This window comes from Gossypium hirsutum, chromosome A01 (assembly GCF_007990345.1).
Source record: "Gossypium hirsutum isolate 1008001.06 chromosome A01, Gossypium_hirsutum_v2.1, whole genome shotgun sequence".
In the NCBI taxonomy this organism is placed as follows: domain Eukaryota; kingdom Viridiplantae; phylum Streptophyta; class Magnoliopsida; order Malvales; family Malvaceae; genus Gossypium; species Gossypium hirsutum.
This window is the reverse complement of record NC_053424.1, coordinates 79,569,136-79,641,224: the sequence shown is the minus strand read 5'-3', so window position 1 is coordinate 79,641,224 and position 72,089 is coordinate 79,569,136. Positions and strand designations below refer to the sequence as shown.

Sequence of the window (72,089 nt, the reverse complement as noted above, 5' to 3'; positions counted from 1 at the left end):
ACATCATACAAGACGATTATAATACTAAGCTCAAAGTGTATATAAGCCATTTTCGCATGGCTATCCAAATTTACACAAAACCAAAGGGTCCATGACCAACAACAAAACGGGTAGTCCTATACATGCCATTTCAAAGTTCAACCAAAAGTGTACCAAAAAGGGGCTTTGATAGTGTGGACGACTTCGACTTCAACAATCCCGAGTCCGATAGCTGACGAACCCAAAATCTATAAAACAGAGAATCAAAGAAACGGAGTAAGCATTTAATGCTTAGTAAGTTTGAGCCATGAAATTAGACACAACCAAAGTATAGCATTCATATGGCTAAACGGATAATCTCATATGCACAAATTCTCAATATCATACTTGCTTCACATTACCAACCCTTATATTCATACACAAAAGATCAACTTAGCCAAGGCCGGAAGCTCATTAATTTACTGAGCGAATATTATTTAAACGGAATCACCACCCTAATGCATATACGAAACGTACCTCATCGTTGGGTTTTACGAGCGTATCAATTTAAATTATTACAGCAAGATCACTCGTTCTCAAACCAAGTACCTTCGGAGTTTAGCCGGATATAGCCACTAGCTCAAATGCCTTCGGGACTTAGCCCGGTTATAGTAACTTGCACAAATGCCTTCGGGACTTAGCCCGGTATAATAACTCGCACAAATGCCTTCGGGACTTAGCCCGGATATAGTAACTTGCACAAATGCCTTCGGGACTTAGCCCAGTATAATAACTCGCACAAATGCCTTCGGGACTTAGCCCGGATATAATAGCTCGCACAAACGCCTTCTGGACTTAGCCCGGATATAGTAGCTCGCACGAATGCCTTCGGGACTTAGCCCGGAATTAGCCACTAGCTCAAATGCTCTCGGGACTTAGCCCGGTTATCATCCGAACATTCATGCACATATCAATAAATCATGACACATCTAATTTCATTTTCATAATTAGAGTTCAAACACAAGTCACGTATTAAGCATTCCCATTTCGGCTCACTAGCCACATACAAATAGCATGGTTTAGTTTGCTTTATAACACGATCTCTATGCACATACATTATGACTTAATCAAATCATAAACTAAGTCTCATTGCTCGAAAACTTACCTTGGATGTTGTCGAACGATTTCGATGGCTATTCGACCACTGTTTCCTTCCCTTTATCGGATTTAGTTCCCCTTTGCTCTTGAGCTTAATTTAACAAATAAATTGATTTAATCATTTGAGCATCAAAAGAGGAACTCAAGATACTTAGCTCATATATATACATTAGACACTAAAGTCACATACATATGAAATCATGAATCAACTCAACATATTAGCCAATATTCACCTTAGCCGAATTTTCTAAGTCAAGATAAAGCCATCAACATGTTTACCTATGGCCGAACATACACATCAACCTATGTACTCATTCATGTGGTCGAGTATACATATTCCAATATGATTTCATTTCCATTTCGTTTAACACTTAAATTTACCACATGTCAAATAACCCATTTCTTTACTCATGTGGCCGATTATATTCGGTCGTGCATACACACATAAAATCAATTTGGAGACTCTATCAATCCAACATACATTCGGCAATAGTCCATAATTCTCTCTCTCGGCCACTCATTTCCCACTTAACAAAGCTTCCATTCGAACTCATTAGTGAGTATCAATTAACTTAAGCTATCTTTTAAACCTTTATTTATCACTTCATGCCAAACTAAAGACCACATTCGGCACTTTCATCCACCATTCTACCAAGCATGCAATATTCAACCACAACCAACTCACATTCGGCCCTAGTTCATAACAAGGTAGCCGAATTCTTTTTATGGTTCAAACACTCATCCATCATCATTCACCTAACTTTAACATGAAACAACAAAACTCACCATTATTAACTACCATAGTCAAAAACCTTACTCAATCCAAAATCAAAATTTCATCATGGGTTACAAAAAAAATAACTTGATATCTCACTCAAGATCAACTAAAATTTCAAGAACTAATATGAACACCTTACCTTAATATTGACCTAAGATGGCCGATTGCTTCACTCCTTTCTTCCTCCTTTCAATTCGGCCAAGAAGAATCAAAGGACACAACTTGTTTTCATCACCGAATGCTCTTGTGCCCTTCTTTTTTTCTTTAGATTCGGCTAGCAAGAACATGAATGATGATCCCTTTTTTTTTCTTTCATCATTTTCCTTTTTCCATTTCTTTATTTCTAACTTTTTATTTTGTTGTTCCTCCCATGATGCACCAACATAACATGTCTATGACATGTTTTGCCCATCACCCTTTGTCATGGCCGGCCACTAGTAATTAAATGGGGGAAATTGACATGCGAGTCCACCCCTATGATTACATGCACTAATAGATCCTTATAGGTTAACCTATCACATTTCAGAAGTGTCACACATAAGTCCTATTGACTAAATTCACATGCAATTTACTAAATCGAAGCTTAAAACTTTCACACATTCATAATCACATATTTTAGACAATAAATATCATATTCAAATAATTTTGTGACTCGGTTTAGCGGTCCCGAAACCGCTTTCCGACTAGGGTCACTTTAGGGCTGTCACAGAATCTTTTCCAACTCTAAGGGCAAAGCTAATCGGTAGGCAATAGGCCCTACTCTCTCGGTAATCTCATAAGGCCCTATGAAATGAGGACTCAGCTTGCCTTTTCTACTGAATCTGAGGGCTTTCCTCCACGAGAATACTTTCAAAAACACCTTATCACTGACTTGAAACTCAATTTCCTTTCGTTTCAAATTCGTATAGGTTTTCTGTTTATCCGAAGCAGCTCTCAAGCAATCGCGAATCACTTTAACCTTCTCTTCGGTCTCTTTGACTAAATCGACCCCGTGAATCTGGCTCTCTCTAAGTTCTATCCAATATAAGGGCATTTGACACTTGCATCCATACAAGGCTTCATAAGGCACCATTTTCAAACTCGACTGATAGCTATTGTTGTCGACGAATTCAACTAGCGGTAAATACCTTTCCCAATCGCCTTGAAACTCGAGGACACAACACCATAACATGTCTTCCAAAATCTGAATTACTCTTTTCGACTGACCATCAGTTTGCGGGTGAAAACCGGTGCTAAAATTTAATTTCGTCCCTAACGCCTATTGTAACTTTTTCCAAAACCGCGAGGTAAATCTCGGATCTCTATCCGAAATAATTGACAAGGGCACTCCGTGAAGTTTCATGATCTCAGAAACATATAGATTGGCCAATTTCTCAAGGGAGTAGTCTATACGCACCGGTATAAACTTTGTCGACTTTGTAAGCCTATCAACAACCACCCAAACTATATCTTTTTTCCTTGGCGTCAAAGGCAATCCCGATACAAAATCCATGGTGACACGGTTCCATTTCCACTCAGGAACCATTACGGGTTGAAGCAAACCCGAGGGTACTTGGTGTTCAGCCTTGACTTGATGACAAACTAGACATGTGACTATCCTAAGTAGACCCTAGTCGAAAAGTGGTTTCGGGACCATGAAACCGAGTTTTATAAATAATTGAAAGTTATATTCTATGTTCATGATGTGAGTAAATGCATGTGCAAAAAAATTTCAAGCATTAATTTTTCCATTTGTATGTGAAATTTTGAAACGGGACTTATGTGAAACATTGGTAAAATAGGTTAGGTAAATATATAAAGTGATCTAATAGAACATGTATTCAAAAATGGGGGCTTGCATGTCAAATTCCCCACTTTAGAGGAAGTGGCCGGCCATGATGGTATGGGATACAAAATATATGCATTTTGTATTAATATTATAATGACTACATGGTTTTATAATAGGAAATAAGTATTAAAAAAAAGAAAGATATTAGATAATAGTTAGTGGGAGGAGAAACCAAAGTTGGTTCATCCTTGTCCTCCATTGCCGTAGCCTAAAGGGAGGGAGAAGAAAGTTTGGCTGCCTTGATTTTTGGCTTAGAAGATGGCTAGAATGAGGTATGTATTGAATGATTCTTGAAAATCTATGCATGTTTGAGATGATTAGTTCAAACTCTACTTATCCCATAGATTAAACTTAGAATTTTGAGGTTTGAGATTCGGTCAATAAGCTTGAAACTCATAGTAGTTTGTTTTGGTAAGCTTGGTATACGGATGATAGATGTGTTTTGGTTTTGGTTTGATAACGATGTTAATGATGGTGATTTTCGGTCATGTATTAACTTAAATTGTAAGTATGATTTATGGTATAATTTGTGTGATGGAATGGTCTTGAGATTTGGCTTGATTAAATGGGTAAAATGCTAAGTGTATTAAAGATGATGTAATGGTTATTTCGGTTTATGTGAAGTAAATATAGATGATGGTTATAAGCTGTTTTATGATTTGATAATGGTGATTAAATCTTGTAGTTAAGTGTTTAGATATATATATATTAATAATGAATTTAGTTGTACTTGCTATGTGAGAAATATGCAATGCTATAGGTATTTGATTATTACATATGGTTATTTTAAGTTGATTTGTAATGGTATGATTGCATTGATGAATTGGTTTGGAAATGGTGGATAATATATACATGAATATTAGGATAGGGCTTTAAGTTCATATTGATAAGTATGCAATATAGGTATTTGGTATGTATATATATTGTTGACGTCGTATGCATTGGTCATTCTTTTTATGATTTGTAATGGTAAAAATAAATTTGTATCACTTTGTGTTATTTATATAAGTGGCTGTATGTTCGGCCATGGTAATTGGCGATCTAGGTTCCATTTATAATGGCAAGTAATGTGAATTCTTGTTTGTGCATGTAAATTAGGTATTAGTGAAATAAACATAAAAGTTAGTCATGGTATATTTCATAAACACATTATGCACTGAAGTTATACGATTATCAACTGTGACTATTAAAGAAGTAATGTTGAATAAGTAATGAAACAAATTCGTTTGTTTTAATTAAGCTCATGAGCAAAAAGGATCTAAATCAAATAAGGGGAAAGAGAAGGCCGTCGAGTAGCCTATCCGCAGTTGCTCAAATAAATAAAGTAAGTTTTTAAGTAATTGAGTTTGATTCCTTTGTAAGTTTTAAGTTTAAAACAGGATGAATATGAATTATGTATATACGTTAAGGTCAATGACTTTTCTAAATGACGGCATATATGATATTATGTTTTAAATATGTGAATGAGAACTTTACAGAGTAAATTGTATAAATCAGCTAGGGACAGCAGCAGTAGCGTGTTTTGGAAAAATTACCATAAATTGTGGGAGTTGAGTTAAAGGCTGAATAAATTATGTAATTAAAGCTTGATGTGTCTAGTTTCGTATAAAAGAAATCGTGTAAGTAAAGGAGTTTCCGATAATGAGATTTTCAAAGTTGTGTGAGACAGAGTCTGAATGGCCCCGAAATCCTCTGTTCAGTATTTGGAAAATCATTATAAATCGTAAAAAAATGATTATAAGGTAAAATTATATGCTTAGACTCCTTAATGAGTCTAGTTTCAAACAAAATAAACGAAAACATATTTTGAATTCTGTACAATGAGAAATTAAATTCTTAGTGAAAAGTAGTCAGAGTAGTCAAGCAGTAAAATAGGGGAAAATTTAAGAAAAATCTGGTATTGATTGACCAAACCAAAAATTCTGAAAATTTTGTGGATAGAGGATATACGAGTCTATTTCCATGGAAAATTAACGGCACATAATTTGGAATTTCGTAGCCCCAGTTACAAATAATTTAACGACTGTTGCTCAGGAAAACAGCTTGTAGAGAATTTGTGGTTACGTTGTAACCATGGATAAAACTTGTTTTAGTTGCTCATAAGCTATTGATTAAACCCATACGTGAATTCTAAATTGTGATATTATAAAATGATATATGAGTGTTAGATGGATCTTTGATATTAAAATTGGTGAAATTGTAAGTTTATAAGTATTCGAAAATGAAATGATAGTATGGCTTGAAATTGAATTATTCATTGGAAAATGATAGATTTAGATTCAGTCAAGACAAAGTGTATACATGAAAGTATATGTGGTATGTGAAGTATATTTGGATAATTGTGATGTGAATACATGAAAATTTATATTTTGATTTAGGATTTTATGTGATGAATGTGAATGTGTATATATGAGATAAGGCCGAATGGCCAATGTGATGAATGTGAACATGCATATGTGTGATAAGGCCGAATGGCCAATGTGATGAATGTGAACATGCATATGTGTGATAAGGCCGAATGGCCAATGTGATGAATGTGAACATGCATATGTGTGATAAGGCCGAATGGCCAATGTGATGAATGTGAACATACATATGTGTGATAAGGCCGAATGGCCAATGTGATGAATGTGAACATGCATATATGTGATAAGGCCGAATGGCCAATGTGATGAATGTGAACATGCATATATGTGATAAGGCAGAATGGCCAATGTGATGAACGTGGAAGTGTATATATGTGGTAAAGCTGAATGACTAATGTGAAATGTGTATGAGATGGATATGAGGTAAAGCTGAATGGCTAATGCGAAATGTGTATGAGATGGATATGAGGTAAAGCGGAATGGCTAATGCGAAATGTGTATGAGATGGATATGTGGTAAAGCCAAATGGCTAATGTGAGATATGTATGAGATGTGTATATATATATTGTGGCCAAATGACAAACGGTGGAAGGTGTGTTTTATTAGATATTTGATAAGGTAAATGAATTACAAATATGATAGTCGATGTGAATGTTGTAACATGTGAATAAATATGCATGAAACTCTGTGATGTAAACCCGGGATTAAAGACCAAATGACTATATGTGGTGACTATGTCTGGGTTAAGACCCGCTGACTTCGTATGGAGATTTCATCTGAGCTAAAGGTCTCGCCGATAATCCGAGTAGAGTTTAAAGCTAGAAGACTTCGCAATAAGAATTGCTTATAAATATATTCAATGCGAAAGGTTAAACAGGTATGTACTCCGAGTTTATATGTGAGCTTGATTTGAACTAAACCATAAGGTAGTTATGTGATGCATACGTGAGCAATCTATGAGACTATTCCTATGATTATGTGGCATCGGATCAGTGTGAAAGGTTATGTGAAACTATACAATATATCTATTTCACATGAGCTCACTTTTATGTGAAAGTTTATCTGCCTATTGTATATGATGAGATGTGCATATTCGGTAAAAGGATGGTATGCCCGAAGGAAGAGTGAAATAAAAATACGAATAACTATGTTATAATTTGATCGTTATCTGTTAACACTGCTTAAAACTTACTAAGCATTGTAATGCTTACTCCGTTTACTTTGCTTCCTCTGTTTTATAGATCTCATTTGGAAGCTACAGACTTGGGGATCGTCAGCAAGTAGTCACACTATCACTATCCACTGCTTGTTACTGTTATGTTTTGGATTATTTTATGGCATGTATAGAATAGACCAGTGGCCGAAGATTATTTTGGTTAATGTATATAAGCCATGTGAAAATGGCATCTTTTGAATATGTACTTATGGAAGTTTAAATTTGTATCCCTGGCTGTCTTTAGTATTTATCTAAAGGAATGTTCTCAAAAAAAAATTTACTGTCCTGATATGAGTTTCAAGTCTGGTAATGCCCCTTCACCTATTCTGGCGACGGATACGGGATAGGGGTGTTACAAGACACTTAGAAACAAACTCAGAAATGTCTCTTTTCATCCCCGACCACCAGTACATTTTCTTCAAGTCATTATACATTCTCACACTACCTGGATGGGTAGACAAGCAACCACTATGTGCCTCTCGTAAAATCCTCTGTATGAGCTCATTATCCTTGGGCACACAAATTCTGTCTCGGTACATCATACATCTGTCGGTACCAATACGAAATTCTGATTCATTTCCCGTCTCACACTTAGCCATCTTAGTTTGCAAGTCCTTATCACCTTTCTGAGCTTCACAAATCTCTTGAAGGAACATTGATCTAGCTCTCATCTTGGCTAGGATTGATTTATCATCAATCACGGTTAATTGGGTATTCATAGCCTTCAAGGCGAACAATGATTTCCTACTCAAAGTATCGGCGACTAGATTCGTCTTTTGGGGGTGGTAGTCAATTGGCTGCTTGTAATCCTTTATCAACTCTTACCATCTTCGTTGCCATAAATTCAGCTCATTTTGAGTTATCAAATACTTTAAACTCTTATGATCAGTAAATACCCGGCATCTGTCGCTATACAAATGGTGTCTCTAAATTTTCAACGCAAACGTAATGGCGGCCAACTCTAAATCCTGCGTTGGGTAGTTTTTGTCATGTGGCTTCAGTTTTCTCGAAGCCACTTTGCCTTCTTGCATGAGCACGCACCCTAATCCATTCAAGGATTTTTCACTATACACCGCAAACTTTTTTCATGATTCCGGTTGCACTAAAACTGGGGCTTCGGTCAACAAAGCGTTTAACTTTTCAAAATTCTGTTGGCACTTTTCTATCCATTCGAACTTGATCCCTTTTTGTAGTAAACTCGTTATCGAAGTAGCTATCATGGAGAACCCTTTAACAAATCGTCTGTAGTAACCCGCTAGGCCTAAAAAGCTTCTAATCTCGGACACATTTCTTGGCAGTTTCCACTCAATAATGGCCGATATCTTACTAGGGTCAACTCTAATTTCATCACCCGACACAATATGTCCTAAGAATCTGACCTCTCATAGCCAAAATTCGCTTTTACTAAACTTGGCATACAACAGCTTATCTCTTAAGGTTTGTAAAACTGTCCTCAAATGTTCCGCTTGCTAACTCTCATCACACGAATAAATCAATATGTCATCGATAAAAATGATGATGAACTGATCCAAATATGGTTGGGAAATGCAGTTCATTAAGTCCATAAATACCACCGGGGAATTCGTTAAACCAAAAGGCATGATGAGGAACTCATAATGCCCACACCTTGTCCTGAACGTGGTTTTCGATACATCTTGCTCCTTTACTCTGAGCTGGTAATAACTGGACCTCAAGTCTATCTTGGAAAACACAGCGGCTCCTTTCAATTGGTCAAACAAATCGTCGATCCTTGGCAAGGGGTACTTGTTTTTCACTGTCACTTTGTTGAGTTGTCTGTAGTCTATACATAACCTCATCGACCTATCTTTCTTTTTCACAAAGAGTATCGGAGCACCCCACAGAGAGTAGCTCGGTCTCACAAAACCTTTATCTGTTAACTCTTGTAACTGAGCTTTCAATTCTTTTAACTCCGTTGGAGCCATCCTATACAGAGCAATTGAGATAGGTGCCGTACCAGGGACTAACTCAATTCCAAATTCAACTTTTCTCACTAGGGGCAGTCCCGACAATTCCTCTGGAAATACATCTATGAACTTACAAACCACTGGTACTGAATCAATCTTCAATTCGGATACTTGAGTATTCAATACAAAAGTGAGATAAGCTTCATATCCTTTTCTCAAATATCTCACTGCTGACATGGACGATATCACCACAGGTAAGTTATTCGTTCTACCCGGTTCAACCCGAAGAACATACCCATTTTCACACTTCAATTCAATAACTTTTCTTCCACAATCTACCACAACAGCATGAGAAGTTAACCAATCCATCCCAAGGATTACATCAAATTCATTAAACGGAAATAACATCAAGTTAGCCAGAAAACAATGACCTCTAATTGTCAAAGGACAATTTCTACACACTCGATCAACTAATACATGTCTGCCTAAAGGGTTGGACACTTTATCACAAATTCAGTGGACTCGACTAGCATGTTCATAGGGGGTATCAATTCCATACAAATATAAGAGTGGGTAGATCCTGGGTCAATCAAAGCAACAACAGATATATCATGGATAGAAAAGGTACCCATAATCACATCAAGAGACTCTGCCTCTTCACGGGCACGTATAGCATAAGTCCTTGCAGGCACTCTACCCTCGGACCTCACAGCAGCATCTCTAGGCATGCCCCTAGTGCTAGTCCCACTTCCCGGGTTCTTATGTGGTCTACCCCTGGAAGGAGCATTACGCAATCTCACACTTTGATCCTCATTTTCCTCGACCATCTCGAGACAGCTACGAATAAAATGGTCCAACGACTCACATTTAAAGCAACCTCTTTCATTACCTCAGTACTAACCGAAATGACTTTTACCGCACTGTGAACATCCGGTCTATTCGGGCGAGTACTAAAAACACTTGCAATAGAAGTGGTTTGGGCTTTTGTCACCGCATACTACTTATTCTTACTCTTGCTCGAGAACCCCACTTGTAACATCCTAAAATAAGGCCTAGTTAGAATAGTGGTTTTGGGACCACAAATCTAACGTTAAAATATTTGTTTTATGATTATTATGAGTTCTAGGATATGAAAATAAGGATGTGTTAAAGTTTCATGAAGAAATTCTAAGTATAAGGTGTCCAATTGCAAAATTAGGGACCAAATTGAATAAATTGCAAAATTTGGGTTCTAGAAGCAATTAGTATGAAATTGCTATGGATTATTAATTAGGATGCCTTAAATAGAAATTTTTCCAATTTTTAAGTTTTTGGACAAAAATGGGCATACATGAAAAATTTTGAAAGGTTAGTAAGGAAGGGCATTTTGGTCATTTGGTAATAAAATTAATAAAAAGGGAAAAACGAAGCAAAATTCAGCCATATTCTTCTCCATGGCTGCCAAAAATTGAAGGGTCTCCATAGCTAAGGTTTTCAACATTTTCAGGCTCAATAGTAAGTGCTCTCTAGCCCCATTTTTAACATTCTTTGTATTTTTGAGATCCTCGTAACATGCTCTCTCTATTTTTACCCCTATTTCAAGCTAGGGTTCATGTTATAAATTTGACCCATACATGATATGGTTGTTCTTTGATGATTTATGGAGGGTTATAAAAGTTAGATGTTAGATAAACATCATTTGCTAAGTGATTTTTCATAAAAACCCCAAAAAAGAGACCTAATTGTAAAACGCATAAAATGTGGGTAGAAATGTGAAATAGAAGAAAATATAGGCTGGCATAAGCATGAAAAATATTCAACTAGGCTTGGGTATTCAAGAAATTTCATGCATTTCATTATACGAGCCTAGGGACTAATTTGTAAAAGTGTAAAAAGTTAAGGGCAAAATGGTTAATTTGCCCTAGGATGAATTTTAGGCCAAAAATGAACAATGTGAGGTATTAATAATTCATTTTTACTGATATAGACCCCGAGGAATCGATTCCGGAGGTCGACTGTGGAAAACGAAAGGTTTCAGAATAACCAAAATACGAAACCGAAGCAATCACCAGGTAAGTTCGTGTAACTGAAACTTTAAATATACTTGAAAATTTATATTCTTCAATGTGAATTTAGATATTGATTGTATGACAATCCATGAAATGTGATAGTGCAAAATGAAAAAGATGACAATTGTCCCGGTTGAATGATAAAGAGAGACTCGATAGGTAAATTCTTGTTTACATGACATGAGATCCTGCGTGCGTTGCAGAAAGAGATTTAGCCTGGATGGGTAATCTAATGGTCTCAGTATAGTAAGGATCCAACCCGGACGGGTGTTCCTTAAGTGATCGAACCTATCGATGAATATTGTGGATTTAGCCTGGATGGGTAATACGATTAAAGACTGAAATTAGCCTGGACTGGCATTTTAGATCCGAGCGTATTGGAGTAATTGTCGTTATAAGGGATTTAGCCTGGAATGGTAATCCCGACAATACTCATTGAATTTATGTTATGAGGGATTTAACCTAAATTGGTAATCCCGCCGTAAGAGTGAGGTTCACGGGAGTGAATATTTAAAATGGTCACTAGCATGACTTGACGGTTAATGGGATACCCATTGAGATTTCCAAGAAACTCAATAGGACTATAATGAGAAACGATAATGGAAATGTTTGAATTGATGAGCTCGCCTAAGATTAATGCTATATTGCTTGAGAGGAAACTAACTTGATGGTTGAGTGTATGTGATACGGGATTTATACTACGCATGTTTGGCATGAATATCTTTTATGGTTGTATGCTAAATAATCGGTAAGTTTACCTTCTTATTATCCGAACTTACTAAGCATGTTAATGCTTACCCCCTTTTCTTTTCTGGTTTTACAGAGTTCGTGGACTTGTGAAGATTGGAAGACGATTAGATTATCATCTTATCTTACCTTGGTATAAAGATACCTTTATTTTGTTTCAATGGAATGTATAGGTTTTTGGTTATTTTGTTATAAGTGTCATTGGTTAGCCAATGCAAGAGCTTGAATGATATACCTATCCATTTTGTATATGGCCATATGACATGGCTCATTTTGATGTAGGTTGTAACTTACTAATTGTGCATGTTGGTGTTTATATGTTCATGAGATGGTTAAATGTGGTATATCATGAACAGACATGTGAAATGTGACCAAATCACTTGGAGATTGCTAGGTCATAATTGGCAATGAGTTATAAAATAAGCCAAGTTTAAATGAGTTCGATGATATGGTAATCCTTAATACAAAGAGGATAATCTAGCATGTATAAAACCAATGAGATGAGGTTAACATGCAATAGACCATTGAAGGTAGTCATTGGGCATATTTAAGACCTATTAAATACTATAGAAGTTCACAGATGTGTGTGGATGGTGAGGGTGACCATTGGATTGGATTGGAGCCTCCAAAAAGGTCCACATGGGTAGACACACAAGAATGTGTCTAGGTCGTGTGTGACACACGATCAATTCCATTGGCATGTGGTACGGCCGTGTGTCCCCTGCACCTAAAATTTTTAGGTCAGTATGCATGGTAGTAAACGCACGGGCAGAGACACAGCCATGTGTCTCAACTGTGTGGAGGACATAGCCTAACACACGGACGGGTGTCTTGGCCGTGTGCCCCTAAATGCATGGTGACGTTATAAATAGAATGCTTAGGTTTTTGGACACGGGCAACGACACGTGGGTGTCTAGGCCGTGTGAAGGACACGGGCGTGTGCTCAGCCGTGTGAAAACCCCTGTAGGTTCGAAATGGGAAATAAATTCAATTAATTCCACACGGGTAAGGGACACGGGCGTGTCCTAAGCACACAGGCGTGTGCATTACCTCCACACGGGCATGTGAGGCTTAAACCCAGAAATATTCCTAAGATTTTCTTAAGCGTTTGGTTTAGCCCTGAACCATTCTTAATGCATGGTTTGGGTCCCGTAGGCCCATAACAGATACACTATGAATATGTTTGATTGGTTTTAATTTAGAACGAAATTTTATAGCCTGTGATTTTCTGGAAATGTCATGTTTGTGTATGGTAATGCCCCGTACCTTGTCTTGGTCTCGGGTACGGGTAAGGGGTGTTACACCACTAACGCGTTTGATCAAGTAGGAAACTCTCTCGATCTCTTGGATAAAGTTTGATGTGATTTCCCCATCTGTCTTTTCTTTGAGTCACGAGACTCAATGTCAACTTTTCTCTTCTCTTTGGCCAATTCTTTGGCCTTGCAAGCTCTCTCGACAAGTAACACAAACTTCCTCAACTCTAAAACACCAACTAATAAACGGATGTCTTCGTTCAAACCATCTCCAAACCTCTTGCACATAATGGCTTCTGTAGATACGCACCCTCGCACATATTTACTGAGCCTTACAAACTCACGCTCGTACTCAGTCACCGTCATACAACCTAGCTTTAGCTTAAGGAATTCTTTCCTCTTTTGATCTATGAAGCTTTGAATAATGTACTTTTTACGGAACTCCTCCTGGAAGAAAACCCAAGTTACTCTCTCTTTCGATACCACTGACACAAGAGTATTCCACCATTGATAGGTCGAATCTTGTAGGAGTGACACTACACACTTCATACACTCCACTGGCGTACATGATAATTCATCAAATACTCTGATAGTATTTTTCAACCAAAACTCGAGCCTCTCTGGGTCATCATTGATATTTGCCCGAAATTCTTTGGCCTCGTGCTTTCTAATTCTATCCACTGGATGTTTCTCTCTTCTAGCCATTTCTACTCCTTGAGGAGTTATATGAATGGGTTGAGGAATTGGGGGAGGTGGGGGAGGTGGAGTAGTCAGATTCGCACGAATAAACTCCGAGTACCACGTGTCCGTCATCTGGAGGTAAGCTTCTCTATCCCCTCTGCCCTGACTCATTGTCACATGCCCACTATCAACTGCCACGATCCCTTCAGCGGGAGCCAGCGCATTACTTTCCACGTCATTCGCCATAGCCACGTTAGGATCTATTTACTATATATAAAAACACAATTTATTTCGTTAGGAGTCGCCACAGTATCAATATACAATTATGGCATGTATAGCTAGACTCGTACTCACGCTAGGTTAGTCCTAGAATTGACTAAACCATAGCTCTGATAACATTAAATGTAACATCCCTTACCCGAGTCCAAAATCAAGACTGGGAAAGAGGCATTACTTGACTTAAACTCATGCATATGAGGCAAAAATTGAGTTTTTGAAACTATCTAGAATTAATTCGAACATCTTTGAAAACTTTGAAAAAAAATGTCACTTAAAATAGGGCACACTCCCGTGTGGCCCCGTTGACCTGGTCGTGCCCAAGGCCCATGTGGTTCACACGGCCTAAGCATAAGGGGACACGCCGTGTCCCGAGCCCGTGTGAATTAAATTCCAAATGCGAACCTACAGAGGTTTACACATGGCCTGACACACGCCCGTGTCTTAGCCTGTGTCTAAAAGCCTTGACATTCTGTTCTTGATGTCAACAACAAACTAGAGGCACATGGTCAAGGCACACGCCTGTGGCCAGAGACCATGTCCTCCACATGGCTAAGACACATGGTTGTGTCTCTTCCCGTGTGTTTACTACCATGCATGCTGATTCACAAATTCAAGGATCAGGGGATACACGGTCAAACAACACGCCCATGGGGCTGACCATGCGTCACACATGACCTAGACACAGGCCCGTGTTTTTACCTATGTGGACGATATAAGGTTATCTACCAAGCCTTTTGTCTCCCTGAAACAAAATCTATCATACCCAAGTCTATCAGAACATGATTTCTCAACCAAGCAACCATAACTAAGGCCTATATACATTTCATACATATACAACCATGCCAACAATTTTCACATTCATGAAAGACTTTCTTCCATTCATAAAACAACTTTCAATATTAGCCATTATTCATGGCCTTATACAAATGAGTCAAGTACTAAATTAAGCAAACACATTTGGCCAAAACAATGTGACACTTTAACAAAATCAAAGGATCCTATACATGCTATAATCAGAGTAAAGGAACTAACTATACCAAGTGCTTCAAAATGATAGAGTGACTGGTTTCTCTGACATAGGCAATGATCCACGAGCTACTTTGGCAGCACTATATGAAAATGGAATGGAAATGGGGAAAGCATAAAGCTTAATAAGTTGTTTGAAAATAAACGTCAACTAATTATCATAGAATAATATGCTCATAAGCTTTCATAGCTTGTTCATGAATTCCATAAATGGATATAAGCACAACTTACTCATTACCATCCAATACAATTCATATTGCATATATTGAACCCAAATCTCATACATTTTAAATAGGTACCTGTACCACTCACCACAAGGTCATAAATTTTCTCATTTCGATATAAATCATAAATATTTCATTGAACCATTTTGAATATTACCGGATACTCAATGGCCTCGAACAAAGGATATAATACCGACGCTATGTCCCAGACATGGTCTTACACTGGCTAGTACATTAAAGTCGATGCCGTGTCCCAGACAAGTCTTATACTGACTTTCATATATCAAGGTTGATGCCATGTGCCAGACAGGTCTTACACTGGCTCTCATCTATTGGTGTCGATGCCATGTCCCAGACAGGTCTTATACTAACACACAACAAGTTGACGCCATGTCCCAGACAGATCTTACACTAGCTTGTATATCCCAAGGCTGATGCATGTCTCAGACATGTCTTACACTAGCTCTCGTCTTAATGCCAATGCTTGTCCCAGACATGTCTTACACTGGCAGTCATGATGTGGCTGATGCATGTCCCAGACATGTCATACACTAGCTCACATACCACCCAATGTCATGGTATGAATATCCAAGTCTATTCCAAATGTTCAACCGGAAACCTTTACTACATTAATTTCTCAACATGAATTCTCATATTCACAATCATGACAGTTTATGCAATATTAATTCAATCATACATCATAACAATATAGTTGCATTATTGGCATACAACTTACCTCGGATTACAAAATATAGGGGATTAGACGATTTACTCTGCTTGCTTGGCCTTCCTCCGATCCAAGTCTGGTTTTCGCCTTTCTTGGTCTAAGATGATAAAAATTTACTCATTTAATCACCATATTAATAAAAATCATCGACAATATATAATTTGGCAAAATTGACCATTTTGCCCTTAAACTTTCACAAAAATTGTGATTTTACCCTTGGGCTCGTAAATATATTTTTATCGAATTTCTTCAAACCTTAGGCTGAGTCGAACCCTTTTTACTCTTATAGTGACCCAAAATTCCCATTATATCACAACATTACTATCCATTTTACAAACTTTACAAAATGGCCCTTTTAGGGTTTTCATGAGAAGTTCTTTCACAAAAGTTGTTTACGACACAACTAAGATTCATTTTCTTCCTTAAAAACTCAGAAAACATCATAAATCCTTTCATGGCAAATCCCTAGACTATCAACCATTTTGCAAAATGGTCCCCCCATTAGCTTGCTCATGCTATAAAGGTTCCAAAAGTACCAAAATTATAAAAAATGGGCATCTAAATCACTTACTTGAGATAGATGAATGGCTGATAGTTCAAGCTTCCAAAACCCTTAGAATGGCTGAAAATTTTGGTGGAGGAGAAAAGAGATTGAAAAAGATGATGGCTAGACTCTTAGTGTAACGCCCCTAACCCGAATCCGTCACCAGAATAGAGTTACGGAGCATTACCGAAGTTACCGATTCATTTATCAGATATTTCATTAATCCGATATCTTTTCTTTTCCACGTTCAAGTCTCGTATTCAAGTCATCCGGATCTTGATAAAGAAATTTGATCGTCATTTTCATTTATTTCATGTTATAATACATTAAACTAATGCTCTAAACAAAATTATCATTTTACCCCTAAACTTTTAATTAATGACGATTTCATCCTTAGGTTAAAATAAAATAAAATTATTGCAATTTAATCCTTATTTCCAGCCGTTATTCTCACACAAATTGATAACAACCTATGAATTCTATAAAATGCCAGAATTTTCCATAATTTCAACACTTTTCAATTTAATCCTTAAAACATGTTTTTCCCTGATCTTGAGCTAAATTAATAATTTCATTCAATTTTGTAATTTAAATAATAAAATAATCCATTTCATGCAAATTGATCACTTCTACCTTTTTTTTACAAAATTGCCCATAAAATTTTACTCTTATTCAATTTAGTCCATGAGCCTAAAACATACAAATTAGCCATGCTAGCTGAATATTCATACATATTTTCCTCCTCCTCCTCTCCATTCCACATCCTTAATTTATATAACATGCAACAAGTAACATTATCAATAATTTCACTATTTACTTATTTATATACAAAACTATCCATTTGCGTCATAGTCACTAAATTATTTATATCTTAAGCTACAGAACTCAAAATTAAGATCCACTAATATTCCCTAAAACTAGACTTACTTATCTTATTACCATTAAATTTTCAGAATTTTTTATTTATCCAATAAGTACAGTTTATTCTTTAAAGTTGCCGCTGTTCTGCCGTATGATAGTTCCGACCCTTCTTCACTAAGAATTAATTATCTCATCGTACGAGATTCAGATGATGTTCCAGCTTATTTCTATTGAAAATAGACTCTTTAAGGATTTTAAAAATATAAATTTAATCCCTTAATTATTTTTCTCCAATTTTTTATGATTTTCCAAAGTCAGAATAGGGGAACTCGAAATCATTCTGACATTGTCTCACAAAACTTATTATATCTCATGATTTACAATTCCATTGCTTACACCGTTTCTTCTATAAGAAACTAGACTCAATAAGATTTAATTTCATATTTTATTCATCCTCTAATTAGATTTATACAATTTTTTGGAGGTTTTTCAAAAATAGACTATTGTGCTGTCCAAAACTGTTTTAGTGCAAAGTGTTGATTTTTATTTTGCCCCAAATTTCACAGTTCATACAATTCAGTCCTTACTTAATTAACCCCTCAATTAAACTAATTTTCTCAATTAATACATTTCCTAGACATTATAAGTTATTTCATAACTATTGAAATTCAGAATTTCCACATAAAACTCGAACTTCAAACTCTTTTACAATTTAGGTCCCAAACATTCACTTTCTATTCAATTCTTTCAATAAAATCAGCATATAAACAATTTAAAGCTCTAATTCTATGTCAAATCATCATATACTTCCAGCACATATTCATAGAAACTTTCAATTTCTTTCATAGAATCAAGAACTAAGGAATTCAACAAATGGACCTAGTTGTAAAAGTCACAAAAACACAAAAATTTCAAGAAATAATCAAGAATTGAACTTACTTGCAGTAAAAATATGAAAAACCAGCTTAAGAGAACTCTTCCACGGTATTTTTGCTGATGAGAATGCAGAAAAATAAATAGAAATCTAGATAATTCCACTTTAGTCCTAGCTTTATTAAATAAATTTTGCAATTTTCCAATTTTACCCTTAATTCCCCTTATTTTCTTGGTGATTTCATGCTCTTGCCGTCCAGCCCAAATAGACCTTGGGTCTATTTGCCTTTTAAACCCTCTTTCTTTTATCATTTAAGCTATTTAATCATTTCCCACAATTTTGCATTTGATACAATTTAGTCCTTTTTGTTCAATTAGCTATCAGTACTTTAAAATTTCTTGATGAAACTTTAATACTATCTTATTAACACTCCATAAATATTTATAAAAATATTTATGGCTCGATTTAAAATTCCCGAGGTCTCGATACCTCGTTTTCAATTTTAATTATTTTAATATATATTTTTTTAGTACATTTCACTATTTCAAAATTTTTCCTAACTTCACATTTAACTTATACTCACTAAATTAATAATATTTCCTACTCATTTGTCGGATTTAGTGATCTCGAATCATTGTTCCGACACCACTAAAAATTAAGCTGTTACAACTCTCCCCCTTTAGGGATTTTCGTCCTCGAAAATCTTACCAGAAGAAGTTGCTTTCAACACTCATAAAACACCTTTACTAACTTCTCAGAATCACAATTTGATTTAACCTCGAATATCTTTTTCCATTCACCTTTGAACTCTAGAACACAATGTTGGAACATCCTGTCAAAATTCTAAATTACCCTCTCAGGGATACATATATTCAGCTGATCTGTCAAATGAAAACTCTGTACCTACTGAAATGATCATACAGATCTTTCTTTGTCAAATGAACAACCATAAACTAAATAACATTTTCCTTTCCGATTTTAATGACAATCCCAATTCGAAATCTATAGTCATTCTATCTCATAACACACTAGTATTATCATTGACTGCAATAATCTTAAATGTTCTTAATGTTCGGCTTACTTGCTAACAAATAGACATTTGAACATGAACTCAAAGATATTATGTAACGCTCGTGCAATCACTAGTACATCTAACTCACAAGAAGATAATAAAGATCTTGATAATTTCTCAAAGAAAGCCAGAAGAAAAACACTGCTTACCGACTCTGGACTTCCATCATAACAGAGATAATATATTTCATGCATGTATAAAACAAAATCATAATCAGTAGAAACATAAGAATAGTCTCACATAAATTTTTACCATTAACTTCATTTCCAGCATATTAAAATAGAATTCCAAGAAGATGAAGAAATGACGATCATAAACCGACCAGACCAATAGGGCTTTCGTCTAACATCATAATTAAGTAGCATTCTCAAAACATCAGAACTCCACCAGAGACTGAACAACCACGCACATATCTCTGAGGATAAAAGAATATATAGAATACCCAGAAAAGATGATCATATTCGTTTCAACTGTAACTATCACACACAGACGTCTTTACTACTCAATTATCATTTTTTTCATTTTTTTACTAATTCTGTCATCATGAATCCCGCATCATTCCATTCACTAACGAAAACCAATTCGGGAAAAATTTCAGCAAACACATACTTCAGACATCGTATCTGAATAAGTCGACTAGCCGAGGTTAACTTTTTCTTTAACCGTGACATTACGTAATCTGAATGATCTTTAGAATAATCTGATATCTTTTTTTTTTCAAAACTGTATTCACTTGTCAAACTATTTTCAACTCCGTCTGCATTATTAATTATTCCATTACTGTACTCATTAGTTTCAAATTTGTGAACTTATTCAACATTTTTTTTGTAAATTTTCATTATAAAATACTACATTGGTAAGAGGGTGAGGTCGTAAAGCCTCTAACTGAGTTCTCATAAATACACACATATAACTTAGCGTTTATCATCAACATCATATCATCACAATTACATAATTCACTTCAAGCAAATTAACATACATGATTATGTTACACGAACTTTTCAATTATCCATTTCAAACTAGTGTACTTAAACATACATTCCATGAATTTTGAGTAAATTTACTCATAGCATTTACTTAACCAAACAAGTCAGACACATAATATCATATGAATGCCACACAAACATAGATAAGTTTATCACAATATAAACTTTCATTTCATTCACGTTTCATCATTTCTCAACTTTTGATTATCTCATTTCGTACATTGTCACATACATATCATGAACTTCTATTCTTACATTTCTAAGTTCCTTCTCATCATAAACACATTTCAAATATCTCAATATCACTAACTCATACTTCTCTTACCATATACATAATTTAAATTTAACAGTTAATAATAAATAATTTGAATTATAGTAATACAATCGTACGTTGAGTATGTTTGTACTCAGTGGTATTACCATAATTCAAATTATAAATACTATAATAAATAATAGACATCAAACATGTAACAATATAAGTCATATGTGTTAATTATGCTTTAATTTCATATCTCGGTAACAGTCTTTCATCAAATGGCATCATATATCATCTATATTATCTTTAATCAATTCATGAACCTTTGGTTCAAGCTTTCAATCTCATATCTCTATTTCAATTCACAATTCACATTTCTTTTCATAATTCTACTTTTTCACACTTTCAATAGTTTAATCGATCAAATTCATTCGATTTTCTCATTTCATTTACTCAACCCTATTAACATAACTCAGACTCAGACGGATACACGGATCCAACCAAACACACTAGTAAGGAAAATTGTGCCTACAACAGTACATAGTACCTGATCAGAATATGATACATAAGTGCCTGAAACGACACACGAGGTGCCTGCTGCGACACATAAGGTGCCTGAAATACGACACATAAAGTGCCTGATCAGTAAAGCTGACAAATCCTGTACACTTCCAGTTCCTATGGCATGCCAATTATATCCGACTAGTCCGACAAGTTAATAGGGAATTCAATTCTCATTTCAATTTCACTTAATATTCACATTTACCCCTATTAACAAGACTCGGACTTTGGCGGATACACGGATTCCATCCAAACACACCAAAATGTCCAACCAAAACACACCAGTATAATCCTCCAAAACACACCAGTATCATATAATCCTCCCAAACACACCAGAATAATATAATCCATCCAAAACACACCAGAATAGCACAAAGTGCCTCTTCGGATAAATCCGAAGGATATAAACATCAGCATATCCAAATCTCATCTTCAAATCCCTTCTTAAAATCCTATGGCATGCCAACTATATCCGACTCAGTCTGGTACAGTTAATAGGGTATTCAATTCACTTTCCAGTTTCCAATCAATACACATTTCAATTAATCACATATTCATATAAATTTCATCACATTCTCAATCAATAAAATTTTCAAATATAACATATATCCAAAATTCTATTTCAACATCAATCACATATATCTATACAAATTTAATTCAATATTGATACTTACCTTAAAATTTTACTTCATATACACATAAATTTAAATATAACATTTATTCATACCTTTATGAGTTCCGACTCATCATAATCTACTTTTGCTCATATATTTGAGTATCGCTTTCAACATTATCGTAATTAGCTCGGTTGGGAAAGTATCTCTATCTTTAAGTAAAATAAATCTCATCAGAGCTGGAAGATATTAAATTATCTTATCACAAGTTATATAATGGCATGTATTTCTAGACTTCACATATGCTACGTTCGGTCCGAGAACCGACTAAACCTTAGCTCTAATACCAATAAATGTAACGCCCATAACCCGAACCTGTCACCGGAATAGAGTTACAGAGCATTACCGGAGTTACTGATTCATTTGTCAGATATTTCATTAATCCGACATCTTTTCTTTTCCACGTTCAAGTCTCGTATTCAAGTCATCCGGATCTTTATAAAGAAATTTGATCATCGTTTTCATTTATTTCATGTTATAATACATTCAACTAATGCTCTAAACAAAATTATCATTTTACCCCTAAACTTTTAATTAATGACAATTTCATCCTTAGGTTAAAATAAAATAAAATTATTGCAATTTAATCCTTATTTCCAGCCGTTATTCTCACACAAATTGATAACAACCTATGAATTCTATAAAATGTCAGAATTTTTCATAATTTCAACACTTTTCAATTTAATCCTTAAAACATGTTTTTCCCTGATCTTGAGCTAAATTAATAATTTCATTCAATTTTGTAATTTAAATAATAAAATAATCCATTTCATGCGAATTGGTCATTTCTACCATTTTTTTACAAAATTGCCCATGAAATTTTACTTTTATTCAATTTAGTCCATGAGCCTAAAACATACAAATTAGCCATGCTAGCTGAATATTCATACATATTTTCCTCCTCCTCCTCTCCATTCCACATCCTTAATTTATATAACATGCAACAAGTAACATTATCAATAATTTCACTATTTACTTATGTATATTCAAAACTTTCCATTTGCGTCATAGTCACTAAATTATTTATATTTTAAGCTACAGAACTCGAAATTAAGATCTGCTAATTTTACCTGAAACTAGACTTACTTATCTTATTACCATAAAATTTTAAGAATTTTTGGTTTAACTAATAAGTACAATTTATTCTTTAAAGTAGCCCCTATTTTGCTGTCTCACAGTTCCGACCCTTCTTCACTAAGAATTAATTATCTCATCGTACAAGATTGATGTTCCCGCTTATTTCTATTGAAAATAGACTATTTAAGGATTTTAAACATATAAATTTAATCCCTTAGTTATTTTTCTCCAATATTTTATGATTTTCCAAAGTCAAAACAGGGGAACCCGAAATCATTCTGACATTGTCTCATAAAACTTATTATATCTCATGATTTACAATTCTATTGGTTACACCGTTTCTTCTATAAGAAACTAGACTCAATAAGCTTTAATTTCATATTTTATTCATCCTCTAATTAGATTTCTAAAATTTTTGTATATTTTTCAAAGTTAGACTATTGCTGCTGTCCAAAACTGTTTTAGTGCAAAATGTTGATTTTCATTTTGCCCCAAATTTCACAGTTCATACAATTCAGTCCTTACTTAATTAACCCTTCAATTAAACTAATTTTCTCAATTAATACTTTTCCTAGACATTATAAGTTATTTCATAACTATTGAAATTTAGAATTTCCACATAAAACTCTAACTTCAAACTCTTTTACAATTAGGTCCCAAACATTCACTTTCTATTCAATTCTTTCAATAAAATCAGCATATAAACAATTTAAAGCTCTAATTCTATGTCAAATCATCATATACTTCCAGCACATATTCATAGAAACTTTCAATTTCTTTCATAGAATCAAGAACTAATGAATTCAACAAATGGACCTAGTTGTAAAAGTCACAAAAATTTCAAGAAATAATCAAGAATTGAACTTACTTGCAATAAAAATATGAAAAACCAGCTTAAGGGAACTCTTCCATGGTGTTTTTGCTGATGAGAATGCAGAAAAATAAAGAGAAATCTAGATAATTCCACTTTAGTCCTAGCTTTATTAAGTAAATTTTGCAATTTTCCAATTTTACCCTTAATTCCCCTTATTTTCTTGGTGATTTCATGCTCTTGCCGTCCAGCCCAAATAGGCCTTGGGTCTATTTGCCTTTTAAACCCTCTTTCTTTTATCATTTAAGCTATTTAATCATTTTCCACAATTTTGCATTTGATACAATTTAGTCCTTTTTGTTCAATTAGCTATCAGTACTTTAAAATTTCTTGACGAAACTTTAATACTAACTTATTAACACTCCATAAATATTTATAAAAATATTTATGGCTCGATTTAAAATTCCCGAGGTCTGGATACCTCGTTTTCAATTTTAATTATTTTAACATATATATATTTTTAGTACATTTCACTATTTCAAAAATTTTCCTAACTTCACATTTAACTTTTACTCACTAAATTAATAATATTTCATACTCATTTGTCGAATTTAGTGATTTCGAATCACTGTTCCGACACCACTAAAAATTAGGTTGTTACACTTAGGATATTATTTTATCGTGCATTAGGTCATCAATTTACCTAACCAATTGACCCATTGATTTTCTTGTCCCTATGGCTGGCCATGCCTCTTTAAGGGGGTCTAACTACACTTTAAAGGCCTCCAATTATGGCTCTCTACCTATTAAACACCCTTGGCTAGCAGATCACAACTTTTCCCCTTTATGCGATTTAGTCATTTTTCAAAATTAAGCTCACAAATGCTAAAATCACCTTACCAAATTTTTCATGCACTAATGTAATCATGTATAACATCAAAATAATAATAAAAATAATTTCTCTAACTTTGAATTTGTGGTCTCGAAACCACTGTTCTGACTCAGCCCACACTGGGCTGTTACACCAATAGTGCACATCAATTTAAAAGAGGGAGAACCGAAAGTGGCCCCAATAATAACCAATGCAGTAATAAAGTTTCTATAATCTGTTATCTCTATCACCCTACCTCATGATCGAATCTATATTTATAACGATAATAAATATAATTACCTCTTATCAAAGAATATCTTTCACAGATAACCTATGTTTACGTAATAAAAAGATTAATGATATCTCAGAGAAAATTCAGTAGAGTAATATCACGCATACTCAATAGAAACAACGGTGATAAAGACAATATAACTTGCACATTCATAATTCAGGGCTTCAATCAGTAGAAGTAGAAAACATCATTATATGAATCTTATCATCATATCTTATATCAATCATGATGAATTAGAAAAAACAATTAAGGTAGAGCAATACCGCTCATAAATTAACCAAACTTTCAGTAATTCCATCTATCCTAATTTACTAGCCTTTCAATACGATAAATATTGCATCTGTACATGCACAATTTCATATGCCTCCAAGAATAACAGAACATATAAAATACCCAGAAGAGATTGTTCTAACATAATCAATTATAATAGTTGTATTCACATATCTTTGCAATTTCATTGCTATTCTACTGACTAATAAAGTCATCAATTATTTTACATTATTCAGTTCACTAAAAGAGTCAATTTGAAATTTTTTTGTCTAATCCGTTCTGTAAATATCATATCTGAATAAGTTGATTACTCATGAATAATCTTCTTCCTTAACAATAACATCACATATTCAGAATAATCTTCGAAAAAATCTGACATCACTTTTAATACCGTCTTTACTTACTAACCTATTCTCAATTCTGACTACATCGTTAATCATTCAGCCTTTGCACACTTCTTTCACACTTATGGGCTTAATCCATATATAAATCTTATGAATTTCATCGTATAAAATTGTACTGGTAAGGGGGTGGAAATCATAAGCCTCACAATTTAGTTTTCATGTATATACTCATATAACATAACATTTATCATTCTCATGTACTATAAAATATTTATCCGTACCTTTTCGAATTCTATTTCATCGTGAGTAACGTTTTTACTCAAGCTCATGAGTATCACTTATAGTAGTATTAGAATTAGCTTGATTGGAAAGCATCTCTATCTATTTACAAAATAATTTTCATTAGATTCAGGAGATATCACTCTATCACAGGTTATAAAATGGCATGAATTTCTAGACTTCACATATGCTACTTTTAGTCCGAGAACCGACTAAATCGTACCTCTGATACCACTAAATGTAACACCTTCAAACTGTATCTATCGTCGGAACAGGATTACAGAGTGTTACCGAAAACTCTCAAAACATTTTCAGCTAATTCATGTAAATTAATATTTATTAACCAAGATCATTCATAACGTCCCTTAAATAGACCCTCGAGATCCAATACGAGCATTAGAATCGAGTCTGGACTTAATCGAAAACTCTAAGAATTTTTTGCAACATTTCAAAATTTTAAAAGTTACAGGGCTCACACGCCCGTGTGACCCTGGGACACGGCCATGTTAGAGGCCGTGTTTGACCCCGTGTAACTCTCTGACTTGCACACACGACCATGCCACACGCCATTGTGCTAGGCTGTGTGATTAATTAATTCAATTCTAAGTTAGGTGCAGGCTTCACACAGCCAATACACATGTTCGTGTTCAAGGCCGTGTGGCACACATGGCTGAGACGCACACCCGTGTCTCTGTCCTGTGCCCAATTTTGAGCATTCTGGTTTCTCGAATTCAAAATGCAGGGGACACACGACCTAACTACACGCCCATGTACTTAGCCCTGTGTCACACATGGTCTAGACACACGCCCGTGTGTCTACCCTTATAGACAAAATAAATCCATTTTCTAGCCTTATTTGTCACCCAAATTCACCATTTTCTTGCAGCAAAACATACCAAGTACAATCCAACCATTCCACGCATTCAAATTAATCAATTTCTATCTTTCAATATGGTATACCATTACAAGCATTCATGTTTACAATCTTACTCTTTTATAAACATACTTGTTTACCCCTTCTTAATCAAACAATATATAGCACTTAAGTTATCACCATGACATGAACTTAAGTACATATATATACATGTACCAAAACATAACCATCACTAGCCATTCCAATGGCTAGATTATAATAATCATTTACATTTTCATGCCAATATGACTAACATAACCTATTCATGCCGTTACAGCCATAATTGATTTACCATATATACCAATATTGGCGGATGGATAGTGTGAGTGATCTCCGCCATACTTCCAATCCAACGAGCTTTCGATTTACTCTAAGTAGGGAAATAAAACTAAGTAAGCATAAAATTCTTAGTAAGTTCGTATAACATGGTACTTAACTTACCGTTCAATTTATTTTGAGGTAACTATGTAAGATATATTCACTCAATTTGACCTCAAGCCCTACATATATCCTCATTACCCTTGTTAGTCATATATTCCAAAATAACATCAAAACATGTATGAGATCAACAACAATCAGGTTTCCATGCACATCTGTTTTCCACAACATGTATAAATCACATTGTTATAGCTCAAGCATATTTTCGTATAACTCATCTCGAGTTCAGATTATTTCATATTAGAACTTTACTCATAATATTCGTAATATCAATGTCACATGAGTAGTGGTACACTTGAAGTGTACGCGTTTATAACCAAGGATGAACATTTTTATCTAATGAATTCCATATTCAAATATCATCATCACATGATCTCATATGTCAATTGTCATGTACCCTCATTTTCATGGATTTCAGACAACTATGTATAATAACTCATTTCTAATTATGTCCTTTCATGTCAAGATTGTTACCTGTTATTTTTATTCAGAATATCGATGGGTACACAGGTAGTACCCCCCAAGTGTACAAATCAAAATCCGTCAATTCATGTCCAATTGTACCCATAAGGTACAATTTCAAAGAGTATACTCTTGAGCCACACATGTATACAACAGGATTACCAATCTAGGCTAAATCCTTTTTATGACATATGCTCTAGAGAGTTTGATCTGGAATACCCATCTGGGCTAAATCCAATCCATAATATATGCTAGAGAGAACTTATATTAGGACTACCCATCCAGCCTAAATCCTTTTTATAATGAAGTTATTAGGATTACTCGTCCGAGCTAAATCCATGCTGCAACTAATGCAGGACCTCAATCATTTCGGCAATTATATTTAACCATCGATTTTCATTTATTCAAACGGGATTTAATATTTTCAAGAATTTCCCAGTATGTAATAATTTAATACAACTATAATATCGATATAATTCAAGTGATCACAATCCACATCCATTCCGAGCATAAAGGTAACATTTTCATCATTTATCCTTTATCATCTGTCGGGCATTATCATTTAATTTGAACATTTTTATTTGTCGAGCTTGATCGGATATGTAATCATTTCACATATATATGACATTTATACAATTTACATAATCACAATCAAAACAAGCATGTAAATAAACATAATTTAGTTACACGAACTTACCTCGACAAAGGTTCGTGTACAAACATCTTCTAATCTGACATTTACCTCGTTCTAATTCCGAATTCGGTCTATCTAGATTTATAGAGTAAATTTAACATCAATTTATTACATTTCATATTTATGTGGACTCAATTTATGTCCTAGGAAAAATTACCATTTTACCCTTAACTTTTTCATAAATTTTGATTTCGTCTCTAGGCCCGAAAAATTGCAAATTACTCCCTATTCCAAGCCTAACCAAAGCCTCATTACAAATTTTACAGCACATGTATTCATAAAATTTTAGAATTTTTCATCAAATTTTACAAAATTTCATTTTAGTCCCTAAATCATGTTTTCATCAAAAATCACTTTGGAAAAGTTGTTTATCTATCAATAATCTTTCATTTTCTACCATAAGTTTCTAATTTTCAGCATATACATCAATGACCCATTTTCCATACTTTGATAACTTTTCAAATTAATCCCCCAAATAGATAGATTAGACTATCTCGGTTTCAAAAATATTAAAATTACTAAAAACGAGGCTTGAATACTTACCCAATTTGGCCAAGAAAGTTTCTTCTCTCTCTCCTAGGGTTTTCATGTATTATTTTGTGGAAGTAGATGAGAAAAATGATTTTTATTGCTATTTAGAAATTTATCATCTTTTAATAATTTTGATTTCCAATTTAGTCCTTAGAAATTTTCTCATTTTCCATGGATGAATCATCCAAAAATATCTAGTAACTTTTCATTAATGGTCTAATTACCATATAAGGACCTTAAGTTTTGAATTCCATAGCTATTTGATCCTTCTAGCTACTAGAATCCAACTTTTGCATTTTATGCGATTTAGTCATTCTCGTAATTAAGCACATAATTAGTAAAATTTTCTTATCAAAATTTTCACATGACATTTCTAATATAATATGAATCATATACTCAAATAAAAAATAAATTTTATTTTAGGCTCAAATTTTTGGTCTTGAGACCACTGTTCCAATTTCACCGAAATTGGGCTGTTACATTGTATAAGTTATTGTGTGTATGTGCTTGAAGAAAAAGTAGGTTGTATGTGTGCGCACAATATTGTGTGAGATTTTACCATTTTCTGTTGGTTGATTTATGGTAGATAGTTGATGGTAGACAATTTGGCGTGATATATGTTTAAGGATAAATTGTATGATATGCTTGAGTAATGTATGCATAATGCGAAGGGAAATCATTAATGAGTTAGATGAAGTTGAGATTTGGGAAATGAGGATTTGTTTTAGATACTATCGTATAGTGTTGTTGAGTGTAAATCGTGATGTGTGAAGCTTCAGGCCTTGCGAAGGAGACATTACTGTATTCGAGCATTAAAGTTAGGAACAAAAAAATAGAGGAATGGGTGAATAGATAGGGAAAATAGAATTTCATTAAGATACCACCATATAGTGTTGTTGAGGGCAAACTATGATGTGTAAAACTCTAGGCCTTGCGGAGGGGATAGTGTAGCGCTCAAGCATCAAGGTAAGATATGAGTTGAATCGATATCGACTGTTATTAGGTTCCATAGAGAAACACCTCAACAGTAGTCAGTAAGCTCTATGGGGTGGCAGCACGACAGTGATAAGGTCTTTTGAGGTGACACCTCAGAAGAGGTTTGAAGTGTAAGACCATAGCTCATCTATGGTGACCAATGAAGTCCGTAAATTCATTAAACATGGGGTATATTGTGTAAGACCATAACTTGACTATGACAACATAGAGAGTCTATCGGGACAGTAAACATGGGGAAGTCTACCAAGACATTAAACATCGGGTTACAAGGTGTAAGACCATAACTTGACTTTGGCAACTGATAGAATCTACCAGGACATTAAACATGGGTATAGGCTGGGTGAGATCATAGCTTGGGTATGGTGACAGGTTAAGTCTACCAAAAACATTAGGCTAGGAAGATAACAATACAAGGGAACGGAGAAATCGAAGTGCAATCGCTTGGGCTAACAAAAGGAGTCCACCAAGGGCTACTTGAAACAGATCATCAGCTGAAAAATGGTAGATTAAAGTTCATTAAAAACTAGAAGTTAATTTTTGTTATCTAAAAGATGGAATAGAGATGAACTAAAAGCTTGGGGCCAAACTGTAAGGGTAAGGAGCAAGATCTATGAGATTATTAATGTAAGTTAGTCAAAGGCAGGTAGATGAACCTATAACCAATTGCGTGAGGCAAGCTAGTTAAGGTGTAAAGGAATTTGGGATACGACAAAATCACCAGAAGATCGTTACCATAAAAGAACACGTGTATGTTTCAAATAGAAAATAAGCCCACCATCAGTGAAATTTGTGGAAGGCCATGGATGATCAGGGAGTTGAAGTCCCTATTTAAAACTTTATTCCTTAAAGTTTCTAAATTATTAATATAGTGTCGCCTTATAGATTTTTACTAAGTTCATTCGAAACTTACAAATTTTACTGCTTCTTCACATGATAAAGTTTGTCTCAAGAATCAAGTGGAGGGACCATGTAACACCCCTAACCCATCTCCGTTGCTGGATTAACGTTACAAAGCATTACCGTACAATTAGAAACATTTTAAACATCACAAAATTCATTACTTTAATTATATCATAAACCATTCTTTCTCACACATTTCGTCCCTAAATTGAGCCCTTGAGGCCCTAAAAATAGCTTAGAAACAATTTAGAACTTATTTGAAATTGGAAAGTTTAGGAAAAAGTTGCAAAAGTTAGAAATAGGGGCCACACGACTGTGTGGCTAGGCTGTGTGGAATCACCCAAGCCGTGTAACTTTCAAACTAGGGACACACGGTAGTGTCCCAGCTTGTGTCCTCACTCATGTAACTCACTGAGGAGGGTCACACAGTCATGTCACACACCCGTGTGCCAGGCCGTGTGCCTCATTCGGCAGTGTCAGCTCTCGTGTCCCAAGCCATGTGAACCCAAAATTCACTTAAAGTCAAGCCATTTCATAACCTAACCATGCATAAACATTCAATTCATTTGTGCACACTTTCAAGGAACCTAAACACCATTCAAACTCGCATAAACATACCATTTCAAGCATCCTAAATTACCTAACCAATATGCCATTTAAAGGCACTACAAGTGCAACCAAAACACCATTTACCAAAACATGTTAACATTGTTTCACTCCATGCATAAAGACCTAGTTCCACTATATGCCTAAAATACATCATAAATCATCATTTCTAAGCCAACGCCAACATGCCAAAAGGCCATGTACATCAATTACCTAAAAAGTGACCAAAGGACTTATCTTAACAACCATTACAAGTCCATCAACCATACATAAGTTTCAAGGCATAAACATACCATATTACCAGTTACTCATACACTAAATACCATTACAAAATAACTTATACATGTTAATATTACCATTTCCATTCATAATAACCTAGTTCAAATATGAACTAAAACATGTTACAAGTAACCATTTCCAAACCATCATCAGAATGTCAAGATAATCTTATAAACAAGCACTTTAAAGTAACCAAAATCACATAACTTGGTAAGGCATCTAATATACCAAACCAACATAACTTTCCAAAGCTTATACAAGCCAAAACACCACTAACACAAACACCATAATACCATTACAATTCACCTTATACATGCCATTATAAACCTTAGCCAAATTACTCAAAAATTATCAAATTATCTACTGGATAGTGTGTTAGGTCTCTGATGATCTATAAAACCTTAGCTAAATTAAGCCTATGATGATCTATAAAACAAGGAAAATAACTACGTAAGCAATGAACGCTTAGTAAGGTGGTATAAACTTAAAACATAACTTACCATTTCAATAATGAAATTTATAGAATACATATAAACCTTTACCACTTCCATAAGCTAAATAAAAGCCTATATGACACCATCAAAATCGCAAGTATACTTGTGCATGATATATATGAAATCAACTATGTATAAACATAACATTTAATTCATCATCATCATTATATACGATCAGGATTCATTCCATTTACTTACTAATTCCAATATTCCAATTTAGAGATTAAACATAAACCATTACTAATGTCATGAGTTTAGTATAAGCCTATTCAAACATCATCGAACCCATACGTTAATAGGTTCATTAACAACACATAAAAACTCATTTACGTCATACGTATAATTTCATAAGATACATTACATAAGCATCAACCCTTTCATATAGTCATGAACCTTTCCATTAAGTCACTTACCGTTCCATTCTTTTTCTTACCAGTTGAACCATCTAGAATTATATCAGATACTCGGGAAAGCTCATACAAAGTGTGCCTTTACAAATAATCGTAACCTTTCATTTACATCAATGCTCACACGAGCTGTGAAATGAGCCTGCTCACACGAGCTGTGGGTCAAAATGTAAGCTACACGATGTGCTCACATGAGCTGTGGAGAATCCATAGTAAATGTTGTATCTTAGCCATCGATAGGACATTCAAGACCAGCACCTGAAACATGAAATCCCTAATGACATGTCATTTGTATCCTAAGAATTCTTAAGGTTTAACCGAAACTTGTTACTTGTCAAATCATTGTATCATTGATACATTTATAATCTAATTCATTTATATTACAACAACAAAATAAATGGTTAATTTAACTAACATTAAAACAATCATAGTTGATACGAACTTACCTCGATAATTACAATTGTAAAAATGAAGCTAACGACTAATCCATCACTTAGTTTTTCCTCAATTTTGATATGTTTGGCTTGTTTCTTAATCTAAATAATAAATTTTTATTCAATTAATCCACTCAAATAACTTAACATAATTAATTTAAGCCTATAATCCATTTTAAGGTGAATATACAATATTACCCTATTATTTTAACATTTATGCAATTTAGTCCCTAAACTCGAAATTCTAAATTTAACAAAATTTTACAATTTCCCAAGTCAACCGAATTTCTTCCTATGCTAGGACAATCCACAATTCTTCATAATTTGTAAAAAAATCCATAAAACTTTAAATATTTTATCAATTAAACCCATTAACTAAAAACTATCAAAAAATCACTTAATAAACTATTTCTAACCATCATCAATATTTCAATTTCACTAATTAAGATCAAAATAACTAAAAATCATCAATGAAAACATCTAAAATCCTTAATAGTTTTAAAAACAAAGGTATGGGTTAACTAGACCTAATTGCAATGATCACAAAAATATAAAAATACAAGAAACAAGTGAAAATTTCACTCACATGCAAAGAAAATGTTATGGCCGAACCTTCAACTTTCAATGGTGATTTTCTCCTTTCTCAATTTCGGTCAAACACAATTAGAAAGATGACAATCCACTTTTGTTTTATTTTACTAATTATTTTTTATTAAATTACCAATTTACCCTTCAATTATTCATTAATTTTCAACCTATTTCATGCCTTAACTGTCCATGCAAATTAGAAGTAGCATAAGTACATTATAAAACTTCCCACCTTTACTAATTACTTCCTTTAATCACATAATTCTATAAGACATGAGTTTTGACATCTATTATAGTTTAGTCCTTTTTATTCAATTAACGAACTAAATATTAAAATTTCTTAACCAAATTTTAATACGACCTTAATAACACTCTGTAAATATTTAATAAAATATTTACAGCTTGGTTATAGAAACGATGTCTTAATACCTCATTTTCTAAAACTACTAGACTTTAAGGTCATACCACTTGAACCTAATTATTCATTCAAATAGCATAAATTTACAATTCAAAATTTATTTTAATACTATATTTGACTCTTAAATATTAAATAATAACAATTATGAACATACTCGTTAGATTTGTGGCCCCAGAACTACTATTTACGACACCACTGAAAAATGGGCTGCTACAAACCAGGCCAGACATTGCCAGTTTAGGGGAGAGGTGTAATTGTCGTCCATGCGTATTAAGGGGCACCCTTAAAGGCCATGCCTTGGGGTTAAAATTAGTCATCTTTGTAATAGAGATTAGATTCAAATCTGTAAATAAATGTCGAGCTTAATAAGGCACCAACTTTTGTAAGAATTTTTAATTCACGCATAGTACAAGGTGCAGTAGGGGTTGCATTCTAATCTCGATTTGGTCTAACTCTTGAATAAATTGGTTAAAATACTGCTAAATATAACGAGTTTTGTTCTTGTGACACTTGGTACCCACAGCCTACGATCGAATCGGATAAAAAGTGTTACAATTTAATCTAGTCGATTTATTTAATATGGAATTAAATTGGGTAGTCGCGAGAATTATTCAACAAGAGAATTTAACTAATGAGTTTTCTTGAAAAATTAATTTGGAAAATCTTAGTGATTTTTGGGAAAAGTAATTTTGATCAAGTAAATTAAATTAATCAAATTAATTAAAATAAATATGATATTTTTGGAAATTAATTTTCAAGTCAGACAATTGGCCAAATGGGTAATTGAACTTGAAAATTGGACTAGAGATCAAAAATTGAGCAATAGAACCCCAAAGTGAGACCAAGACCCAAACATTAATCGAACCGGACTGACAATCTAATTGGTGGGACTAGACCGGTCAGGTTATAACTGGCCCGGACCGAATTGGATCACGGTGCCGTGAGGGTGTTGCACCTATGATGGCACCACAGGACACGACAGTGCCTGTGGCGGCGACTGCAACATTTTGGTGATCGGTGGGTAGTCCTCCGATAGTTGAGCAGTGGAGGAATCACACTCCTACTAGGAGTCTACCGGATAATTTGATTTCAAATTAACTATTCTAAAAATAATATTATTTTAATAGTTTAATATTAAATTTAATTTAATACTTATCTTAGTAGTATTTTATTAATTTAATATTAAAGTGATTATCTTAATATTAAATTAAATTTAATATTTATCTTATAGATAAATATTCTATTAATTTAATAAATTTAATATTAAATTTAATCTAATATTTATCTTGATAAGCATTATATTATTTTAATATTAAAGTGATTAGTTTAATCATAATTGATGTAACACCCCTTACCTGTATTTAACTTTAGAATAGGGTTACGGAGCATTACTGGACTTACGAAACAACTAAACAACCATTTATCAAAAATAACATTATTTCATACATTCATCATTCAAACTCCATCAATTTGTCCCTAATACGAGCCTAGAGACCCTAAACATACATTAGGAGTGGTTCGAGACTAAACCGATATCTCAAGAAACTTTCATGAACTTGGAAAAATTTTCTCAAAACAGGGGACACATGCTCGTGTCACAGGCCGTGTGGACATTCAAAATGGGAGCAGATGGCCGCGTCCCAGCCCGTGTCCCACCCAATGTAACTCTCTGACTTGGGTCACACAGCCAACACACACGCTCGTGTGGCTAACTCGTGTACCCTAGAAATGGCCACACACGCCCGTGTGCTAGGCTGTGTGCTAGGCTGTGCCCAACCTGTAGGGTATACTGACTTATACCACACGGCCAAGTCATATGCCCGTGTGTGAGGCCGTGTGTAGCATGCTAACTTGATTTAAATTTCAACACTAGGGGACACACGGCCATGTACTTGACTATGTGTCACACAGGGTTAAGACACACACCAGTGTCTCTACTTGTGTGTACAAAAATAGGCTATTTACTAAGTCATATTGCCATCCCATTCGGTACACACCTTTACCTACACATATGGCACAAAAGCAAAGCAAAATAAGCAATTCAAAACCACCAAATCAAGCCTAAATATTACCATTTCAGTTCCAACTACTAGCATGCTTACTATCTCATGACTTACTCATTCAAATCATACCAACTTTACGTATTCATATCATCAAATTAAACATTTTTCCAAACATGGTTCATCATAATTAATCCACAAGCACATAGCTTCTCAATTATCAACCATTTAACATCTATAATAACAATTATCCATAACATTGCAAACCAACCTCAATCACTCAATAAAAACCATATGCACACTTATATATACATAACCAAATTAACCCAGGTCTCATGGCTATATTTACAAACCGAAATAACCATTCATAAGCCATCTCAAATGGCAAAACTCACTACCAAGATACATATCAAAATGACCATAATCCTATACATGCCATATGACCAAAACATAAGCTCAAAAGTACCAAAGTGATGGTTGGATAATGTAACGTAGTCTCCGATGATCTTGAATCCAAGCTAGCTTTGAAATCACTATAAAACATGGGAAAAATAAACAAAGTAAGCTTTATAGCTTAGTAAGCTCATATAAAATAAACTCAACTAATCATAAATACACAATTTAACAATTTGAACTTGTTAATTCATAATCCATAAATACTAACAAACCTTTCAAATGCTTAACCATATACTTATATGCAAACTTTATAACTTCTTCAATTTAAGGCTCGTATGATTCATAAACATACCTGAACCAATCCGTAACAAACTCATACTCAAACGAAAAAATTTCTAATACTCAAATTCTTGCACACTAAGTGCCAATACATAGCTGAAACTATTTCAATCTCACACACTAAGTGGCATACATAGCCGAAGCTATCTCGAAGCGCACACTAAGTGCCCTACATAGCCAAAGCTATCTTGAATAGCACACTAAGTGCCGTACATAGCCGAATTGTCGTCAATTATAACTGTAGACTCTTATAAACAATTTATGCAATATCAAAGCAATTAAAGCATAATTATAACAATGCTTATTACATACGAACTTACCTCAGATGTTAAAATGACAAATCGAGTCGATTAGTCGATAACTTTCGTTTTTCCCTGGTCCTGATCCGAATTCCATTTTTATTGATCAAATTATATTCAAAATTAACTTATTTAATCAATATTTATTCAATTCAATCTAAAATATACATTAGGGCTATTTTACACATTTGCCCCTAAACTTTCACATTTTTTACAATTTAGTCCTTATTACATCAAATCACAAATTAATGAAATTCTAATTATACCCATGCTAGCCAAATTACCATAATGCCCCTAACACCTATAATTTTCATTTATTTCACATTTTACCCACTAACTTTTCACATTTCTCAATTTAATCCTTATTTTGTATTTTCACTAAAAATCACTTTACAAAACTTGTTTATCTAACATCAAATATTCATAATCTATCATCAAACATCAAAATACTCATGTATCCATCAATGGCATCATTCAAAATCTTTAACAGTTTTGTAAAATAGTCCCTAGGCTAGCTAGTACTAGATGCAACGATCACAAAAACATAGAAATCATCAAAAACGGATCAAAAACACATACCTAATTGATGAAAATAGAAGTGTCGAACTTAGCCCTAATATTCTCAAGGGAATCGGTTGGTTTCTTCCTTTTGAAGAAGATGAATACAAATTAAACATTTTGTTTTATTTATCTTTCATTTATTTACTAAATTACAAAATTAACCTTGATTAATAAACATAGAAATCACTTAATGCTTGTCCTTCTTTGTCCACTCATAATTAAAATGGTTTAATTACCATTTAAGGGCATTAATTTTAAGGTTCTATAGCTATTAGACACCTTTAGCTATTAGAACTCAAATTTTACGCTTTATGCCATTTATTCCTTTTTATCAAATTAACTATTCAAACGATAAAATTTCTTCACGAAACTTTCACACATACATACTATCATACTGTAAACACTTAAAATAATATTAAAATTATTTTACAACCTCAGATTTGTGGTCTCAAAACCACTATTTTGATTTGACTAAAAACGGGCTGTTATAGTTCAACTCTCTCAACTCTCCCTATATAAAGATAGTCATGAGTCATTATTTTTCACAGACTTGAGTTCAAGAGAAAGTTGTAGAGAGAAAATTCTCTGAAGAAATTATTTCAAAAGATTTCTAGAGATATTTTTCTTATTTATAACTTGACCCAGAAGTTTAGAGAAATTGTGAAATTACTTCACTAGTAGTTTTGTGAATTTTTTTTGATTCGAAGCGAACCCACACTTGGCAAATGTGAGCTTGAGAATAGTGGAGAAGACTATTTGGTCGAAATGTTCATCCTATATGAATTGAAAATGTATAATTTTGATTAAGTGCTTATTACTTTAGATATCACAGCCAAGTTCTTATTTTTGGAAAAGAAATTTAAAACTCTAGTTTTTTCCCTTAAACTTATTTTCTGCTGCATTTTTAAACTCGTTTTTCCAATAGGGTATGCTATCAAGTTACACAAGTGGGTAATCCACAAGTGATTTTGGTTATAATCACATGTGTAAACGATGGGATGATTACTTCCGACAACCTGCATCGGCGAAGGGGCATCCAATTGTCTCGAGATAATTTGATTGATGTGCAAGTATACACAATCGTTTACAAGTAATAAAGTAGTGAGTAAGAGTTATCATCTCCACATAGATTGTGTATGCAAATCAATTATTGCAAAATTAATTACTCAGCAAATTGTTCAGTGATGAAAATAAATTAAGAGTGATAGATTTCTAATTATATTAAACTAACCTAAGTATGTTTAAAATTAAATTAAACAAAGAAAGAAATAAGTATGCAAGTTTTAAGAGTAATCACAATAGCATGCGTGTGTAAGAATAATTTTCCTTCCTAGCTTAGAAATATTTAAATAATTCTAATGATGTTACAGAAAAATCCCTGGCAACTCAACTATTTGTTAACCTTGTTTTAATTACAAGTACTTTGACTTCTCTCAAAGTCCTAAGTTTAACCTCTTGTCTGCATATTTCTATGTTTATTCTAACTTTAAGGTTACATTTTTAGGCATCGTCTAATAATACACACTTATTAAATTATTAAGTCTAGTATATGCCTATGTCAACAACATAGTATTTTTAAGAAAAAATAGAATATGAGAGAAAACAATAATACTTCTATATTGAAATAGTTTAATCACATAAGTCCTAGGGTTATGCAAGGTAATAAAACTCTTTCAATATTATTACAAATCTGACCTAATATTTCATAAAAAGATCAAACATGCACCATTCAGATATTGTGTCAATTAATTACAATGTAACACCCCTTAACCGAGTTCAACGTCGGAACAGGATACGAGGTATTACCGTGCTTAAACACATGTTTGCAAACATTTCCAGGCCATAAATTTTTGTCTAAAGTAAAAATTTTTGAAAACCAAACATAAAGTCCCTAATATGAGCTCACGTGGCCCAAAACACGCTTAGAAAACTTTGAAGAAAAATTTCAAAGTAAATAGGGCACATGCTCGTGTGGAAAAGTGACACACCTGTGTGTCGTCTTAACATGATAGTGCTGAAGGCCCGTGTAGCTCACACGACCTGGGCATATCTGGACACGCCCGTGTCCCTAACCTGTGTGAATTTATTTTTTGATTCGAACATACTGGGGTTTTCACACGGTCTGGCACACGCCCGTGTCCCTCATATGATCATGACACGCCTGTGTCTCAGCCCATGCACAAAAACCTTGGCATTTTGTTTTTGACGTCATCAACCAATTAAGGGCACACAGCCAAGGCACACACCCTTGTGTTAGGCCGTGTCCTCCACACGACTGAGACACATGGCCTTGTCTTTGCCCGTGTGTTTACTACCATGCATACTAACTTGAAAAATTGAGGTGCAGGGGACACACACGGCCGGACTACACACCCGCGGGGTAGACTGTGTGTCACACACGGTCTAGAAACATGCCTGTGTGTCTGACCGTGTGGACAAAAATAAGGTTATTTACCAAGCATTTTTGCCACCTTTATTTACACCAACCTACACAACATTAACCAAAACTAATCCAAGAATAACACATATAACCAAAACAACCACAAGCATAAGAAATTTGCATCAAATGCATTTAATAATAATCAATATTAGCCAACATTAATGGCCTATACAAAATGAATATCACATCCATCATATGAGCCAACTCTTGTGGCCAAACTAACAAGATACTAAACAAAAGATTCAAGTCCCTATACATGCCAAAATCAAAATATTAAACTAGCTATACCCAAGCTTTAGGTGATAGTGTGATCGATGCCTCTGATGTCCCTTGATCCTCGATACTAGCTTGACGGCACTATAAGAAAATGGAAAGAAGAGGGAGTAAGCATAAAGCTTAGTAAGTTGCATGTAAATAAATAACAACGTCAACCATGCATATTTAAAACGCATAGCATATAATGAATCAACATAACATTCTTGAGTGCACAAAGGAGATATCACCATATACTTATACCTCACAAATATAAGCCAAAGATTTCAAAATCATTTTCATAGGTAGAACTTACTCATGTTATTCTTACCATTAAGACATCATAACTAGACTCATATCTCATAAGTTTCGAATAAGAACCTGTACCACTCACCACATAATTAATTATATCATTCCATATCATCGTCATAAGCTTTAAAATAACACGTGAAACCATTTGGAATACTAAAGGATATCTAACAAGCTTTACACAAGAGGGTGAATTGTCGATGCCATATTCTAAGCATGGTATTACATTGGCTCACATGTTGAGGCCGATGCCATGTCCTAGACATCGTCTTACACTAGCTCTCGTCTCAATGCCGATGCCATGTCCCAGACATGGTCTTACACTGGCTCTCATAATGTGGCTGATGCCATGTCCTAGACATGGTCTTACACTAGCACACATATCAATGTCGATGCCATGTCCGAGACATGGTCTTACATTGGCTCTCATTACATTGCCGATGCCATGTTCCAAACATGGTCTTACAATGGGTCTCATTACATTGCTGATGCTATGTTCCAAACATGGTCTCACACTGGTTCTCATATTGTGGCCGATGCCATGTCCTAGACATGGTCTTAGATTAGCACACATATCACCCAAATGTCATGACTTGGATATCCAATCTATTCTTAGGCTCAACCGGGAATTTACCACATTAATTCCATCACGCATTAGTCATAATCATATTCAACCATATTATGCAAAATCGATCATTCAGCACATAATAGGGATAAAGTTGACTTACTTACGTACAACTTACCTCGGTATACAAAAAGTGGGCAACTAGTTGGATTTAATCTACTTGTTTGGCCTTCCCCCGGTCTAGGTCTGGATTTCGTATTTTTTTTATCTAAAATGATAAAAATTCACTAATCTAATCATCATATTAATCAATGCATTTCATAATTCGTATTTTGGCAAAATGACCATTTTGCCTTTAGACTTTCACAAAATTACTATGTTACCTCTAGGCTCGTAAATCGATTTTTATCAAATTTTCTCACTGCCCAAGCCTAGCCAAATTCTTTTTATACCAGAAGCAGCCCACAATTCCTATTATTTCATACATTTTCCATATAATTTATAACTTATGCAAAATGGTCCTTAGTTAGGGTTTCCATGAAAACTACTTCACAAAAGTTGTTTGTTTAACAACCAAGATTCATTTTCTTCCATAAAAATTTAGTAACCAACATGAATACTCTCATGGAAAACCTTAGACCCTCGACCATTTTGCAAAACAGTCCCATCATTAGTCAGCTTATGCTACAAGGGTCTCAAAAGTACAAAAATTATCAAGAAAAGTAATCAAAATCACTTACTTATGAGAGAACTTAATGGTTGAAAATTTCAAGCTTTCAAGACCCCTTTCCTGCCAAAAATTTTGGTGGAGAAGAGAAGAAGAGAAAAAAGATGATAGCTTTTCCTTATTTTATTTTATTTTATTCTAGTCAAATTGGTCACCAAATTTCACCTAATTTTGACCTTTTTGATTTTCTTGTCCCTATGGCCGTCCATGCCATTAATAATGACCTATTTTCTCTTTAAAGACCCTTAATTTTGGTTCTCTAGCTATTTGACACCTTTAGCTAATGAAATAAAACTTTTGTCCCTTATGCGATTTAGTCCTTTTTCGCAATTGAGCATGCAATCGCTAAAATTATTTCACTAAAATTTTCATGCACTCATATAAACACGCTATAACACATAAAATAATATTAAAAATAATTTTTCGACCTCGGGTTAGTGGTTCCAAAACCACTGTTCCGACCAGGCCCATAATTGGGCTGTTACATACAATTTGGCTCTGATTTAATAATTAATTCAATTGCATCCCTACATTTATAATGCAAAAATAACATATTCATGATTTTATCTGAACGAATAAGCAAACAAGGCACATAACATCATGAAAAAAATTAAATAATCTAAGCTACAAAATTCAAATCATTCTAACATCATCAAAACTAAGCAACCATGATTATATTAAAAGTAAAAAACTCAGTTGCAATCATGTTTTTTGAATTGAGTAAAAATAAAAGATTGAAGGGTAAAGAAATGCAAAGCCGTTTTTGATGATTCTCTGAGGTACAACTCACTTCACTCCTCCTTCGTTATTCGCTTCTTGTCATGACTACCAAGCTTGAATGCTTCTAATATGGTCGAATGTGGCTACTCTCAAAGCCTTGCAAAACTCTCTTAAAGAAAATGAGAAATGGGAAGGGAAAAAAGAGAAGAGAGAAGAGATGGTATGTGACGGATGAATGAAATGAGGGATCATTTAGGGCCTATTTATACATGAGGAGGCTGGCTATTTTTGGCAAATTAGAGTCCTTGATTTTCTCCTCTCAATGGATGACCCTTGCTTTAAGGAGAATAGTTGGAAGACTTTGCTATTTTTAGTTAATTCATGCATGATTCATGAGGGAAGGAAGCTTGAAAAGGGAAGAGGGATTGGATGGCAAATATGGAATTGTTTGTGGCTAATTTTAAATGTTTGAATCAACCTTGGATGGCTGATTTGGACACATGTATGGACGGTTGGGCCCTTTCTTCATTTGTGGACAATTCGAGCTCTTTTCTCCTTAGCAGACTGTCCAATTTTGCTGACCAATTTTTGAGTTGGATCAAGTCTATCTCATGATCCAAAAAATTATTTAATTGGACATTGTCTACCCCCCGCCTCTTCCAATTGTAGTTATTGCTTGCCGTGGTGTCTAAATCATGGCATGTACTCCTAAGTGGTGGCCAATTCCCAAGTGATAATTGGTTCATGAATAAGTATGAAATCGTATCTACGCTCCCAAATGTTGAAATATATTCATCATGGAATTTATCCCAATCTCTGTCGATTCTTCCCTGCAAATCGACCTTGTGCAATACTCCGATGTCTTGGAGTGGCGGCGAAATAGTTTTCCTAAACTTGAACTGCCGTATCACTCGATCGGATTCATGCATATCCACCATAGTGTAAGCTATCAATGGCACCTTCACATGCTATATATTAGGATTGACCAACATTTTGGAAGGGATGTGTTGTTGAATTCTCGGATTAGAGTATGACATTCGTTCCAACTATAGTACGAAATAATAAAGTTCATTATCTACTTAATATTAATTTTGAAATCCTTACATAAATATTATATAATTACAAATTTTAAAAAGCTAACCTTGGCTTTTAATCATTGATCTAATAGTAGCCGAATTTCTTAGGTAGTCCCACATAACTTGGGCAATGGTTCCACCTATTAAAATAATATGTTTTTCAAAAATATAATAATGAAATAATATTATGATGACTATATTATCAAATTAATTATACCTTGTTACGAGTGAGAAAGTATAAGCGTAGTCGGCTAGGGAATGTTAAAATGGTAGCTAAAACCATGCCCATGATTGCAGAAGGAGTATGCAACCACCAATTTTAATTTTTTGTGGTTGCATCGCTCGACACATCTCTCGATACAATATCGTCAACACAATTGATCCCCAATTGAGTTGAACCGCTTCTTTCAAGTTGATGAGTTATAGCAACCACCTTAAGTGTACAAGAGTTTGAGATTTATCAGACATTAGAAGACCTCCAATTAACCTCAGGATGTACGCTTAGGTGTGTTGTTCTCTTTCAAGGGGACTAGAACTCTCGTGGAGATATTGGAAATTTTCTTGCAACCATTTCATTTCTCTTCGGCTATCGAAAAACTTGTTTGGCACCTTGCCTAACAGTTGCTCGAAAATGCCACTCCAATCGCCAATCGCCAATGACCATTGATCCCATTCTGACTAGCCCATCCATCAGTAAACTGATCTATAATTGAACGTCCTTAAGTTTGATTGTACACTCACCGCATGGAAGATGAAATGTATGTGTCTCGGGTTTCCATCTTTCAACAAACGCGATGATAAGTGTGGGGTCCAATTTACACCCCCAAGCATACAGGACACATGCAAGAATCCTGCATCTTCCAAATAGGGTTCTATCATAGGTGATGGCCTCGAAGATAGATTGTGTATATATGTTTCCAAAATCTGATCTTTGACTTGATTATAAAAAAAATTAATTTAATCTTTTTAACAACTTAAAAATGAAATTAAATAAAATTATAAAAATTAAAAATATTTTCTTACCATTTACAATTGGACCACAAAAATATGGCTGTCATCCAAACGAATAAGAGTATTTGCCATTACAAAATTCAATTAAAACGAATAAAAATTAAAATACAAAATTAAATCAAGATAAACTTGAGAGAATTTTAATTAAAATTTTAGAACTAAAATCTTGAGAGAATTGAGAGAATTAAGAGACTTGAGAGAACTGATAGAAATGGATTAAAATGAAAATAATGAGGAAAAAGCTTGGGTTTATATAGAAATAAAACTAGCCGTTTTTATGGTTGTTGGGGAAAAACGCGTCCAGCGGGAGGCCTTTTTTGGCCTTGTCAAATTCACCTTTTCTCTCCAAAATTGGCCTATTTTGATAAATATCACAAAAAATCGACTTATTCCTTTAATTTTTTTTAAACTAACCTTTTTGGCTAATTTAGTAGTTTTTCAATTTAGTATTTTTCTTTCTTAAATTAATACCTATCATTAAAAAAAATCACTGACATGTGGTGCCTATTAAAATATATCATGTAGCACTTGTAGTGAATTAGAACGTGATATATAGTATGTATTGAAATAAAAAACATATAATCCTTTCTAGAGAACAAATATATATTTTAAAAAGTTCTAAAAAGAATCAATATATAAATAAATTTAAAAATAATTTTGAACTTAAAAAAATTAAAATATTTTAGAAAATTATTGTTGATTTTGACAATTATTTATCGGTGGCTGGTTGATGATGACCGATATTAATCATTATTAATTGAATATCAATTTAGAATATTTTAGAAATTATATATTTTTATTCTTGAGTTTTTTAAAAATATTTTTAAAACTAGTCAAAATTTTCTAGGATTTATATATATTTGACATTTTTTTTAATTTTCTAAAGGATAAATAAACTTTTCAATATTTATAATTATTTTAAATATTTTTGTTTTTTTAATTATTTCAATCTGTTTGGAGTTTATATACTTTGAAATTTTAAATTCTTTTTTATAATTTCATAAAGTTTAACAACAATTTTCAAATTATATAATTTTTCAAATTTTTATTTTTTGAAATTTTAGAACTTATATTTATACACTTTAAAAATTTCTAAAGTTTGTAGAATTTATATTTTTTTAAAATTTCCGATAGTTTATTTAATTTTATAAAATTTTTAATTTTTTAACTTTTTAATTTATATTTATATATTTTAAAATTTTCTAAAATTGAATTTTAAAAAATAAATTTTTAATTTTTTCTAGAATTTTTTATTTTAGTAATTTATAATTAAATACTAAAATAAAAAATAGTAGAAATTAAGCCTCAAATGTAACATTAAGTTGAATCTAACCCTAATGGCTAATAGTCATAAGTTACTACCACCACCAAGAATATTTTATATATATATGCTCCAATAATTGATTTGTATTTTTGATTGACTTATTTTACCCAGTACAATTAAGTGCATGTCTTGAGGTGGACTGTTCAAAACACTTTTTGTTGAATGATATCATTTGCCCCAGTAACACACTACATACAGATTAAAATGATATTTTAAAAAATAACTGTAGTAGTCCAAATTTGACCGGGCCTTAAAACCAAAATAGAAATATGAAATAAATAAATAAATGTTATTTATTTTAAAAGTCCAGTTTACAAGAGCCCAAACACAGGCCCAAATAACTTTCAAACCCAAAAAAATTAAAACTCAGCAGCCCAAATACCTAAACCCTATGCCCGGTTACAACCTGATAGCCCATACCCGTTACACCCAGACCCAAAAAATAAATGAGGCCCAAGTGGCCCAATTTGTTAAACAGAAAGCAGAGAGACCTAGGGTTTCAGAAACCCTAAGCGCCGCAAGCATCCCAAGCGTCATGACCATTCGTCTCGTGCCTTTTCAGTGGGCTCGATTGGCGCCGTGGCTTTGGCCTCGTACCACGTCGCGATCATCTCGTGAATCGATATCACCGTGATGTTCTTGTGAATACCTACAAGACAGGACAAAAGAAACCAGTAGACATGAAACAGAAAAGGAAACCAAATAGCAGCAAATAAACTGAAACCAATAAGGAAAGAAATCAAAGATTTCTTTCCTAAACATGTATAGTCTAAAGGCTATAAAGCCTTTCCTCCGATTTGTAAAAAAGAGACTTACATTCCGGGAATATACAGAGAGAATCAATAAAAAGAGAATATAGAGATTCAACAAAAGAATTTATTCTTGCGTACATATACAAAAAGCATCACAGTTGATTGAATATACAAAGGTGAAATTTTCTTTTAAATACATGCACATATATATATTGCGATTAAAAAAGGAAAAGGGAGACGAACCTCTTTCGATCTGCGCTGAAACGGGAAATTTCCCAGTCTCCGACCACCACGCATGGCGACGTTCGCGGTGGCACGTGGGCGCGTATGCGCCTGAGAACAGGGGTCCGACGAGGCTCTGAGGCCGACCTCGAATCCTCCTACAGAGGATTTCTTTAAGTTTTTTTTTTAAACCAGGTATCCAAATGATTTCAAAACTGAAATTTGGCTTATATAGCCCTATCGAAACGGTGCCGTTTCGCTTAAAACCAATTAACTTTAAACGACGTCGTACCAAAGCTAGGATTCGCGCGTTGACCCGAGACCCGGGGAGGATCCGCGTGTTTTTGGAAAATGGGCTAATTTCTCAATCGGTCCTTCCACATTTTAAGCTTTTTAATTTCATTTTATTATTATTTTAATTCGGCCCTAATCTCTTATATTTACTTCAATTTAGTCCTAATGGCCATTAAAACTTATTCTGAGGAACGCCGTCGTTTCTTGGATTAGGGCAAATTGCCCAGTGAGTCCTCTAAATTTAACGCGCATTTTAAATCAGGCCCAGGATTTTTATTATTTTGCAAATTAGCCTTAGATTTTCTAATTAAATTCAATTTTAATCTTTTTTATATTTTAATTTACTTTAAATACTTTATATATTTTTTTAAATATTAGTTATATATTACTATTATTATCCATTATTTTTTATATCATATATTTTATCTATAAATTATATTATATTATATATTTTATTTTATATATTTCTTTATATATATTTTATAAAATTGTATTATTATTTACTAAATTTGTAAATGGCAAATAAATTTAAAAAAATATTAATAAATAATAGTATATATATTATCCTTATTTATAATAATATTCATATTCCATTTATATATTACACCTTTTCTTATTTATATATTTTATATATGTATATTATTTATTTTATAATATTCTTATGAAAATTACTCATATCCTATTTATTGTTTTATATTTTACCGATAATATGGGCTATACATCAATATATATTTTTAAATTCTATTATATGTTATATGTTTTTATATACTATGTTTCTATATGTAAAATATTTTGTACTTTATTATTATTATACGTATACCATATTATATTTCATACTATATTTTTATTACATACTATATTTTTATTATTCAATATTCCTTATAATATCTATCTTTCTCATATATTTTTTTATTATATATTATTTATTTTGTTTTTTTATACTAATTATTTTACCATATTTTTATATGCAAAATACTTATTATATTTTTATTATTTTATATTATATTTCCTTATATTTTATTCATATTATATTATTATACATAACTTATTTTAAACATTTTTAATTTATATTTTAGGTATTTTTTTATCAATAATTACTCACTTTATTTTATATTTTAATATATATATTATATTATGTCAATATATTAGATGTTGGTCTCATAATTTTATTAAATGTTGAGTGCTTGACTTATTATTATTTTTATTGTATTTTTATTATATATATGTGTCAAATTGTATATCATGCATCATTTGTATTATCAATATGTTTAAATATATGATGAATTACATGTTTATGTGTTTTTACCTATTCTTCTTAAATATACATCGTGTTTTATGCATATTTTACTTATTTAAAATTTGCCATGTTTCTTATATGTATATGTTAGTTATTGTGCTTTTATTTACCTATTACTATAACATGTTATCCCGTATGTTATGTTAATATGCTCCTTCATGCATCGATCTAAAAAACGAGACTTTAAAGTTTTCAAAAATAAAGGCAATACTTGGTGTTTGAAAATTTTGAGAAAAGTAGTGCCCTAACTTATTGGATTGCAACTTTTCTCGTTGAGTTCGAATAGTTAAGCACCCTTCTAAGTTTTTAAGGTTTTCTAAGTGCAAGCAACTGTCTCAGAATTTCAAGGCGTTGTGTCCTAACTTACTGGATATGGCGTTTCGTTGCTTCGAGATAGGGATTTCCAAGAAGGCTAACTTAGTGTCAGATGTCTTAAAAATATTATGTCCTAACTTATTGGATGTAATATTCTGATTTATTTGATACAAGTGAACCCTAATTTTCAAAATAAAAAATATTAAAAGAGGATTGCATCTTAAAATTTTTAAATTTCCGACATTAAAGACACTTGATAATCAATTAGGTACCAATTTTTGGGCGTTACGAGGGTGCTAACCCTTCCTCGTACGTAACCGACTCCCGAATCCGTTTTCTCGACTTTCGTAGACCAAAATTAATGTTTTAAAACAAAACATTTTATAAGGTGATCCAATCACACCTAAAAAGATTGGTGGCGACTCCCCTTTTTGTTTTTTTTAAAGTCGATTCCCATTTTCCAAAACTCGATTTAAAAATGGTTTCGACAATAACAATGTAATTATAATATTTTATTTTTAAAATTTAATTAAAATAATGTATTTTTATATTTTTAAATTTTATTTGATTAGTTCCCATAAGCAACTGTTAATACCACCATTACATTGAGAGGTGCCCTTTTAAATTATGGAGAGGTACAGGCAACTGGGAAAAGCGCGACAGTACAATGTCGACAGTTTTGTCGCTAAAAGTAAAAAGAGTCAATCCATTGTTTCATGATGTTTTGGAGTTGTCCTCTACTCTTCATGCATCAAATAGAACATGTTCCTGAAATCATTTACATATATATAATATATGTATGTATGCATGGAAGAAAAGCTTTCGCGTCTTCTGTACCAATAAAAAGTAGAAAAGCTTTCGCTTCTAGTGAATGACATAATATATATTATATATAACAATTATGAAAATAATCAGCGAGTTTTTTTTTTTACCCTTTGCGAAGTTGATATTTTGAATTAATTACTATTATTAATATATTTTCATTTTTAATTGTAGTTTTTCCGTTTGTTGCATTGGAAAAGGTGTTAAAAGATTTCATCGCTTCTTTTATATATTCTTAAAGTTTTTCATAAATAATATAAAACATTTAATTATGAAAATAAAATTATTTACCGAAAATAGTATGTTTTGAATAGTAAAATATGGACATGTTATATTGTCATGTGATATTGACCTCAACAATACATCAATCATGATCAAATAATTCCAATTAGAATTTTTTCAAAGTGGTGTCGCCAAGGTGGCGACACTAAAATTTTAAATATCCCCCGTTATTTTCACTTTTTCTTGACCATATATTATCGTATAGAATAGCAGTGTCATTGTATAAGGTAGCAACACCACTTTATCGAGAGTAAAGAAAAAAATTGAATGGTGTCGCCAACTAGGAAGACAACCTTGAACTATCATTTTAAACCCCACTTCCTAGACCAAAGAACAGATCTTTAGTTGTTTTTCAATTCTAAAACAAATTGAGAGAGAAAAAGAATCGAGTATTTAAAATTAAACGAGAGAAATCTTAAGTTTGAAACAGCGGAAAAAGTCTCAAACTTGGATCCCTATAACTATTAGAAATCAAGATTGAAGATTAAGGTATATTTTTTATTCTTTTCAATATTCAAGTTTGAGTTGATAAAGTTAGTTTGTAATTATTCTTTATGTTATTTCATTTTATTTTACTATTATGTATAATTAAGTGGATATATTGGGTTTATAATTTCTAATATGACTTGCAAAATAAATTATTTGATACAAAGTATTTTTATTGCTTTAATATGATATGAATTGTTTCAATAGCAACTAATATATATTTTTATTTTTAATTTAATTTGCAAATTTAGTATAGAAGATGAATAGCTGATTCTTGATATAAGTCCATTTCAATGGGGTAATTTTCCAAACGGAAGTTGGTTGTATATTTGAATCGCGTCATCAAATAAGAATGAGGTTTAACAAGAGTATAAAATTTGATGATATCAAACAAAAGATTGGTGTGAAAATGACTTGACTTTGTGGGACGAGGATGTCCAGGCTATTCTACAATTTATAGTTTCGCAGATCTGTCCAAATATAAGGAGATGCAGCTTGTAGTGGATGATGATGTGGATACTATGATCGCACTATATTATTCACCCGATAACATTGAATCGGTTGAGTTGTTCATTGAGTTAGCTGATCTAGTACAAAATGTCACTTCATTAAATCAACAATATGGAGTTCATAACCCATATAAAAAGGTTTTGAAAGTGTCCATGGATAGGAGATCTTCTGTGCACGGGTTTTATAACACCCCATACTCGACTAGATAGTCGGGTCCAAGCTATGGGATTCCACATTCATTGCTGGAGCAACTACAATTGATTACATTCCCAATTAATTGTCAGTACATTTCCTTAAGATCAAAACAACAATATAACATGTTATACAATCACATTTGAGTCTTATACGAGGTTATAGAAGCTCTTTAAATAGCTTAAGGTTGAATAAGGATCAAATTGTAATATTTTTGAACTATTGGGTTGACGTAACCTCGAGGGTTTGTTGAGAGTACATTGTTGGAAACACAAAAAAAAAATATTTTTTCATGCCCTTTTTAACTCAAATTCATGCAGTTTCGGTGTAATTCTTGTCAAAAAAATATAATATAATTATAAAATAATTAAATTGTACTTAAATTATTAACATATTTAATTTTTATTAATTTTATAATAAATTTGGATTATTTTGATTTATTTTCGACAGATTTGCACAAAAGGCGAAAATTGGCTCAACAAACACTACTAGAAGCGCAAAACCGAGAAGCGACTTTTGAAGCATTGAGGTGAATTGAATTTTCAGCCTAAGGAGGTCCAAATTATGGATATTAGTTCATAATATAATTAATTTTAATTTTAATCTAATTTATTTTTGGTTAAATAATTATTATTAATTAAATTATGAAAGGAGGCCCAATTATACTAAACTAAGAGACTGATACAACTGAGAAAATGGGCTGCCCAATACCATCCCACATGCTGACCCAATCAGCTTATTTAGCTTGAAAAACAACCCTTGAAGTCTCCTTGAAATTGCATTCAAACCCCTCCATTTATCAAGTTTTTGTAGATTTGCCCTTAGCTAAAATTAGTAAGTTTGAAAGCTTCAAACTCGCCATGTGTGTGGCCGACCATGGGAGAAGTTAATGGCTGCTGATTTTTTCTATTTTTAGCAGCCTATCCAACCTATAAATACCCCTTTTTCTGTTCATTTGAAACACACCTTTCACACCTTCATTCTTCACACTTCTCTCTCACTTTCCATCTTCAAAACCCTGCCTTTGTTCTCCATTTTCCCCTTCCGTTCCCTTGCTAATTTCCCCACTTGGAAAAGAGCCCTTCAACCACCATTGGTAGTAGCATTCAAGTGCTTATAGAAGCCTCGATTCAACAAGAACAAGCGGAGATGAAAGAGTGGAGCAAACTAGTCAAGCTCCGGATAAGCACCATATTTGATTCTAGTCCCTATCCTTTAATTTTTATTGTTGTTGTTATGAACACATCTATGAATACTTGTTATGTTAATATGCTCAATTTAACTAATATGGCTTAAATTTAATTCGTCTTAGATTGATTGCATTTCGTCCACTTAAGTTATTAAAATTATGTTTGTATTGTTATAGGTCTTGGTAAATTGTTTGATTGAGTAAAGCCATGATTAAGTTAATCTTGCATTATTGTTGTAAGGTAAATAATGAATTAATTATTAAATTGTGTTGAAATTGTAATTAATGGACACAATACTTAATCAGTGCATGTTTAATCATCTAAGGTAGCTAGGGGTTAAATTAGCGAAGGTATAAAACGGTACATTAACCTTACATGACTGGTAACATTATTGTGATTAAACTGTTTCAATGCAAGTATCCATTGTTACCTCACTTAATATTTTACTTGTTTATCTAAATTGATTAATTGTTTGAATTGGCATAGTGATATATTCAAGAGATTAGTTAATTTAGTGAGTCTGTATTTGCTATAGTTAACAAATTACCAAGTTGTCGTGAATTTATGTGTAACAACATGAACATTGTTTTAGTAATATTAATTAAGAAATGTAATTAATCTAACACAATTATGTCATCTTAATTAAAATCATCTTTTGAAATCGTGCATTGGAACTTTTATTTTATTTACTTAGTTAAACTTTATTTTTTAATCATTTCCTCAAAATTAAAATATTTTTCTTCACCAAAATGTTTTTAATTGCATTTATAAATAATTTCTTACACAACCCTTGTGGGTATGATAACTCAACATTTACTTGTCACTTTATTACTTGTTGTGATTGTGTACACTTGCACAATTCCATTGTTCCAAGTTTTTGGCGTCGTTGTTGGGGGTTATTTTAAAAGACATTATTTGTGAAATTGTTAATTTTTCATTTTGGTCTCTTTTTTTTGTTAAATTTTAATTCCATTTTTATTTTGTGTTTGTTTCAGGTCTTTATGAGTATTGATCGAATTATCAATTTACTCCACGTAGACCTTGAGATTGAAAGAAATTTTCAACAACTTAGGAGACAAGCAATTCAAAGAAGGATAGAAGAGATGAACTATGAAAATTTGAACTAAGGAAATGGAGCAAACCTTGCTCAAAATCCTATCCTTATTGCTGATGATAGGGATAGAGCTCTAAGACAATATGCCGTGCTAGTGTTTCATGATCTTAATCTGGGTATGAGGAGACCCGAAATTGAGGTATAACAATTTGAGCTGAAGCCAGTCATGTTCCAAATGCTTTAGACAGTGGGCCAATTCAGTGGAATGCATATCGAAGATCCTCCCCTTCACTTAAGAAGGTTTATAGAGGTGAGCGATTATTTCAAGCTAGCCGGAGTACCCGAAGATGTACTACAATTAAAGTTGTTCCCTTATTCGCTAAGGGACAGAGCTCGAGCCTGGTTGAACTCATTTCCACCACGTTCAATTACAACATGGAAAAAGTTAGCAAAAAGATTCCTCATGAAGTATTTCCCGCCTAGCAATAATGCTAAGTTGAGGAATGAGATCATTGTTTTCCAACAAATGGATGATGAGTCCTTGTATGAGGCATGGGAAAGGTATACAGAATTTTTAAGGGAGTGCCCTCATCACGAAATCCAGTATTGCAGCCAACTTGAGACATTCTATAATGGTCTCAATGCTTACACGAGAATGGTAGTAGACGCTTCTACTAACGGTTCTCTTCTTTCTAAGTCTTATAACGAGGCTTATGAAATCATTAAAAGGATTGCCAGCAATAATTATCAATGGCCAACCAACCAAGTAGCATCAAAAAGATGAGTCGCTGGAGTACATGAAGTGGATGCTCTCACTTTACTAGAATCTTAGGTATATTTAATTTCTTCAATGCTTAAGAAATTTTCAACTAATGGGTTTAATAATTTTGCAGCTCAGCTGCCCAATCAATTTGAAAATATAGCCTACGTCTATTGTGGGGAAGGACATTTGTTTGAAGAATGTCTATTAAACCCAAAATCCATGTATTACATGGGTAATCAGAACCAGAGCCGAGGAAGGCAATGAATACAATCCAATTTTTATAACCCATCTTGGCGAAACGACACTAACCTTTCCTAGAGTAACCGAGAGGCTGAAACCAGTAACACTTATGCCCAACCTAGACTGACCCAGCCACCTGTTTTCACCCAACAAGTTTAGAAACCAACTCAAGTTGAACCTTCCAATAGTTTTGAGAACATATTGAAGGTATATGTGGAAGAAAAATGATGCCACTTTAAGGAATTTAGAGAATTAAGTGGGTAAACTTGCTACTGAACTTAGGAACTGACCACAAGGTGCTCTGCCTAGTGATATGGAAAACCTAAGAAATCCAGGGAAAGAGCATTGTAAAGTATTGACATTGAGGAGCATAAAAACATTAGAGCCCAACACTGTCGAAGTTGAAGAAGAGCCAGCTAATGCTTAAGACTCAGTGGAAGTTCAACGAGTGTTGAAATTCTAGCTTTACCAGAACCAACATCTGCAAAATTTGATAAGGTAATTTTGGAACCAGTTAATTCTAATAACCTAACAACTTCATTAGATGCAAAATTGCCATAAAAGATGAATCAACCAGTTCCAGTAAAGAATCCTCCACCACCCTATCCTCAAAGACTTCAGAAGCATAAGCAACAAGTCTAGTTTAAGAAGTTCCTAGACATACTCAAACAACTTTATACTAGCATTTTTTTGATAGAAGCACTTGAATAAATGCCGAACTACATAACATTTATGAAGGATATCCTGTTTAAGAAACAAAGACTTGGAGAATTTGAGATGGTAGCCCTGATGAAGGAATGTAGTGCATATCTTCAAGACAAGCTACCCCAAAGATGAAAGACCCTGAATGATTTACCATACTTTGCAACATTGGAGCAACGTATTGTGGTAAAACACTATGCGATTTGGGTGCAAGCATCAACTTGATGCCCATGTCCATATTCAGAAAGTTGGGGATAGGTGAAGTTAGAACTACTACAGTTACACTTCAATTAGCAGAAAGATCTTTAGCACATCTAGAATGAAAAGTTGAGGATGTATTGGTACACATAGACAAATTTATTTTTCCTACTGACTTTATTATTCTAGACTTTGAAGCAAATAAAAAAGTGTCAATCATCCTAGGAAGGCCTTTCCTAGCAACTGGAAGGACTTTTATCGATGTGCAAAAGGGCGAGCTTACTATGCGTGTTCAGGATGATCAGGTAACATTTAACGTTTTTAAGTCTATACAATTTCCTGACGTAGTTGATGGTTGTTCTTCAATATCCAAGTTAGAGGAATTAATCATGGAAAAGGAACTCAACTATGTTGAGGACCCATTGGAGAAATTTTTAACATTAGACCCTCCAAGTGATGAAGAGGAGAATGATTACTTAGCTTTTTTAAAAGCTAATGAAAGGGAATTTAATCCAAAATCCTGCTTTGAATCTTTAGAGTTAGAGAATAGAGATTATGCCCAACCAAAAGCGTTAATTGAGGAGCCATTTAAATTAGAACTTAAGGTACTTCCCTCACATTTAAAATATGTTTATTTAGGTGACACTTCTACTTTGCCTGTAATTGTTTTAGCAGAGTTGACTGAACAGCTAGAAGAGAAACTCATACTAGTAGTGAAACAATTCAAGAAGGCTACCGGATGGACCATAGCTGATATTCATTGCATTAGCCCGTTTGTATGCATGTACAATATCATCCTAGAAGATTGTAACAGCCCGTTTTTTGGTCAAATCAGAACAGTAGTTTTGAAACTTCAAATTTGAGGTCAAAAAAATTATTTTAATATTATTTTAAGTTTTTACAGCATGATAGTATGTTTGCGTGAAAGTTTCGTGAAGTAATTTTATTGTTTGAATGCTTAATTCGGTAAAAAGGACTAAATCGCGTAAAGTGTAAAAGTGGAGTTCTATTAGCTAAAAGTATCTAATAGCTATAGAACCTTATAGTAAACGTCCTTATTTTATAATTTTACCATTAATAGTATGAATGGACATATATGAACATATATTAAGGTGTTTTAATGGTTATAAATAGTTTAAAAATGTAAATTAATAAATAAAGGTTAATAAGATAAAACAAGGTCAATTATCATCTTTATTCTCCATCTTCTAGCTGAAATTAACCTAGGAAGCCATTAACAAAGCTTCAAGCATTCGGCCAAGCTCTCTAGCTTAATTGTAAGTTCATTTTCGTCCCGTTTTTAATGATTCTTATGTTTTTGAGATCGTTGCAGCTTATTCTAGATAGCTCAGGGACTATTTTGCAAAACTGTGAAAGATTTTGAAAGTTGTCATCGATGAAAATATGTGTTCTCTGATGTTTGATGATGAAATATAAAATCTTGTTGTTAGATTTACATATTTTGTAAAGTGATTTTGAGGAAAAATACAAAATAGGGATTTATTTTTGAAAATGTGAAAATGTGTGGTTAAATGTGTGAAAATATGATAAATATGGGCTACTAGGGGCATTATGGTAATTCAACTATCATGGGTATTGAAGAAATTTCATGAATTTGTGATTTTGTGTAATAAGGACAAAATTGTAAAAAGTGAAAGTTTAGGGACAAATGTGTAAAATAGCTCTAATGTATATTTTGGATTGAATTGAATAAATAGATGATTAAATAAGTTAATTTTGAATATATTTAGATCAAGAAAAGCAGAATTCAGATCTAGATTGGGGGAAAACTAAAGTTATCGACTAATCGACTTATTTTGTTGTTTCTACATTCGAGGTAAGTTTGTATGTGATAAATTTCAATACAAATGTATTTCATATGCTTTGATATTGCATAAATTGCGAATACGAGACTATGCATATGAACGATAGTGATTCAACGATGATTCAACATTCGAAATCCCGGTTGAACCTTAGGAATAGTTTAGAATGCTAGTGACATGTCATTAGGGGATATATTGAGTTGGCTTCAGGCCATGATATAGCACTTTGGGTGCAAGTTATACCAATTTGGCTTCGAGCCATGCATATCTACTGATTTGGCTTCGAGCCATGATATTAGTACTTCGGAGATAAGTTACCTTGATTTGGCTTCGGGCCATGGTATAGGTACTTATCGTGTGAAAACCTTGAGTATCTAACTTTTATTCCAAATGGTTCAACGTGTAAAAAGAAGATGAGAATGTGTATGAGATTGGTATGAGATAGTACAGGTATGTGAATAAATCATACTAGCTTTGTATTGGAGAAATTGTGAAGAAAATATATAGTTTTGTGATTTAGAAATTGAAAGGTTTGTTAGTTGATTTGAATTCTTATATTTGTAATCACTTGTTGAAATATGTGTATATGATTATATCAAGTTTATTTCATATGAGATTACTAAGCTTTATAGCTTACATTGTTTTTTTTTATGTTTTATAATGAATTGAAGGCTAGCTCGGATTCAGGGATCGTCGGAGATCGCTTCACACTATCTACCTATCACTTGGTACTTATGAATTTTGGTATTTTAAGTATATGACATGTATAGGTATTCTGAGTCATTTTAATTATAGGTTGATAAGTTGATAATGATTTTGGTTATTTGTAATGGATTGTAAATGTATATGTTTTGGTTTGTAAATATAGCCATGACAATTGGCTTAATTTAATGGATTTAGCTATGTACATATATATGGATGAATAGTTGTTATAGTGAGTTCATGGATGAATATGTGAATAACTTATATTATGAGGCTTGTGCATATTGATATGGTAAATGATGAATAGTTGATAATTGACATGAATTGTGCTTGTGATTTGGTGTAAAATAATGTATGTTTGAGAAATGTTTAGTTAGTTGAATTGTATATGAATTTTAGTACAAATGGTATGGTATAATTTAAGATTTGTGTATTGAGAAAAGCGGTTTAGATTATGCATGAACTAGGCTTGAATTGATTGTTTTAAAATGCCTATTGGTGCTATATATATATTGGCATAATTGAGTTGATGTAGGTGAGGACAAATTTGGGTGGCAAATTGGCTTGGTAAATAGCCTATTTTTGTCCATATGGGCAGAGACACGGGCGTGTGTCTTAACTGTGAATGACACATGGTCATGTTACATGGCCGTGTGTCCCTTGGTGCTGAATTTGAAACCAAAACAGTATGCTCCATATGGTGTCACACACAAGCGTGTGACTTGGCCGTGTGGCATAAGTCAGTATACCCTATAGGTTTGGCACAGCTTAGTACATGGCCTGGTACAAAGGTGTGTATGGCTATTTTTAGGGCACATAGGCTAGCCACACGAGCGTGTGTATTGGCTGTGTAACCCAAGTTAGAGAGTTACACGGGGTTGGACATGGGTTGGAACACAGCCATGTGCTCCCATTTCGAATGTCCACACTGCTTGTGACATGGGTGTGTCTGGTGGCCGTGTGAGACACACGACTTGGCCATATAGGCGTGTGTCCCCTGTTTTAAAAATTTTCAAAGTTTTGTGAAAGTTTCTTAAGTAATCGGTTTAGTCTTGAACCACTCCTAATGTATGTTTAGGGCCTCGTAGGCTCATTTTAGGATAAATTGATTGAGATTGGATGATGAATGCTTGAATTGAGAAAATGTATGCTAAATGGATGTTTAATTATTTTTTAAGTCATGTAATGCTCTGTAACCCTATTTTGACAATGAATACGGGTGAAGGGTGTTACAAAGATGGCGAGAAAGGAACGATTGATGGACAACGAAGACTGAACCCCATCATGAAGGACGTAGTAAAGAAAGAAATCATTAAGTGGTTAGATTCCGGTATAATTTACCCCATCTTAGATAGTTCGTGGGTAAGTCCGGTCTAGTGCGTGCCAAAGAAAGAAGGTATTGCATTCGTTGAGAACGAGAATAACGAATTAATACCGACTAGATCAGTTATGGGATAGAAAATTTGCATCGATAACCGAAACCTAAACAAGGTGACTAAGAAAGACCACTTTCCTTTGTCGTTCTTGGACCAGATGCAGGATAGACTTGCGGGGCGAGACTATTACTTCTTTCTTGATGGATACTCTAGGTATAATCAGAATATAGTGGCACCAGAAGATTAACACAAGACATCATTCACATGCCTGTATGGTACGTTTGCATTTAGACACATGCCATTTGGTTTATGTAATGACCTTTTTCATTTCAAAGATATATGATGTCTATTTTTACTAACATGGTTGAGAAGTATTTGGAAGTGTTTATGGATTATTTTTTAGTATTTGTAGATACATATGATGATTGCCTAGCCAATCTGGCCAAGGTACTAAGGCAATGCGAAGAAACAAACCTTGTACTTAACTGGGAAAAGTGCCATTTCATGGTACGAGAAGGTATTTCTAGGGTATTGGATAAAGAAACATGGAATCGAGGTAGATAAAGAAAAGGTAGATGTTATTGAGAAACTCTCACCTCCAACATCTGTAAAGGGTGTTAGGAGCTTTTTGGGTTATGCCGGTTTCTATCAGAGATTTATCAAGGACTTCTCCAAAATTGCTAAAACCTTATGCAAATTATTGGACAAGGACACAACATTCAACTTTAATGAAGAATGTTTGAAAGCGTTTAATGATTTGATGAGTCGGTTAGTTTCAGCACCCATTATCATCACACTAGATTGGGAATTGCTAATTGAATTGATGTGTGATGCAAGTGACTTCATGATAATAGCTGTGATGGGCCAACAGAGGAACAAATTTTTTCATCCTATCTACTATGTAAGTCAAAGTTTGATGGGATTTTAGTTGAATTATACAGTAATAGAGAAAGAGTTACTTGCTATTATGTTTGCTTTTGGTAAGTTTCGATTTTATCTTGTAGGTACCAAAGTGATTGTCTATAAGGATCATTCGGCAATTAAGTATTTACTTGCCAAGAAAGATGGCAAGTCAAGATTGATCAGATGGGGACTCCAAGGATGCAATCTAGAAATTCAAGATCGAAAGGGAGAAGAAAACCAAGTAGTAGATCACTTATCTAGATTAGAGTTGCAAGAAGGAAATTCTCCACTTATACCTATTCAGGAGACATTTCCAGACGAGCTACATAAGGTAAATCATGTCCATAATACCCATTGGTTTGCTGACTTTCCTAACTATTTAGCTTGCGGTTTGATGTCGATTGATAGGACGTACAACAAAAGAAAACGTTTCTTCACAATGTGAAGTATTATGTAACAACCCATTTTTAGTGAAATCGAAACAGTGGTTTCGAGACCACAAATTCGAGTCCGTAAGAAAAATTATTTTAATATTATTTCATGGTCTGCAATATGATTGAAATATCATATGAAAAATTCGTGAAGAAATTTTACTGATTACATGTCTAATTAGATGGAAATGACCAAATTGCATAAAATGCAAAAATTGAGCTCTAGTAGCTATAAGTATCAAATAGCTATGGAATTCAAAATTGGAGGTCCTTATATGGAAAATAGACCATTAAGAGGAGTTAGTAGATAAGTATGATGATTCATCAATGGAAAATTAAATAAAAAAGGACTAAATTGGAAAGATAAAATAATAAAAGATGATATTTTAATTAAATACAAAAATATATCATTTTCATCATCTTTCCCAAATAAAAAGATGGAAACCCTAGCCATGGAAATTGGGTTATAAGAAAACTTATTTGGCTCAATTAGTTATGGTTTCTTGCCTCGTTTTTAGTAGTTTTTATATTTTCAAGATTGTAATAGCTTAATCTAGCTATCTCGAGGATTAATTTGCAAAGTTATCAAAGTATTAAAGTTATGCCATGGATGATTATGTATGAATTATGATGAATTATGGTAGAAAATGAAAGGTTGTTGATAGATAAACAACTTTTGTTAAGGAAATTTTGATGAAATCATGATTTTGGGACTAAATTGAAAAGATGTGAAATTTATGGAAAAATTTTGATTTTTGTGAAATACATGGACTGTTATTGTAATATGTGTTAGGCTTTGAATAAGGATTAAATTGCATGAATTTCATTTTCTGAGCCTAAGGATGAAATTGGAATTAATTAAAAGTGTAGGGACAAAATGGTAATTTTACCTAAGATGTGAATTGAATTGAATTGAATATGAATTTTATTAAATTGAGTTAAATTTACTCGTATAGATCTGGATAGACCAAATACAGAGTTAGATCTTGGTAAAGAGAAAATAACAGATTGTAGATTTTGCGAACACGAACACTGGTCGAGGTAAGTTTGTGTAACTAAATTGTGTATATTTATATTTTTGAATTGGATGTTGTTTACATAAATTTTATAAATGTCTTATGTATGAAATTGATTACATATCCGATAATACCTAATAAATAACAAGTCCCGTTTGGATAAATGAGATTCGATGGATACAGGGTTCCTAAATTGGCTATGGTTCTGCATATGTTACGGCCACACCATAGCTTGAAATAGCATCCTGTTATTAGCTCTCATGAGCATCCCATTAATAGCCCTTTCAAACTTCTCGATATATGGTTCTTGCGAGCTTCTCGTTAATAGCTCTTCGGAGCGTCCCGATTGGTTCTAATCCTGCATGTGTTGTGGGTACAATGCAGCTCTTATGAGCGTCCCGTTATATGGCCCTTCAGAGCTTCCCGATTAAAGGCTCTCTGTGAGCTTCCTGATTATTGGCTCTCCGTATCTTCCCGATGTAGCTTACTTGAACTTCCCGATATATGGCTATCCGGAGCTTTCTGATTAATGGCTCTTCGGAGCTACCCGTTATTGGCTCGTATAAGCTTCCTAATTATGGCTCTTATGAGCTTCTCGTTATATAGCCCGAATAAGCTTCCCATTACATGGCTCACATGAGCTTCCCATTATATGAATCGAGAGAGAGCTTCCCGTTTATGTGCTCGTATGAGCATTCCAAGATATGAATTGACAGATTACAGTTTTGTACACTTTGTGTGTAGTACCCTTGTATCCATCGAGATTTTAAATTGTTCAACGGGTAAAGTTTTGATATGAGATAATATGGATTCAGAATGGATGATTATTGAATATATCTGAAATACATGGAAATGGTTTGTACATGTTATATGAATCCATGATATGGAAAGTATATGTATATGGCCATTCTATTGTTATGAGCTCATATATGTCCCATGATATTTCTATGAAATACATGACATACATGTTGACGAGGATATGTGTTTAGGCTTTGGGCCAAGTTGTTTGGAATGTGTTTTGTGTGCATACCATTAATGTGATTAAATGGTAAGTTAAATTCCAGGTTATATGGACTTACTAAGCATTATATGCTTATTCTGTTTTATTTTCCCTGTTTTATAGTATTCAGAAGCTCGTAAAAGTTAGAGGTTGGTCAGAGCATCATCACACTATCTCTTGGCTCATTTCGGTATAAATAGTAAACTCATTTTAGTTATAATGACATGTATAGGTTAATTAGACAAAATGTTGGCATGTAAATTTTGATTGATAATAGCCATTTGAATGGCTTATGTTTGATATGTTTTGATGTATATATATAAGTGTTTTTGTCATGTTTGAAGTATTGAACTTGATTTTGCATATATGCATTTGGTTATTTAGGCAATTATGAACACTAAGTAATCATGATAATAAATTGTCATTTGAGTTGCTTAAAAGCACATTGGTTGTGTGTGGTGATATGTTATGTTTAAGGCATGACTTTGGTTTGATTTGAACATCTTGAATTGGTTGGTGAATGTGTTTAAATGTTAATGTAGGTGGAAGACAAATTTGTTGAGAAATGCTGCCTTGAAAATGACCTATTTTCACCCACACGGGCAGAGACAAGGGCGTGTGTGTAATATTTTGACTGCTACTTAGTATCGGCAATAGGTCTAAAAAAGTATCTAAAAATATCAAATTTAGATATTTGTACCCGAATTAAGGCCTAATCGGAATAGTGGTTTTGTGACCACAAATCCGAGATAGAAATAATTATTTTATAATTATTTTGAGGTTTATGATATGATTGCATAATTGTGTGAAAATTTCGTGAAGAAATTTTTGGCATAATGAGTTTAATTTAAAGTTAGGGACTAAATCGAATAAGTTGCAAAACTTGCATTCTAGAAATTTTTAATATGAAATTGCTTTGAAATATTAATTAGGAGGTCTTAAATGGTACTTTGACCAATTTTAAGTTCATGGACAAAATTAGGACATGGAAGGAATTTTTTTGAAAGTTTAGTAAGGAGGGGCATTTTGGTCATTTGGATATTAAATGAAATAAAAAGGGAAAAATAACATAAAATTGGTTATCATCTTCCTTAGTTGCTGCCGAATGCTCCCTCTCTCCATAGCTAGGGTTTCTTCAACTTTAAAGCTTCATAGTAAGTGATTCCAAGCCCTGTTTTTAATGATTTTTACGTTTTTGAAATCCCGGTAACTCGGTATAGCTTATGATAGTAATATTTTGAGTTAGAGTTCATATTTGGAAAAATACCCATAGGTGAAATTTGTGAATTTTGATGTTTTATGATAGAATATAAGGTTTTAAATTATGTTAGACAACTTGTGCTACTCGGTTTTGAGTGAAAACGAGTAAAAGTGCTTAATCGACAAAAATACCTAATAGTCATAAGTACATGTTAGAGTGAGAATTTGATGTTGCCATAGAAGGGAAAAGTGGTCAGCATGTTATAAAACAAAAGAATAAGGAATTAAGTTTAATTCCCAAGATTTGGGGCAAAAGTGTAAATATGCAAAAGTTTAGGGGTAAAATTGTAATTTTGCTAAAATTTGAATTAAAGACTAATTTGATAATGTGAGTATTAAATAAGCTAAATATGTTATTTTAGATCAAGAAAGACTTGGAATCGACCCCAATCGAGGAAAAGAAAAGATCGTGGACTAAATTGGAAAATCATTATATTTTGGTACCAAGGTAAGTTCATGTATGAATAATGTAGCATAATTGTTATTTATAAGTTATTGATTTTAATTATATGATATGCTGATTTTTATCATGAAATATATGCTTTGCGGTTATTTTCGAATAAAATGCAAATTATGTGTATTATTTGTTAAATATAAAGTGCTACCGAGTATTGGTTTTGGCATTTTACGGAAGATGGCAAGGATATGTGTTCGATGAAAATCCGTTTGAACCTTAGGAATAGATTAGGATACAAGTGACATGTCATTAGGATGGTTGAACATCCGAACTCGTTGAGTTGAGTTTGAGTTCACTTACGGATGCGAATGTTCGAACTTGTTGAGTTGAGTCCGAGTTCGTGAGATGTAACTAGGCATCCGAACTCGTTGAGTTGTGTCCGAGTTCACTTATGGATGCGAACGTCTGAGCTCGTTGAGTTGAGTCCGAGTTCACTTAGGGGCGGGTTACATGATTTCTTGATTACATATGTGGCACTTATGTGCAAATTATCCATGTATCCGAGTTATATTTCGATGTGTTCAACGGGTAAAATTTCTAGTGAAATGGAAGAACACTTAAGATGCAAGTGACATTTTGGTAAGTGTTGTGAAATGGACACTTTGGATAGGTATGTACTTAACCCTCGGGTTGAAAATAGATACAACAACGATAAGGTGGTAAGATGATGAATGATGTTTAGAAATGTGATATATGTTTTGATGATACTATGCTAAGGTTGTTTGGTATAATTGTATTGTTATATTACTTGTTATTTGCATATGAACTTACTAAGCATTTATGCTTACTCCCTCCTTTTTATTCACTGTAGTTTTGAACAAGCCGGCTCGGGAATCGGGATAGGTCGAAGGTTCGATCACATTATCCGAAGGACATTTTTTTGGTAAATGGTTTGTAAAACTTAAGTATGGCATGTATAGCAATATACCTATTTCGTGCAAATAATTTTGTGATATGGCGGTGATTTGGTTGAGAAAATGCTTGATAATGAGAGGTCATGGAAATGACTAATTTAGACCATGTTTGATGTCATGGAAAGTTAATAGGTTATCTAGTTCATAAAAACTCATGAAAAGATAAAATTCACCATAAACAGAACATTGCAGTAACACTGACGTGAGTTTGAAAATTTACTAAAAATCATAGAAATCGAATTTGGTGATAGATTAAATATGAAATTGAATCCCAATATGTCTATTTTCACATAAAACAAACGAAACAGGTAAAGGAATTATATGTTAGAAGATATTTGAATTTTTGTGAAACACGGCCAAAGTGATTTCTGGATCCCCTGTTCGAACTTTAGGAATTCACCATAAATTGTACAAAAATAATTAGGTGTTGTATTTTATATTCTTGGAATCCTTATTGAGTCTAGTTTCAGGATAAACAAACGGGACAGTCATATAAATTTTGCACAGAGAGATATACGGTTTGTTGTAAACAGAGGTCAGTCCAGCCATGTAACGCCCCGTACCCGAGACCGTTGCCGGAGTCGAACACGAGGTGTTAACGGACTTAATTCGTTTACTTACACAGTTCATTTTTTCTAAATTTCCAAACAAGCTAGCTAACTGCATCACGGTCACTTTAAAAATCATATCTCGAGTTCCGAAGCTCGGAAACCAATTCCATAAATTTTCCTGAAAGTAGACTCATACATCTATCTTTAAATTTTTTTCTAGAATTTTTGGTCGGGCCAATTAGTACAGTTTATTAGTTAAAGTCCCCCTGTTTCAGGGTTCGACTACTCTGACCTTCATGCATTACGACTTAGATATCTCCCTGTACAGGGCTTCAATACTTATGCCGTTTGTTTCTAAAGAAACTATACTCGAAAAGGAATCTGTACATATAGGTCATGACTTCTAATTATCTATGGTTAATTTATAGTGAATTTCCAAAGTCAGAACAGGGGATCCAGAAATCGCTCTGGCCCTGTTTCACGAAAATTTAAACATCTCATAAAATACGGCTCATATGATCGTTTCATTACTTTCATATGAAAATAGATTCATCAAGGTTAAATTTCATAATTTATTCACTATTTAATTCCATTCCTACTATTTTTAGTGATTTTTCAAATCCACATCACTGCTGCTGTCAGCATCTATTTTTAAGGTAAACTTTACCTATTTCATGGTTTTCCATGGATCCACTAGAATTTGTCATACATAGCACCAAAATGATCGTGATTAACCATCCCAATGGCAAATCGTTACCAAACATTTCCATACCACTCAATGAACAACATACAAAATGATTATAATGCTATGCTCAAAATATATATAAGCCATTTTCGCATGGCCATCCAAATATATACATTACCAAAGTACTTGATTAACAACAAAGGGCAATCCTATACATGCCATTATCAGAGTTCAACTAAAAGAGTACCAAAAGGGCTTTGATAGTGTGGGCGACTTCGACTTTGACACTCCCGAGTCCGATAGCTGACGAACCAAAATCTATAAAACAGAGAATCAAAGAAACGGAATAAGCATTTAATGCTTAGTAAGTTTTGAGTAATGAAATTAGTTTCGACTAAAGTATAACATTCATATGGCTCAATGAATAACTTCATATATGCACATTCTCATAATCATAATTACTTCACGCTTCAACCAATATTTTCATGCACAGGGTATCAAACCTAACTAAAGGCCGGAAGTTCATTAATCAATTGAATGAATACTATTTAAAACGAATCGATTTTTCCGATGCATATACGAAACATACCTTATCGTTTGGATTTTATGAGCGTATTAATTGAAATTATTACAGCAAGATCGCTCACTTCCAAACCCAAGTATCTTCGGGATTTAGCCGGATATAACAACTCGCACAAATGCCTTCGGGTCTTAGCCCGGATATAGTCACTAGCATAAATGCCTTCGGGACTTAGCTCGGATATAGTCGCTAGCACAAATGCCTTCGGGTCTTAGCCCGGATATAGCAACTCGCACAAATGCCTTCGGATCTTAGTTCGGATATAGTCACTAGCACAAAAGCCTTCAGGAATTAGCCCGGATATCATTCGAATAACCATGCACATATATCAATAAATCATGACACATCCATATTTCATTTTCATTACTAAAGCTCAAACACAAGACACTTATCACACTTACCAATTTCGGCTCAATAGCCACATACAAAGAGCATGATTTTGATTGGCTTTATAACATGATCTCTATGCACATTCGGCTACCCGTCATAGGCATAAACTAATCACCTCAATATATAATTCAAGTAGAATCATTATATCACCGTTTATTTGTTATGCTTGTATGTCATGACTTAATCAAATCATAAATTAAGTTTCATTACTCGACGACTTACCTCGGATGTTGTCGAATGATTTCAACGGCTATTCGATCACTTTTTCCTTTCCCTTATCCAACTTTGATCCTCCAAGCTCTTGAGCTTAAGTTCAACAAATTTTAACTAGTCATTAATCGACAATTCAAGCATTACTTTCAGAATATAATACATATGGATTCGTCTTTCACACATATAGTTTATAGTAAGCTTTATAAAAATCAATAATTAATTCATTAGCAAATTTTCATTAATGTTTACAATATAATTACAATTTCCTTATAAGCTGACTTCCTGAACAACAGTCACTAAAGTTTTTATAAATGGAGCTACGAAACTCCAAATCAATTGACGTAAATTTTTCTTGATAGAAGACTCATTTATCTATTATCAATAAAATTTTCAAAATTTTTAGTTTAGCCCAACAATACCAGATTTTTCTTAAAGCTCACCTTGTTTCACTGTTTGACTAAACTGACTACTCTTCACTATGAATCAAATTTCTCATTGTACAGAATTCAAAATATGTTCTCATTTATTTCATTTGAAACTAGACTCATTAAGGAGTCTAAGCATATAAATTTTATCTTAGGGCCATTTTTGTACAATTTATACTGATTTTATAAAAATAGAACAGGGAATCTAGTAGTCATTTTGAATCAGCCCCACAATACTTCAAATATCTCAAGATCGGTAACTCTTTTTATTTTTATGGTTTCTTTTATAAGAAACTAGACTCTTCAAGATTTAATGACATAATTCATTCAGCCTGTAACTCAACTCCTACAATTTATGGCGATTTTCCAAAATCACCTTAATAGCTAGCTTAGCAAACCTTAATTTAACATATAATTGTTCATAACACAATTAAAGCATCCTCTCCATTCCTTCAATTCAAAGCACATACATTGCCCAATAATATTCAAAATCATATCCTCTCCATCTAACTACCAATTTTTTTCATCCAAATAACATGAACAACAACCATATTTCTCTTCTACTTCCTACCATGGCCGAATGCTCAAGACACCCTACCATTTCAAGTTTGGTCATGGGTTAAGCAAAGAGCTTAATGACTAACTCAAAAAAAATGCTAGATGTAACACCCCGTACCCGAGACAGTTTCCGGAGTCGGACACGAGGGGTTAACAGACATAATTCACTTATTTTCGCAGTCCATTTTAAAAATTTCCAGACAGCTGACTAACTGCGTCACTGTCACCTTAAAAATCATATCTTGAGTTCCAAAACTCGAAAATCAGTTTCGTAATTTTTTCCTCAAACTAGACTCATATATCCATCCACAAATTATTTTATATAATTTTTGGTCAAGCCAATTATTATAGTTTCTTAGTTAAAGTCTTCCCTGTTACAGGGTTCAACTACCCTGACCTTCCTGCATTGTGACCTAGATATCTCCCTGTATAGGGCTTCAATATTGATACCGTTTGCTTCTACGGAAACTAGACTCGAAAAGGAATCTATACTTATATGGCATGACTTTTAATTATCTCTGGTTAATTTATAATGAATTTCCAAAGTAGGAACAAGGAATCCAGAAACCGTTCTGGCCCTATTTCGCGAAAACTTAAATATCTCATAATATACTGTTCATAGGATCGTTTCGTTACTTTGCTATGAAAATAGATTCATCAAGGTTCGATTACATAATTTATTCACTATTTAATTCCATTCCTACTATTTTTAGTGATTTTTCACATTCACGTCACTGCTGCTATCAGCATCTATTTTTAAGGTAGACTTTACCTATTACATAGTTTCCATGATTCAACTAGCCCTTTAGCATATATAGCACAAATTATGATCATGATTAACCATTCCAACGGCTAATCGTTCCCAAGCATTTCCATACCTCTTAATGAACATCATACAAGACGATTATAATACTAAGCTCAAAGTGTATATAAGCCATTTTCGCATGGCTATCCAAATTTACACAAAACCAAAGGGTCCATGACCAACAACAAAACGGGTAGTCCTATACATGCCATTTCAAAGTTCAACCAAAAGTGTACCAAAAAGGGGCTTTGATAGTGTGGACGACTTCGACTTCAACAATCCCGAGTCCGATAGCTGACGAACCCAAAATCTATAAAACAGAGAATCAAAGAAACGGAGTAAGCATTTAATGCTTAGTAAGTTTGAGCCATGAAATTAGACACAACCAAAGTATAGCATTCATATGGCTAAACGGATAATCTCATATGCACAAATTCTCAATATCATACTTACTTCACATTACCAACCCTTATATTCATACACAAAAGATCAACTTAGCCAAGGCCGGAAGCTCATTAATTTACTGAGCGAATATTATTTAAACGGAATCACCACCCTAATGCATATACGAAACGTACCTCATCGTTGGGTTTTACGAGCGTATCAATTTAAATTATTACAGCAAGATCACTCGTTCTCAAACCAAGTACCTTCGGAGTTTAGCCGGATATAGCCACTAGCTCAAATGCCTTCGAGACTTAGCCCGGTTATAGTAACTTGCACAAATGCGTTCGGGACTTAGCCCGGTATAATAACTCGCACAAATGCCTTCGGGACTTAGCTCGGATATAGTAACTTGCACAAATGCCTTCGGGACTTAGCCCGGTATAATAACTTGCACAAATGCCTTCGGGACTTAGCCCGGATATAATAGCTCGCACAAACGCCTTCGGGACTTAGCCCGGATATAGTAGCTCGCACGAATGCCTTCGGGACTTAGCCCGGAATTAGCCACTAGCTCAAATGCTCTCGGGACTTAGCCCGGTTATCATCCAAACATTCATGCACATATCAATAAATCATGACACATCTAATTTCATTTTCATAATTAGAGTTCAAACACAAGTCACGTATTAAGCATTCCCATTTAGGCTCACTAGCCACATACAAATAGCATGGTTTAGTTTGCTTTATAACACGATCTCTATGCACATACATTATGACTTAATCAAATCATAAACTAAGTCTCATTGCTCGAAAACTTACCTCGGATGTTGTCGAATGATTTCGATGGCTATTCGACCACTTTTTCCTTCCCTTTATCGGATTTAGTTCCCCTTTGCTCTTGAGCTTAATTTAACAAATAAATTGATTTAATCATTTGAGCATCAAAAGAGGAACTCAAGATACTTAGCTCATATATATACATTAGACACTAAAGTCACATACATATGAAATCATGAATCAATTCAACATATTAGCCAATATTCACCTTAGCCGAATTTTCTAAGTCAAGATAAAGCCATCAACATGTTTACCTATGGCCGAACATACACATCAACCTATGTACTCATTCATGTGGTCGAGTATACATATTCCAATATGATTTCATTTCCATTTCGTTTAACACTTAACTTTACCACATGTCAAATAACCCATTTCTTTACTCATGTGGCCGATTATATTCGGTCGTGCATACACACATAAAATCAATTTGGAGACTCTATCAATCCAACATACATTCGGCAATAGTCCATAATTCTCTCTCTCGGCCACTCATTTCCCACTTAACAAAGCTTCCATTCGAACTCATTAGTGAGTATCAATTAACTTAAGCTATCTTTTAAACCTTTATTTATCACTTCATGCCAAACCAAAGACCACATTCGGCACTTTCATCCACCATTCTACCAACCATGCAATATTCAACCACAACCAACTCACATTCGGCCCTAGTTCATAACGAGGTAGCCAAATTCTTTTTATGGTTCAAACACTCATCCGTCATCATTCACCTAACTTTAACATGAAACAACAAAACTCACCATTATTAACTACCATAGTCAAAAACCTTACTCAATCCAAAATCAAAATTTCATCATGGGTTACAAAAAAAATAACTTGATATCTCACTCAAGATCAACTAAAATTTCAAGAACTAATATGAACACCTTACCTTAATGTTGACCTAAGATGGCCGATTGCTTCACTCCTTTCTTCCTCCTTTCAATTCGGCCAAGAAGAATCAAAGGACACAACTTGTTTTCATCACCGAATGCTCTTGTTCCCTTTTTTTTCTTTAGATTCGGCTAGCAAGAACATGAATGATGATCCCTTTTTTTTTCTTTCATCATTTTCCTTTTTCCATTTCTTTATTACTAACTTTTTATTTTGTTGTTCCTCCCATGATGCACCAACATAACATGTCTATGACATGTTTTGCCCATCACCCTTTGTCATGGCCGGCCACTAGTAATTAAATAGGGGAAATTGACATGCAAGTCCACCCCTATGATTACATGCACTAATAGATCCTTATAGGTTAACCTATCACATTTCAGAAATGTCACACATAA

General features: G+C 33.6%; 1 long non-coding RNA gene and 1 other non-coding gene across 2 annotated transcripts; both read right to left on the bottom strand.

Annotated features, from left to right (window-relative positions):
- Positions 1-46,436: 46,436 nt before the first annotated feature.
- On the bottom strand, positions 46,437-47,318 carry LOC121222504 (uncharacterized). Its single transcript, XR_005919832.1, has 2 exons — positions 47,161-47,318; positions 46,437-46,814 (listed from the first exon to the last, which is right to left on the bottom strand). It is a non-coding gene; the product is annotated as an uncharacterized lncRNA (long non-coding RNA).
- A 6,756-nt stretch (positions 47,319-54,074) lies between these two features.
- On the bottom strand, positions 54,075-54,181 carry LOC121207529 (small nucleolar RNA R71). The gene has a single exon (XR_005902609.1). It is a non-coding gene; the product is annotated as a small nucleolar RNA R71 (small nucleolar RNA).
- Positions 54,182-72,089: the final 17,908 nt, after the last annotated feature.